We start from the raw sequence: 72,089 nt of genomic DNA on the forward strand, positions 1-72,089 counted from the left end.
CAAAGCTGCAGTGGATGTAGAATGAAGAGTCAAATAGGCTACAATATTTTTTTCATATAGGACATAAAATATATTTGAAATGACATTATTGCATAAGAAGCTGGGACAGAAACGTAACGATAGAAATAATAGATAACAGCAAACAGTGCTCTACAGAGCCATTGTTGAATGGAATTCTCTTCCGGGTCACATCTCTAAAACCCAGAGCAAGGTCAGTTTCAAAAAACAGATGAAGAAACACCTAATGACAGCTCACAAAAGGTTGTGTACCCATAAATGATCTATTTCCTGTGTGTGTCACTGTATCTGAGTGTGTGTTTTGACACTGTATATGTGTGATGATTCCTCACAAAATCACATGTGTCCCTATATCTGATATCTGATTAGATGTTTAGATTATTGGCTATATGCTGTTGATTTTATATACTGTATGTTGTCTATGTAAATCTTTTGTTATGTTTGGATTGTGTATTTCTGAATTGTATTTTTATTTTTATCTTATTATTTGTATTGTTACACTGATCGGACCCCAGGAAGAATAGTTGATGTCAACTACATCAGCTAATGGGGATCCAAATAAAATAAAATCAAAGCTCAGGTAACGTAATATTATGGAGCACATTTTATATTCTAAAATTGAGGCAGAAAACGCTGTGACTGTGTTGTAACAGTAGGGGGCAATAATGCCAAGATTTACCACAACTTCCTGTTTTAAAACAACTAAAAGAAGAAGAAAACGGGCCAATCACAGAGCGCCCAGGGCCAACGCGGATATCCGGGATCCTCGTCGACGCGTGCGTGTGCACTTTCAGCGACTCTGAGCTTCTGTCACAGCGTTAGTCAGGTTTTTATCTCAGACACAGAGATGTCGTCCAGCGGAGAAGCCGTGTTCCGGGCCGTGGAGACGCCGCTGTTCTGGCTCGGTGCTCTGACCGCGGCCTGGCTGTCGCTGTGCTCCGTGTGCCGGCTGCTGACCGGGATCAAGGTGTGGGTGCTGGGCAACGGCCGGCTGGTGTCACCCGCTAAACTGGGGAAGTGGGCAGGTGAGCTGCTGCTAATTATGATATGTAAGAGATAACCATGCAGTGTGTCATTATGCAGAATAAACTGGGCTCATCAGGGACAACCGGAATGGAGCTACTCATAATGAACCACCAGTTTAGTTGACCAGTCACCTTGTGTTGATAACTCATTCATAAATGGTCTACTACAGTATTACATTAGGCCTGTGTTTTGAATTGAATTGAATTGAATTGAATTGAATTGAATTGAATTCCTTTATTGTCATTCATACCAAGGTATAACCGAAATTTAAATGCAAACCTCCATGTGGTTAAAAACATCAATGAAGATAAAAAGAAAGACACACAATCAACAACAATAAGACAATAAAATTCAATACTGCACAATCTCTAAAGTGCAGCAGTCAATTTTTAAAGTGCAGTCAGTGTTGTCAGTGTTTTGATGTTACTAAGCAAGTAAAGAAAAAGAAAGGAGCCTTTACCAGAGAGGGGGTGGGGACAGGGACAACCTGAACCTGAACCTGAACCTGAACTTAGAGGAAACAAAGTTAGATTTTTCTCCCTCCAGCCCTGAATGTAAACTGCCAACACTAACAATAACACTATTATATAACACCTTTGTTTATATTTAGTGTCAAACACCACAGGAATTCCCCTAATTACTGCAATGATGATTAGTGGGATTGATTAGTCAGTTTACAGAAAACTATTCAAGAACTATTGAGATAGGCTAATTGATAAAAATTGAACAAAATGGTCCCACGTTCCCAAACATGAGGATTTTCAACTGGTTTGTATCATATATGTGAATAAATGGAAGGAAAAAGATTAGATGAACATTTTAAGGTCATGCTATGTCACGTTTCCAGCTACTTTTAAAAAAAAAACTTTACATCCATTTGTGTCAATACTGCTCATCCGTGCAGGCTGGCAGGGTGGCTGGAGCCAATCCCAGTTGACACAGGGTGAGCGCGGGTAAACCCTGGACAGGTCATCAGTCTATCACCTGACACATAGCCGTCAGAGTCAAACAACCTCATACTCACATTCACGCCTATACGGCCGATTTAAAGTCATTAGTCAACCCAGTTTGCACGTCTTGAAACTGTGGGAGGAAGCTGCAGAACACAGACACAGAGAGAACATGCAAATTATACACAGGAACACGGGAATCGAACCCAGAACCTTCTCGCTGCCCCTTTTTGACTTTAAATAAATTGAGAAAATAGTCTGACTTTATACAGTAATTTTTTTCACCTGTAGATTTTAAATTTATAATTCAGCATTTCAGTTCTCCATTCACTGATTTGTACTGATTGAAACTGACATTGAGCAGTATCAACGTAACAGAAGCCTCTGGTTTGAATTTGGAAATATTAGCCTAGTCAGATATTGATTTTAATGATTGTTAGTTTGCATTCTAACAGCTTTCAAACATAGATGTTAGGCTAAATGCAGCATTTAACGTCTGTATCTAATATTTCCAAAATTTAAATCACTCTGCCCACCAAAGATTGAATGTACCAATAAATCTTTTTATTATCAGCTGTAGATAACAGGCCATTGAGCAATGAAGGCCGAGCAGCCTTTGACCAACTCCCTGAGGAGCGGAGATCAGGATTCATCCTGTGGAAATGATTATAACACACTCTCCTTTATTTGAGCTTCATTCTGTACCAGTATAATGAATTTATCAGAACTTAAATGAATATTTCTGAACAAGTTTGAGAGCACGACCTCACTGCAGCGTCGCATACATGTTACAACCAGGCACGTTTTCTTTGACAAAGTCAGTTTCGTGCTTCAGCAGCCTATACAGTGCTGCACTGTTGCACTGGCTCACAGCTTTCTTGCATAATAAGTTTGCTCTGACTGTTTCATAGTTCACACTGGTGATTACAAAGCCTCCAGTCTTCAGCAAACACTTGTTACGCCCTGTGGCTTCTCTGCAGCAGCAGCAGACGATGACAGCGCCCACAGTCTGCGGTGCGTTACACGTGGAATAAAGAACGGGCGGTGAATGATCAGCGCTCTGTCTCTGGGTGTAAACTGTAGATGTCGATCTTGTGAGTGGATTACGGCTTGAGGGGATTATCATATCAGACTGAACGCTGTCCATCTGTCCGGCCTGCTCGCTGACTGAACCTTGAAGTTTGAACAGGCCACTGGGGTTCGATTAAAATCAGACGTTCAAGGTTCATATTCATTACACAAAAAGAGCTCAAAAGCCTTTATCCTGTAATATGGAAGGAAATAGGCCGAGTGATTTTGGATGCATCTGTATCCAGTCATGAGCTTTATACGAAATTCTTGTTAATATAATCATCTTAAGACTTTTTACAGAACACTGTGATCCTTATTAATATATAATTTTTTTTATCAGACTTTAGATCCACCTCTAAAACTTTTTTTTTTTTACTGAATGACTGGTGAATCTGGAGCAGTCCTCTCCAGCCTGCACAGTCACTGTCACATCAATCTGCCAGAGAAACCCAGAGGTTTTTGAGGATGCGAGCCGGAGCTGCCTTTGATCTTCTCGTCAGCAGCTAAAAATGGGAGGGCATCAGACGGGGAGTTTTTTTTATTTTTGGATCACACATGCAAAATGATTCAGAATATGCAATGAGCCGAAGGAGCCCGTTCGCCTCAGCTGCTGCTTTCATTCACAAACTTTGTCTCGCTGAAGTGGACCTGATTTAGAGGACGGCCTGATTATGTAACGGGGCCAGAGCCATTCATAAATGAGATTCACATGAGACGCAAGGTCCTCAGGAATCTGGTTCACACACACAGACACACACACACTTACTCGTGTGTGTGTCTGCGTATGAGAGAGAGAGAGAGAGAGAGAGGGCAGCGATGATATTCATTTTATCTTGATGTTAAAATGCAGAGAAAAGCAGCAAATTCTTAATTTTCATAGAATTTGTAGTAAATACTTTTTGCATGAAAATAAGAAGGAATTGATTATGGGAGTAATTGCAACTATTGATATTCTGTCAGCTGACTAATTGATTTAATTGTTAGTCATGGTTGGGGGCTGCCTCTGAGCTCCTGAGACTTGTCTAGAAACATGTTCACAAATAGCCCTTTTCCACTGAGAAGAACCTGGTGCTAGTTTGATGCTGATGCTAGAGCCGGTTTCCACAAGCAAAGTCAGAGCCATGTCATTAGGTCAGCGTAAAATGTCAGGAATTGTATAATAAAAATGATAATTTGGGGGCACCGTGTGGCGCAGTCGGCCCCGGTTTGAATCCTGCATCGGGCGGCCCATTACTACATGTCATCCCCCCTCTTCTTTCCGCCTCACCATTTCCTGTCTCTCTCAACTATGCTATCAAATAAAGGCAAAAAAATACCCCAAAAATATACAAAACATAATAATAATGATTTGGACGTATTGCTGGCTACCGGTCGTACTTGTAATCCCAGCGAACGGCAACTATGTTTGAGGAGAGAGGTAATTATCAAAGACACTCGACACTCGCTTGTAGCTGGGCTACTTAGCTTCGCCTTTGTGTAACGGAGGGTCGGGGTGCACTCACTCACCCATAAAGGACGTGCAAACCCGACTGCCAAGCGGTCATTGACCTCTTGGCACAACGGTTTGCATCGTCTCGGGTTCGAACCCCCATCCGTACCGAAACACAACGCAGAGGGCCAGATTGACATCAGCTACATTATGCTTATATTTATTACATCGTTAGACAAACGTAATAAGAGATTTATAAATCTCTTTTTAGTCGATGCCACTGACTCGCTTTGGCGCGTTGGCGTTTTAGAAAATGGCCGTTCATTGTTTTTGCTGTTCCTGTTTGGTCAGGTAACCCCGCCCCCAGCCCCTCGCCTCATCAGTGCGTCATTGGTTCTTAGCTCTGGACCAGACTGGAGTTGGTGCTTGCTTGGAACCAGTGTGGAGAGTGTGGAGCTAATGCCAAACCTGACAACCTAACCTAACCTGACCTAACATTAAGTTACAGATATACTCAGGGTTTCCCGCAGCGCTTTCCTGTTAAGGCGGCCGCCTTAACAACAAAGAGCTGCCGCCTAAACTAACATCTTAAAAAAAAAAAATGTAGCGATATTCGCCGCCGCCCCCCCCCCCCCGTCGGACGATGGCCGCATCCTCTCACACACATAACGCATAACAGCAGCGCGTGTTGAAAGCGAAACTTTAATACGGCACGGTGCGTCCCTCCCCGTCGATCGATCCCCCCCCCCCCCTCCCGTCAACATATCTCCGCTACCCCCCCCCCCCCCCGTCAACAGATCTCCGCGCTAACCCCCCCCCCCCCCCCCCCCCCCGGTCGACAGGTCAGACACCACCTTAACTAACAAATTTTCTGGGGGAAACACTGATACTGGAGGTTTGAGCACCAAACTAGAATTGGACACTAGAATAATAGAGGCATTTTCTCACCATGTTGGTCAGTCGTCCCATTTTGCAAGAATAGAAAATGATTTAAGTGAGATAAACAGACTGAGAACTTTTATCTCATCGGATAAAACAAAGGTTTTCTACCAAGACACAACTATACTACGGTAATTAAATTACTGATGAAACTTGACATTTGTTTTTCTCTTAATCGATCTGGTTTAAGCCTGCGCTCTGTGGTCTGTGTTTGATTGATTGAGTTAATCTGCTGCTGATAACTTCTGAAATTTGGTCCAGTCCCAGTGCAGTGATCACTGCCGGCTCGTCCACATTCCTTTCAAATGTCAGTCAACATAAATAATAAGGACAAACAGGTGAAGCCGTAAAACTGTGGGTTATAGTCAAGTTGACCTACACTGACTGTAAACAGTCAAATCATCCAGGTCTAATATTTGAAGTAAGGATTTATGTATGAGTTGTTTTAATATTGAAAAACAACACATACACACACTTTAAACATGACACTTAACTATTGTACTTATGCAGCCCCCACTTTGAGAATGAATATGGTTACTCTTAGCCTCCTGATTTAGCCTCTCTGTTCCTATGACGACATGGGTACACTGGTAGTTTAGCACATACATACCGTAGATTGCTATTACTGCTACAGTGTACTTAAATGCCCTCTACCAAGACTTTCTGTATGAAATAATTAGCTGTACGTACGAGCTCTGTTCCTCCCTGAGAGAGAAGGAAGAATCTAGAAGTAGGGCAGGATGTTGGTGTGCGTTTGTCTCCTGCACTGTACCGTGTTTACCACTTATTAAAACGACACCATGAGGATCTTTATACCTCTGCTTGTCCAGAGAAGCAGCTGCATGTTAGCAGGGTCTTAATGCAGGGATGTGCTGCGATACGCCGGACTAAACATCATCATGTTGCTCCTCTCGGAACAGACAGTCTGCGTCCTGGCTCAAAAATTACATGCTGCTGCCTATCGCAGCCAAGTGGCGGTGCGTATTAGCACTATCATCAGAGCACGTAGCCGGTCTAACCTACATTTGCAGAAGACAGCAGTTCCCAAAATAGACCTTGTTTTATTTGAGTGAAGGGAACATGCACTCAGCTGTAAAAGTCCCCCCACCCCCTCCTCTGTTCTGACTGCAAAACAGTTCATTCTTAAAACAACTAAAAATAACCCAGCCTCTGTTCCCCTCATCATTGTGCCTGCAGACCCCCCTCTTCCCCCTCCCCTTCCCTTTTCTCTGTGCTATTTTTAGTTGCCCCCAGGATCCCCCGTATTTGTGTTTGTCATTTTCCCTCCTCTCTCTCTCTCTCTATTTCTCCCTCCCACCCTCCCATCCGGCTGCGTGCTGCAGCCCTGGAGGATGCTCGGGCACCTCAGCATCATCTGTACGCAGGAAGATCACATAAAGGGGAGATGGGTACAGCCAGGGGTGGAGAGAGTGTCGTCAAAATAAGCCAAACATTTGCTTAAAATAAACACGATTATTTCTCTGTGTGTATGTGTGTGTGGGGGCGGGGGGGGGGGGGGTGTTTCTGTCTGATGTTGCGTAGGCATTTCCGTGAAAACGCTGACGATCAGGTGTTGGACACGCTGCAATATTAATCTTTATTAACTGCTTTTTTTGCCTTAAATACAACACATATATCATGTATTAAAAATGTATCCATGAATGCGCTATACCAGATCATATACAGCTCTGGAAAAAATTAAGAGACCACTTCAAAATGATCAGTTCCTCTGGTTTTACTATTCATAGGTAATGTGTTTGAGTAAATTGAACACTTTTGTTTCATTCTACCTACTGACAAAATTTCTCCCAAATTGGAAATGAGGTTTCATTTAGAGCATTTATTTGCAGAAAATGGCAACAGGTCAAAAATTCTGTCGTTTTCAAACCTTGCATAATGCAAAGAAAACAAGTTCATATTCATTTTAAAACAACACAACACTACTTTTTAAACTTAGGAACAGTTTAGAAATCAAAATTGGTGGAATAATCCCAATTTTTAATCACAGCAGTGTTTTTTTTTTAAATTTATAATCTTTCTTCCTCATTAAATATGATTTGGTTCAGGTGATCAGCTAAGTAGAGTGAGGTGTGCTTGTGTTGGAGTTCAATAGACACTGGATTCGATGGCTGCCATACATGTAGAGAAGCTGATTTGTTAAGAACATTTGGAGTCTCTTTATTTTTTCCAGAGCTATAGATGCTGATGCCGGCCTTATAGAGCAGTGATGTCCTCCTGTGACTGAAATAATAAGCATCAATAGCGATTTGATCTCAGTTAGCTGAAAGAGTGGTCTCGGGTACTAAAGTTTAGAGCTTGCACTTAATCTCTGCGCACCTTGCATGTAGCATTTAATGAGCCTGAGAAAACTAAAAGCCCCACTAGCAGACCCCAGAGGCTGCAGCGCTCAGTGCAACCAGCCACACTGATGGGGTTCGACCTAAACTCAGACTCACCAGTATAACCGATCTTAAGTGCACTTCACTCTCACAAGTAGGTCAGAACCACAATACAAAAAAGAAAGCAAGAAAGAAAGCAAATCACATGAAAACACTGAGGAATGAGGAGCTACACACAAGTTAACACAAGGACAGGATGGATATTGTTCTTAAAGCAGGGTTGTACAGGTCACACCGGGACATATTGTAACGCTCCGACTCTCCGCCCCCCCCCCCACAAAAAAAAAACACTTTTTGTTATATTTAGCCAGAGGTGTGATGAATAGTTGCTTCTGAAAGATGGGAATTGCTAAAAATAGCTCCCCTGCTGCTGCTGCTTTTTGTGCCAGGCAGTTCCAGGGCATCTGTTCGCTCGACTGCCACTGATGACAGAGAGGACCTCACTTTGCCTCTCTCCTCCCTCCCTCCCTCGTTTTTTTGTCCTCCTTCTTCACCTCAGCTGCTCTCCACTCCACTCACCTCACCCGGCCGGCAGTACATCTGTCTGTGCTGACGTTCAACCCCTTTTACCCTTGAAGGTCCATTTATTTTTATCAGTGTATATTGCCTTTTTTCAAATTTTGAATGAAAATTTGATCACACACACAAAAAACAGAACAATTTATTTTATTTTTCCCAATCCCCCCCCCCCCCCCCCCCCCCTCACTCACTGGCATCTTTTGCACCGCCCTTTCCAGAGATCAACTTGTACCACAACTGTGACGTCTTCATCAGTGGGTTTTGTGTGATGGCCGTCTTCCTGTAGGTGGCGCTCTTTGTCTATTCCTCTATGGAGGTTTGCACCACTTTGTGCTGTGAACATTTATTGACATTCTGGCTTCATCTTGATTTCATATTTGCTTTCTGTAAAGACAAAACATCTTTATATGAGACAAAACATCCCTGTTCTTTGGAATATTTTCTCCTTCTGTGGACATTCTCTAGCAGTGTGTTGTGACATGCAGTGGTGTTTAGTTTTCCGTCAGCTGCCTTGGGATTACAGATGTTGATCAGCATTTTTTTTGGCTACAATTCGTCTTTTTTTTTATTGTGTACTCATTAACATGCATTGGCCCTGTTAAATAAATAGAAATGATTCCTTTCATATAGGTTAACTGAAGGCATTTCAAACCTCTGACACTGACCTTTGATTGTAACAGTGTGGTGTGAAACTGTGCCCTTTCTTTTAGAATTCACTCACAGCCACAAGTTTGAAGCTTAATACAGAAATGCATTGATGCACATGGCAACTCATTCTTTATCTAATGGTGTTAATGTCCAATACATCTGTCCTGGTCTTGGATTTTTTTGGAGAAACTGAATGAAAACAAGTCAATGCAGCCAAGTCCCAACATTTATTAGGAAACAGTGGAAGCTGTTGAGACGTGTCCACACACTTTTAGCCAAGTGCTTTTATTTTTTCCGTGTATAAAATCATACAAGCACACTTTTAACTCCCCTTTCTGTTCCAAAGATGCAGCCAAACAAGCCCCAGTTTTATGTATTAAATGTAAATAATGAATCCATTGTATGTGAATTGTTCTCAGTTTCTTATCCTGCTCATCCTTCCATTTTTTTGCCCTGCAGTTGTGACTGGAGCCACAGATGGGATTGGGAAAGCTTATGCAGAAGAGGTGAGATTCATCTGGACTTCTAAGACGAAGCTGTGTCACCTCTCTGTGTCTGTTCCACTGTCAAACAACTTTATGTAAAGCTGCACACACATGAGCCGACTCTGAAACAACACACATCCACTTCATTAATGACTTTCTAAGAGGATTTCAGACCAATCACAGTTTGATCATATCTGCGGGGCAAATGGAAAATGAGTGAATGAGTTGTGTTGCCGTGCCGACGCGTGGCGGACCTCTGCTTTTTATTGACACATCTTTTTTGCGTTTGTGTCAGCTCGCCCGCAGAGGATTCGCCATCGTGCTGATCAGCCGCTCTCAGGAGAAGCTGGATGATGTATCCAAGGCGATCGGTGAGTTGGATGAGTTTCTTTTCTTTCTGTCTATCTTTTTTTCTTAAGCACGCTGTGAATGTAAATGTAAATGCAGACAAAACTAATTACCACACAAGGAAACTGCAGGTTTTTATGGATGAATTTCATTATGCATCCCAGTGAAAAACAGCATGTAGCTCCATATTACTCCATTTAATCCATCAGTCCAACTTAATCCCACATTTTACAGTCAGGGGAAATCAACAGTACCTGTGGTCCAAAGGCACCAGGCTAATATAGTTCATGTGTAAAGTATGACAGCTGCTTGACTGAAGTTCAGTCTTAATGATCCATGCGGCCACACAGCCTCATTCATCCTGAACCTGAAATGTTGCATCCATATTGCGCCGTGTGGCGAAAATGACTAACGGCCAAATCATATTGCATCGAATTGCGTGTTTTGCACAAGTGATCCTTAATTGAATGGAGATTCAGCAGGACCCTCATGCTTTTTGGCTGTGAGGCAGCAAAGCCTCCTGCTGGAGCTGAAAGTGAATCTGTCCAATTAAATGAAAGCTCTCTGTTAAAGGGGTATATCCTCGTTGATGGTGAAGGATTTCTATAAGGGTTTAATCATTTTTCTCTTCTCCCTCCAAAGTGTCTGCGCAGTAGCAGTGTGGTCATTCGTAAATCTCATCGTCTCATGTTCATTAAATTAGTATTATTGTTTGCTTTTCTATGGGTGAAATAGAAATAGAAAGTGACATAGAGGACAAGAACCATAAAGCGCCATAGAGCTGCATAAAATGAGATTGTTGGGATGTGTATGATGATATAATGAAAGTGGAGCACATTACGATACTAATAATGATAATAATATGGGACAATAAAGGCATTCTATCTATCTATCTATCTATCTATCTATCTATCTATCTATCTATCTATCTATCTATCTATCTATCTATCTATCTATCTATCTATCTATCTATCTATCTATCTATCTATCTATCTATCATAATGATAATCATCATAATTGGCCTCATGATGATAAAAAAGGTAGTAATGCTGTGATAGCAATGGAAATGGCACATGTGCGCCTCCATACACACACTGTAATAGTATGATGATAACATGATACCATAATAATGTCATAGTATATGATAATGCCAGTCAGGATGGTAATTATCATATTCATGTACCGTAGTAAGTATATGTACTGAATATGAGGGTTTCTGCACCTTTGTCCCCTCAGCCAGTAAATGTGGCGTAGAGACCAAGACGATTGCAGCCGACTTCAGCGCCGTAGACATCTACCCCAAGATTGAAGACGGACTCACGGGGCTGGAGATTGGAGTGTTGGGTAAGGCTGCAGCAGCAGGTCACTTTTCATAAAATTTAATGAAGCTGCTCATATGAAATGGGGGATTCAATTTAAACCAAGGCATATAGACATCAGCAATGCCATATTACACTCAGTGATAAATGTAAGTTTGTCACACCATCATAAAGGTTAATTTATCCCGGCTTCCTCTGCCCTCTGCTGCCCTCCGTAGATTGGAAACTGGAATAACACTCTGAATCCGCCCCCATTCACAGAAACGTCACCTTCTCTTTTCTGCCATCCGTTTGTCACATTATTCTGAATTTAGAAAATCACACTGATGTTATTTTCCTCTCGTCAACAGTGAACAATGTTGGAGTTTCCTACTCTTACCCCGAGTTCTTCCTCAACGTTCCCAATCTGGACACTGTAAGTCAAAGGTTTTTATTTATTTATTTATTTTTTAAGTATATTTTTGGGGCTTTTTTTTTTTGCCTTTTTAGTCCTTGGGCCAGACCAGATACCAGTATCACTTGAGTAGGCAAAACTCGCCTTACCTATTACTAAATAGTTTTTAGGGTCAATATGATAGCCTTTTCACAGGAGCAGCTTTTTATATTTTTTTCGCATTTTGTTATTTTCCCCTATAGGCAGATTGTCATTAATTCCAAAAAGAACACAGACGGCCAAATAACACATTAAAAGTCATTTAACACTCTTTTTGGACATCACACATCATAGTTTTTTCATGGTCCTTCGAGCCGGAGCAAACACCCATGCTGGAAAATGGACCTGAACGTGTAAATGGGGCAAATACACATGGAATCGGATATTGTCAGATCAGATTCAGGCCCCCGTTATATGTGGAAGACTTTCTTTACAGTACTGGCCTTGATGTCCAATTCCAATTTGTTGCCTTACAGTAATCCGATTTTTTTGACTCTCTATTTACATTTTCTATCAGAAGTGACCCATATCTGATATCTGCCTTTACACCTGCTTTGTTTGTGTGAAACAACCCGCTGGAAATAAACTAGTTCTTTCTTTTTTTCTTTTTTTTGTTTAAGACAGGAGTTTGTCACGTTATGATTTCATAATAATTTTAAACAAAGGTCAGTCTGGCGCTCAGAGTTTATATCCAACACGTCGCTGTTCACAAAGTGAACACCTAGTCTGTCCTTATTAAATAAAGTCAGTGAAGTGGCTGCGTGGAGCGGACCTGTTGTGAGATGAGCAGCTGACGGTGACAGTTGTGCCACCGTTCAATCCTCCATCACTCAAGTGAGGACGGGACAAAGCCTCTTGGACACATTTGTGTACATTGTTTGATTTTCCTGTCTTGATTTCTAATTGGCTCGATTCAGTTTTTGCCGGCAGGAAAACAAAATCTGGTGTCTCTCTTTTCACACACCCTTGTTTGCCCTCGTATTGATCCGCATAGACTGGACAAAAACAGACGCGTGGACACCATGAAAATGAAACACTATAATTCCTGTGACAACTAGCCAAGGTAGTCCCGGTCAGCCCCACATGTCAATCACAGGCTACAGAAGTAGGCCTATCTGATTAATTTCCACATATAACAGGGCCTAAATCTGATCTGACAATTTCCGATTCCATGCGTATTTTCCCCGTTTACACGTTCATGTTACAGATCCGATCTGAGCCACTTGAGAGGAAAAAAATCGGAATTGGGCCACTTGAACCATGCAGTGTAAAGACAGCCGAAAAAAATCAGATACAAATCGGATATCTGCCAATACATCTGCAGACAGACAGATCGGATCTCTCCTGGCAATGCTTGTCATACGTCATCAATAATAAAATTAATTCCCGTGCCTACACGTTTTGCTGGACCTCTGAGTTTGAGGTTGAAACGTGCGGCTGTCAATAATACCTAGGCCAGTTGTCACAGGAATTATAGTGTTTCATTCTCATGGTGTCCGCGCATCTGTTTTTGTCCAGTCTAGGCATATCAATTCAAGGGCAAGCAAGGGAGTGTGAAAAACGAGAGCGCACGAGACAAACACCAGATTTAGTTTGAGAAAGGCCCATTAAAGTGTGACTCTCTAACAAGGACAAAACCTTTGATACCTATGCCATCTTAGATGATGGATCAGAGTGCACAATGTTGTTACCTGGTACAGCAGAATATCTGGGCTTGGAGGGAGAGCCTGAGCAACTTGAGCTTCGTAGAGTGAGACAACAGACCAAGAAACTTGAAGGAAGAACCTTAGATTATCCGCTGCCTCAAGCCCTGAGAAACTTAATTGACAGGGCTTTCACATCCACCACCTTTTGTTCACATTTTGTTGATCTGCGTTCATCATTGTTCAGTTACCAAAATAAAGGACTGAACTGATATCTGGATCCAGTTTTTTAAAGGGATAGTAGCATTTTTTTAAAGTGGGGTTGTATGATCTACAAATAGCCCCTAAGTACTTTAATTGCAGTAGAAGACTCTCTGCACTCCTCCCGTTAACAACGCCAGCCCATAGCCCTGCCCAGAGATTTACAACATACAGTGTTGTGAACAGACCCAAAGAAACGGCCTATTTTCGCGGCCTAAAAGATGTTTTACCTGGAAAAAAAGTACACAGTTCCATTGTTCGCTATAATATAATTTTTTCCAACCCCCCAAAGTGCAGGAAAAACGCAGTTTTTATTTGGAGCTAACCAACTGCTGATCGGTGGGCGCTAACCCTGGGCGGAGGGATACGTGAGTTGGTTAGCTCCAAATGAAAACTGTGTTTTTCCTGCACTTTGAAGGGCTGGAAAACCTCTTTTAGGCCGCGAAAATAGGCCGTTTCTTTGGGTCTATTCACAACAATGTATGTTGTAAATCTCTGGGCAGGGCTATGGGCTGGCGTTGCTAACGGGAGGAGTGCAGAGAGTCTTCTACTGCAATTAAAGTACTTGGGGGCTATTTGTACATCATACAACCCCATTTAAAAAAAAAATGCTACTATCCCTTTAATGTGCACACCACATGGTTGTTCTGTGAGCACTTGTAATGACAGCAAAGTTATCTGGGTGAGTAAATTATCATATTTTATGCTAGAAATAAGGTCCAGATTGTAATAAAATGGAAATTCCCCTTTAATTCCTTAATTAAAGTGTTAGCAACCTACTGTATAAAAAAAACAAAAACACAGTTGGGATCTGTTCCATAGCTACAGTATGTCAATATAAAGTTTTCTGACAGCTACAGTAACGTGCAGATGAGTGAGGGGAGTGTTTGAGCTGCTCCCTCTCTCAGAAATGTGACGGTGTGGCTCTGAGGTGAACGGCCTTCAGCACGTCAGCAAATCACTTCTCCCATGGAGCGTCTCAACATCTGTTCTACCTGAGGCTGAAACTCACACTGATTAAAAATAAACAGTGTCTGATTAACACCACGTTGAAGCAAATAAACAAACACTCTCTTAGTAATGCAATGCCCCCCCCTCTTCTTGTTTCAGTTCATTGACACCATGGTCAACATCAACATCACGTCAGTGTGCCAGGTGAGTGTCTGCTGTTTGAAAAACCTCGTCCGACTCCATCACAAAAAACAAGGGAATTCTTTTTTGATTTTAGAGAGAATAAATCAAACTTAAAAGGCATCCACCCTTCAAGTTAATGTTGAAGATAAGAGGTCCAAAAGAATTAAAAAAAACAAATTACTAAGTGTACGGGTTGTGATGAAAATGGAGAACCTGAGCAGCAGAGGTTATCTTCAATAAGTAGTTCAGTCCCAAGTGGCACAACATGGACTCTGGAGCCATGGACTTAGAAACTGTCTGGGCTGCCTTTGAATTATGTTTGTCAGAGACACACACACACACACACACACACACACACACACACACACACACACACACACACACACACACTGACATATAATAACTTTTGTCCCTCTCGTCCATCCAGCAGCCTAATTTATGCTATTTAATATTTCTTCAAACTGCTCCCACTGCTGACATTATGATTTCCTCACTCTCTTTGTCTTCCTCCTTGACCACCTCTTCACACACGATCCACATGCACGCATTTGCAAGCGTGGATGCACTCCTCCACACACTTGTCCACAAACCCACACATGAGGAAAGACATGATTTTTCTTTTTGGTCTCTCTAATGCTTTTACTCTGTTCCTCACACTCTTGCCTCTCTCCTTTGTTTTTCTAGATGACACGTCTGGTTTTGCCTGGAATGGTGGAGAGGTGAGATTTGTTTGACTTTGATTTCTGTTCATCTTGACTCTCTAACACCGACACACAGGACTGATGATTGTTGTTGTAACCCGGTTACAACAACAAGAACAATAATTGGAGTTAAAACTGAAATCACAAGTGCAAAACCAACCTTTTCATGGATAAGGAAGTCTAACAACGTAACCAAGAGATGAGAAACAAATGGCATGATAAATAATAGTTTTTTGTGTGTTTTACAGCTGATTTAAGAGATGGTAGCAGAAAGCTAACAAGAGGAAGGCTAAATTGAAAAGAGGCCAAGGGGCCCACACTAAAAGATATCAAAACCAACATTTTCATGGATAAGGAAGCCGAACAATGTAACCAAGAGAAGAAAAACAGATTGGATGAAAAAGAAATGGGTTTAGTGTATTTTACAGCTGATTTAAAACACAAAAAGAAGGTCAAACTCACTGAGTGGATAAATGATGGTGTATCAGAAAGAAAAGGATTGTTCATCTACTGTGAATGAAACCGTGACGTGACCGTGAAGTAGTGGTGTCCAGATAAATGACAAAATCCTCACTCTAATTGTTCTTCCTGTTTGATTTAGATCAACACCACCTGTTAGCTTAGCTACGTTGGCCTAGAGAGCTCAACACAGAACAGCTTAAAGGGATAGTTCAACATTTTGGCAAATTGGCCCATTTCCATAATCCCTATAGTCATAGCAGTAAGTTCATTAACTTTATTTGTCGGTGTAAGCTATTTTTAGAACGGCGGAGAGGCAGGCTGCTCAGAGCTACGCTACGGAGGCTCATGGAATTTCTTGGTTTCCCTCATCAAACTCATCAAATACAAAATCCCAAAACTCCAAAACGCTTTTGTGGACAAGTTGTGACCTGCACATTCACCACGCTATGAGATAATAATGGAACGTTACGAAACGGAGCCATTTCGTGGTAAATTCAGGGTAAATACAGAGTCTGCTTGCTGAAAAACTGTCCCTGAACACAACGTGCATCGCATGAATTTACCTCAAAAACAGCTCCGTCTCGTAACGTTATGTTATTATCTCATAGCGTGGTGATTGTGCCGCTCACAACTTGTCCACGACAGCGTTTTTGAGTTGTTGGGTTGTGTATTTGATGAGTTTGATGAGGGAAACCAAGAAATTCCCTTAGCCTCCATAGCATAGCCCTGAGCAGCCTGCCGCTCCGCTCCGCCGTTCTAAAAATAGCTTACACCGACAATTAAAGGTAACGAACCGACTGCTATGACTATAGGGATTATGGCAATGGGCCAATTTGCCAAAATGTTGAACTATCCCTTTAAAAAACACATGATGTACTGACAACACGTTATTGAAAAAAACATCAAGTTGACAACACATTTGCTGCGAAACTCAAGCGTTCCCTTGGCGGCTAAAGACCAGTGCTAAGCTAACAGTGTATATTTGCAATGATATCTGAATCACGTGATAAACCAAACAAACTCTTTCAAACACAAACGGACGCTGTCATCCAGGACTTCTAAAGTCACCAAGCGTTGAGCAAAAGCGACCCCAGCTGGATCAGCCACTTTCTATGTCCCTGGAAACATGTTGTGTTGTGAGTTGTTGCAGCACAGGTGTTGTCAAATTGATTAATTTGCTTTTCTGAATTTGTTGCACATTTGCGTCTTTGCAGTAGTGTCCAACATATTAACACTGTCACATCCGCGCCAAGGCGTTTGGCTCAAACCTGTGTGCGGTAACCTATGAGAACACAGTGAAATTCAATGAGCAAAATTATTTTTTTTAAACACAAAACAAAACATTAACTGAATCCATAAAGAGTTTGGAGGCTGGCTGGGATGTCTGGGCCAAGCAGGGCAATGGAGCGTAGCACCCACCCAGAGCTTTCCGCACCAAAACTATCCCAACATAAATTACCCACTAAACTCACAAACAAAGAGTGAAAACAGAACACTCAGACCTCCGTCCTCAAACCACAAAAGAAAACGGGTAATCAAGAAAGCTGCCTGGATGTGCAAGAAAGAGAGAGAGATCAGTGTGTCCCAGCCTCCCTGAAGTAAGCAGTGGCGGGCAGAGCCTCACTCAGTCAACAGCAGCGCTGCCCAAAACCTCAAGCAGTGCTGTACTAGTAGGGAGCTAGACTTTTAAACACACACACACACAGTCCTGTTAAATGTCTTTTTTATTTTTTAACGTTCATGAAATAAAAAGCAGCAGAGAGTTAATATTGAGTATTTGAAGAAAGGCTCATATTCAAATTTCTCCTTGCTGCAGGCAGTAAATTAATACTGCGTTATTGATCGGGGGGCCAACGCATCAGCTGATTGTAAAGCAATTGATTGGGTTAGCGACACTTTAAAAAGCTCAGAGAGGCATACATGCTATCAACCGCAAATTATTCAAACGGTTGGATATGTGTGCATTAAAATGTAATATCATAACTGGGTTCTAAAGTGCTCATTTCTGCAGTAACTCTCACAGCGAAAAGGTTTAAATTTGCAGGATTATTGCTTTTTTGGGTGGGAATAAAACATACAGCACCATCTGTAATTGTAATGTGATGGAATGGAATGTAAATGCGCTGAAGCATTACAGCCCCGATCATTTCAAACTATGGGAAATGAAGTTAAACCTTTGCATCAAAATGATTCATCTCTCAAGATGCCATCCACCTGTGGTTGAGCTGGAGTATCACCACAGGCTGGAGCAAGAATATCATCAGATAGTAAATATTTAGGTATTGATGTTGCCGTATGTTTGATCTTATCAGCTTCTTCCCAGCTTTTTTTTTCTTTCTTTGATGTTACAACAAGAGCGGTTTCGACTCAGCTTGCGAGCACACACATACACACACATACACACACAGCATGTTCTCTGATCATCCCACCATTGATTTCAGGGAGAAGTGTTTGTTGCACATCTCTCAGCTTTCTCTCTTCTTTCTTTTTCTTTGCTTATATCCCTGTGTTTTCCAGGAAGAAGGGGGCCATCCTCAACATCTCCTCAGCCAGCGGGATGTACCCCGTCCCTCTGCTCACTGTTTACTCTGCCTCCAAGGTAATTGCCGTACACGCTTTATGACCTTTTCTTTCCTCGAGCGTCAACCCGAAGCGTTACCCCGTCTCAGCATCACAAACAGTTTTACATCTTCGTCCTACGCCGCCGTCCGCCAGGAGGAACCCACCTTTTGTTTGCCCTGTTATGAATTATTCCGTGTAATCCGCCGACAGTCTTTATACCATGGAGAGAAAAAAAAAACAAAAAAACAGTGGCCGGTGACGACGAGCGTTGGTTCAACATTTGCTTAGATCGTATGGATGATGGCGAGGGGACCGCCTTTTTCTTCATATTTGCCGTTTTGTTTTAATTGTTGAATATAAACAAGTTGGCGACTGACTCGGGTCCCGAGGTGGTGTACCAATTAAAAATGTTTATGGGAGCATGTGGCGTCATAATGTTTTATAACCGTCTCGTGTGTGTTTGTTAGCTTAAAAACCAGCCTGCTGTTCACAGTTTCAGCTGATTAATTTGCCGGTGTCTTCATACTGGGTCATGTTTATCTACTAAATCCCACACTTTCCGTGGCGCAAGTTTAAAAGTGCTTCTAAAATACATCCGGGGTGAATATTCAGTTCAAACCTCCATTTAATGATCACCTCGCATCATTATGCTGTTGGTAAATTACATAGCACATATATTTCCTGGTGGAGGAACTGGAAGCCTGTGGCTGACCTGACTTTCTCCCTCCACAGGCATTTGTGGACTTCTTTTCTCGAGGACTGCAGGCTGAGTACAAGAGCAAAGGCATCATCATCCAGGTAAATCAAAGCAATTTTTTTTTTTTTTAGCATTTCTGCTGCTGCACAGGGTTTGAATAAAAATCTGGTGGTTTATGACTAAAATATGAAGCATCCAGACTGCTGGGGGTCACCTGGGTCATGTTTACTGGCTGATCCCAGAATCAGGACAAAGTGATGTGAGGCATGTTTTAGCTCCTGCGCCTCCCACCTGTGGAACAAGCCTCCAGAACGCCAAGCTCTGCTGAGGCTGTCAGTACATTTAAATCAGGGCTTAAAACATCACTGTTTAAATATGTGTTATCACTGCAGCACTTCTTTTAAAATGGAGTTTCTTATCTGATTCTGTGAAATCTTGATGTGACTTCTGTTAAGTACATTCATTCAGAGTTTCATAGTTGTTTTTCAAAAAGCCTGCTGTCATCTTGTCATCTTAATGTTTATTTTTAATTTATTTCAGTGCCACTGCAAAGCACTTTGAATCACTTTATGTCTGAACGGTGCGATACAAATAACCTTGTTTTGCCTTTTGTTGACTTAAGAAGAATAAATGTCGTCTCCCAACTGCATTGATATGAAACCAGACAAGTTTAAAGGAGCTGTGTATTCATTTTCTTTTCAGAGCGTTCTGCCGTTCTTTGTCGCAACCAAACTGAGTAAGATCCGACGGGCGACGCTGGACAAGCCCAGCCCGGAGCGCTACGTCACAGCCGAGCTCAACACTGTGGGGCTGGAGACCCAGACCAACGGATACCTGCCCCATGCCGTCATGGTAAGTCTGTGTGTGGAATGCTGAACATAGAATCCGAAGCTACGTCCACTATAGAGGGTATGCACGTGACGTCACGGTACTCGGAAGTCGCTGTGGAGCGTCCACTGAGTGGCAAAAAGACGAGTGGCAGAGCCGGCAAAGTCTAAAGGGACAACAAGGAGTTTTGGAAAGCAAAGTGTTTTCATACTACATTTACCATGAGCCTCCGCGCGCACGGTGAAATTCTTGGAGCGGCGCAAGATGGACGTCTTGCCCAGAATGTTTTCATCCATCAAGAATGAAAGTCAGAGGTTCGAAGACGATCAGATACCGTCGTAGTTCTGACCATAAACATCGATTCGGCGGCGTTATTCTCATGACCCGCCAGGCAGCGTCCGCGAAACAGAAAGTAAGGAAACGCTGGTCGGCTCGCCCAGCATTTCCACCATTAATTAAAATAACAAAATAACGATAGAGACAAAACGATATATTTATCGAAAATGGAGCCATTAACAGGTGTTAATGTGAGACTTTTTTATAACCAAATACAAACTCCTCGTTGTCCCTTTAAAAATGACGCAAGTAACGAAGCGATTTTCTCCGAGCCCATACAAGCCTGACACTTTACCAGCATGTAAAGCATGCATGACCTAACAGAGCTGCTAAAAATCTTGAGGATACGTCTCACTTTGACCGAGTTACATTCAAGAACCTGTTCTCAATGACGGAAAGTAAATTCACTGGAGCGGTCATTTTTTTCAATCGATCAGCTGTGTTTACCGTTTCAGGTGTCATAGTTCTGATGGTTAGAGAGATAAATTAGTCCTCTAACACATCCTACAGCTTGACTGGTCAGAGTTTTTCAGAATAAAAGCAGAGTTTTTCAAAATAAAAGCAACTTGTGTTAAAGTGTCGGGAGTCACTGTCAGGACGACAGTAACAGCTGTGATCTGGTCCCTCTGCACAGTAACACTGAGCCTGTCAGTCACTCTGCAGGTGCCGCGGTCACACTGTGTGTTACAGTCAGTGTCCGTGGAGCAGACGGTTTTGGGGAGCTGCTTGTCGATTCCTTTTGACATCAATTTGTTTTGATATAAGATATTTTATCCAGTTTATGAGTCCACCGCTATCCGCCAGCACAGTACAATATAAAAGAAACATCTCATACCCATTCAAATAGAATTTAAGTTACACAAAAAAACAAAAGTAAGGTTTCCTTGGATTACTTAGTTGAAATAGTCCAACCATTATTCATACCACTTCGTGTCTCTCTACATCTCACTCATGGTTGCGATAGTGACGCAGACTCTTATCAATCCAGCCTACTAAATGATTTTTGTTTAGCCTCCTATCTTTATCCAATTCTTTTTGTTCAGATGTTACAGAACTTTCATGACCACAAATATAAAATAACAAGCAATTTAATTTGTTTGTTCTTAAATTAATGTAGAATGGCGCAAAGCCTCATGGGAAATGGGAAACGCGCTAGCCTATCACTGAGAAAGTTATCATTAAACTAGTGGCTACGGCTAAAAATAGAACGATACACGGAAGCCAAACAGCAAACCTTATCAGTCCTGCCCGTGTGTCACGTTATTTGTAAGTTACATTAATTTAACAAGACAACACAGTCAGTGCTAAGTGGGCCGGACTGTGTTGGTACCGCGTACGCTCGAGACAACCACTTGAGAGTCGGAACCTATGGGCACCGAAGCATGTTGGCGAGTAGGACAAGACCGTTTGCAGCGCACTGTCAGTAAAATCCATTCGCAGAGCAGAGTAGGGAGGGGGAAATAAAGGAGTAAACCTGACTGGATGTAATGTTATGGTCAGCAGCAGAGTTAAGTAAATCTGCTTGGGAGGCACTAAGTGCAGCTTTTTCACCCCATTCAACATTTACTTCTGGGAGGACACCCAGACCAGACAGATTAAATTGTTTCACCCACATGTTTTTTTTTTTTTTTTTTGCTTCTGGCACCCATAGACTTTGCCATATGGAATGTCACATAAGGCCGTCTTATTGTCCCAGCTCTGTTTGAGCGGTACAGAAATATGTAAATGGTGTGTGTGTGTGTGTTTTGGGCCAACGGTGGGCCAGTGCAGTCAGATTTTTCCCAGTAGATTTTGGTGCCCCACTCCGCCTCTGCCTGCAGTTGATTTGTTTGAAAATGATCAAAGAGGAACAGTACAGACCGCACTGTTCCTCTTTTATTTAACTAGCAAAGACAACAACGGTCAATAAGGCTTCCACTCATGTTTTCACCACTGGTACTCAAGGCTGACCCAGTCAGGGGGAACCTTGGTCTCCTTGGTCTCTTGTTTATGCCTCTTAAAGCAGAAGTAAGCGGAATATTTGTGTTAATATAAGTCTTAAATAGTTATATCTTCCGACAGCAATCACTTACATAGAGTGTTTGATCTGAAACACGGGTCTGTCAGTCACTCTGCTCTGCTGTAAGCCAAGGAGAAAACTTTCCTTGTATCCTACAACCTTTATCCAATGAGGAGAGAGAACGGCATAAAGGGGCGGTCCTCTCTGTGTGTCCAGCCAAGGGATGCGCGTGAATGTGGTGACGTAGGGACGAGGGCGGGGACTGCTAACTCCATCGGCTGACAAGAAGTTAGCCAAAACCACCGGATCGCTTACTTCTGCTTGAAGTTAGGAGGTGTCAAGGATGCTTTTTTCTTTTTTTCTTTTTACTTTATTTTTAAGGGCAAAGTTTTAAGGTTTTACAAAGAAGAACATTACACATAAACCAAACAATACAGAACATTCAGGTCACCGAGGGGAGATAAATAATGGTGTACCAAAAAGAAAAGAAACATACAATAATATTGCTCTGTGTAGTTTGGGGTTACAATAATCCATAGGTGAGTGGTGAAGAGGGAGGAGGGTACTATAAGCCAACCGGCCAGGGAAGGAAGTTCATATAGGGAGCAGGGAAAGTGTCTTGACATGTCCATGAGGCCAATGATGCCAGAGTGGGGAGTTCCCACTGTGACTTACAGTCAGTCCAACAACATTAGCTGACATAAAACATCAGTCATAGTATTGAGGATAAATAAAATAAAATGGAAAAAGAAAAAAAAAGATCAGTTTCATAACATTTTCTCACTTACATCAAAAAAACATTCCAACCACTACTTCTGGGCTTTATTATAATAGAATCTTAGAGAGAAAGTCAGCATTTCGATTTTGTATGTTTCTTTTACAGTGTCCACTGGTGGTTCCCTGTTCAGCCATTTCCTGGTTATCGATTCAAAGATGCATTTTAAAAGAAAACACAGTAGTGTGGATGCTGCTTGATTGATCTGAACAAACAGTTTCAACTTAGCCCTGAATAATAAATCGCCTGCTTCTTAAATTATTTCCAAATATTCACTCATTACAGTCTATTTTATGCATCAAAAGTCAAACAGTGTATCTGTAGAAGTGTCTTGGCTGTTACCAACAGTAGTGGCTTATATTCACCCCAGCCTCCGCCGATACCCATTATATAATGAGCCTGAACACTTTACATGCACCTTGAGTATCCGTCTGTCTGACTGGCAGTGTAAGGTAGGGGAGCATGTGACACCATTGTAACTCAGCGGAGTGTCAAGGTCTGTGATGGCAGCGGCAGCCAAAGCTCATCAGGCTATCATTTCACTTTATAGAAAAAATAGCCTCATAGCAGCTCATCTCCATTCACTGAATTAATGTTGTGTCAACAGTTGCTAAAGCATCTGTCAAAAGGTAAACATCCTCTGAAATAATGGAGTGGGATGCTCCACCACCTTGTTGTATTGTCTGCATCCTAACACTGTCATTAATTACTCGGCGGTGACACGAGGCTCAAAAATGAGACGGAAACAACAAAAGTCGTACTTTAAAAAAAAAAAAAAAAATCCACATCATGAGGCATCTTCAATTTAACAGAGGTCACCGAGAGCAACAGACATTTTCTCTGTTTTTTTTCCAAGTTGTGTTGGTTGTTGTTGTTGAACTATGCGATCTGAATATCAATGATTGTGTTTATTGATATACATATCAACAGCGGCATCATCCATTATCCTGTATGCATGGTCAATAAATCATACGCAGCTTGGAAAAAAAAAAAAAAAAAAAGGGCCTTTGTTGATCCTGTGCAGTTATCATACTCTGCACAGACCGTCCCTGTCATTGGCCTCCGGATTTTCAAACCACAAGCTGCAGACAAGTAGCGTCTGCTGTGATCAAACGATAATCCCTTCCACTGTGCAGCACGGCTCCGTCCATCCTCCAGTAATAATCCACAGTTCGCCAGTTTCTAATTTAGACTGCCACCAAGCCGCAATCTGCAACCTTCTACACATTAACAAACAATGCAGGTCCTGTCGTCTGTGCTCTAATTCATTTGGTTTGGATTTTGCACAGTTAAAATGTCATGGTCAATGAGCTGAGGTGATAAAAGTGAATGGGTATGGAAGTGCCTTTTCTACATTTAGACGTCTTAAAAGCTTATGTTGTATGCCTGTATATGGGATACAAAGAGTGTCCCATATGTTTCCCAGCTATTCTCAATCCTTTAGAAAAGCCTGATTTGAATGATAACAGTTTGTTTTTGTCTGTACACAACACTGACACATGCACACAGGTCATATGATGTACAGTATATAGCCTGTATGCATGTGTCAGTGTTGTGTTTGTCTGCCAGAAAGAAGTACCATGTGACTTTTATTCAGTATTTTAAGACACACTTTTTACACCTCGGTTATTTTTTCAACTAAATACTTTAACCAGATGAAGGATTTCAGGTATCGGGCGTCTGGATCTTATATTACAAAAGAAAAAAGCCAGGAAAATGTCAGGTAGCTCAGCTTCTCGTCGCTGGTGATGTACTGTCTGCTGCTGTGGTGAATCACTGAATTTTAAGGGGAAATTGCCTTATTCAATGTCTCTCTTGGATTTATACCTCTGCTCTTTAGATTTCTCTGTGGATAATTTGGCTCCTCCTGGTAAAAAAAATTGACTGAACAGTTAATACAAAGTCCAAACCAGGAGAAGCTTACAGCAACACTAGTGAAGCCAACAACTCCCATGATCCAGTGCTTTATTTTTCCAGCTCCACGCCGTCTGTTTTGACTGAGAGGCACCTGAGGGAAGAAGTTACACACTGTGTGTTAAAGGAACCCCCTCGCAACATGAACACAAGCCCCAATAAAATCAGCAGCATCTCAGCTGTGTTGATTTCAAAGCAAAGTACAAAAGAAGTTAGCCAGAGTCCAGATCCAGTTACTATGACAACGTTATAGACCAAGCAGGTCGTGAAACATTGAGCGAGGTGATGAAGTTGAACAGCTCTGTCATTGATTTCAACCGTTTTCAACATTACACAGTAGCAGAGCAGACAACAGTAAATGTGCCTTTTAAGTCTTTCATCACACATAATTCAAATTCATGATCCATTAGTCTGTCCAGCGTTTCACTGATATATCAATTCAGAAGAATAATATAAGGAATTTCAGCTTTAAAGCAAATCCGCATGACAAATGGAAAAGGATACAATTAAGAAGAAATCTATTAGTAATGAATTGAATAATAAGTCAATGCAGGAACCGTTTACGACGCTTCATAAAACTGCTCCTTACTTAAGAAGAGGATTAAAAACAGCGGGGGGTTTCCTTAGAACAAAACCAACACTTTCTGCCACACTGTTGACTGTGAAGCTGGAGTTCATTTACGTGACAGCTAAAGCAGGAAAGAGTTTATTGCTGTAATTTTAACTGCCTACGAATGCACAGCGCACACTTTATAGAAAAATAGAAGCAAGTTGGGTGATACTCAGAAATGTGTTTACCTCATTTTATGGCAGCAACAAACATCAGTGAGACAGAGCGAGAGAGAGAGAGAGAGAGCAAACAACTGTTGCCTGAATTGTCTTTTGCACAAACTCGCTCGCCACAGTTGTTGCTCCCGTGGGTTGGAAATTAATAATGAATGCTCATCTGTTATTTGTAAATGCCACCAGCTGACCATGTAATTCCCCCCACTGCAGGGCTGGGTGACTACAGCTCTGCTCCCTGCCAAGATCCTCAACAGCTACGTGATGGGGATGGGTTTGTCCCAGCGTGCCCGCTACCTCAAGAAACAGAAGCAGGGATAGATCGGACGGCAGCGGCGGGGAGTGGCGGAGAGAAACGCAGGAGGAGGGGGGGGGGCAGGTGTCAGCGGATCGTTCGACTACCATCGTCGTCATCATCACGGACCAAGACGAGAGAAAAAAACATGACAGTTTCTGAGCAACATCCCAACTCCTCCACCCACTCTGATACTCCTACTCATAGATGATGATGATGTGAAGCAGCGACTGGCCACAGTTGCCGTTGCATGTCATTCAATCCAAAACAATAGCGTGAAAAATATTGGAAGAGAGTGGTTCTATTTATTGAGTGACCAGCTTTAATGAAAGGAACACTAATATGGAAACAAACTAACCATCTGTCTGGGGGGAAAAAAAGATTGAGAGTTAAAGCTTAACAGGGATAACGCAGGAAATGTGGATGTGTGTGATGTTGGAGGCATCAGTATATGTGTGTCTATGTTTGAGTGAGAATGTGAACTAGCTTAAAGCTTTTTGGTAGAACACTGATGGACGGCACTTACTGTTAACATTTTCTAAAGCACTTAATATCTTATCAAGTTTCAAAAGGCTAATGTCTGTGTTTTTTGTTTGATATTAATCACTTCCTTCTAAAATTTTCATTTTTCTTTTTTAATTTCATAAGGTCCCTTTTGTTTAATTGAACAAAAAAGATTTTCATCAGTGAAAAATATTAAAGGGGGCTCTGTAAATGAATCGCCAGCAGGCAGGGAGAAGCTGTGTGTAATATAGAATATTAAAATGTGTGTTTTGTTTACATACTAAAGTGATTTTCAAGTTAATTCTCACAACTGGCGTTGCCGTGTGAAATTCTTTCAAAAATATATTTGATCCTGTTCTAACAAGTGGGCGATGTCACTTCTACTTTAATCGTTTAACCTGGGTTGTTTGTTTTTACCAAAATGTTAAAGGTCCCATGTTTGACATTTCTCCTGTGTTGTATTTGAAGTGTTGTTCCATAACAAGATTTTTGTGGTTTTAAGAACCAGAACCGTGTCAATATAGTTTTATAGCTCTCTCGGGCTTCGAGGCAGTGTGTGGCTGGAGCTCTAATAACAACAGGTCAGGGAGCCAATCAGAAGAGAGCCTGACTGTTTATGAATAAGGGGGAAAAAGGCCTATTCCTGATTAGAGTAAACTACTCTGAGAAACTAAATCCAAAATGGTAGCTTTGTTGTGACATCACAAAGTTAAAAGTACGGCTCATTTTAAGGCTCACTTTATGAATACAAGCTGTCTGCATTTCTCTGTTGACTAAATGCTTGGACACCCACACTGTATCAATATAGAACCTAGACTTGCTGTATAATTGAAAACATGAGAAACTTGGAAATATCACATTGTACAATATGGGACCTTTAAAACCAAAACATACATGTACAGATGGACAAAGTCAATGAGATAATGTAAAATGTCTGACAATTGTCTTTGATTCTCTCTGAAAACTCCATGTTTGTACAATCTGTCAGTCTCATATTTAACATCTTCTGGCTCAGAAATCAACTGTAAATTGCACTGCATTAATCCCAATGAAAATGGAACATTTTCCACTTGTACTGACTGTGTAGGTTGCAGCAGCTGGGGACCAAATTCAGTTCTAGGGTCACTGCTTCTCTCAAGGGCAGTGGCATTAAGAATATTCCTAATACCTGGGAAGCGTGTTGTTTAGGTGAAAACAGCAAAAGCAAATCAGAAAATCTGGATGTTATTGTTATGTCCTGACTCTGGAAATCTGTATTGTATTTGTCCTTCCAGCCTACAATAAATATGCTTTTCAAATGAAATCACCCAGTCATCTGACTGTGCAGCTTTCTTGAGTTATCCTGACACTTGTGTTCTGGCGGAATTCTAAATTCTTGATAAGAGAATAGAAATAGTTTTGATTTCATATTTGAATCTGTAATTAGATAAAATATGACTGAGTGTGGAGTTGAATATCACATTTCAAAAGTGAAGGATTTGTAAATGTCCTTGTGCCAAACGGTTGCACTGCAAAAGTCCTTTGTGTAATAAAACTCCCAGATTTGATGTTTAATCCTTTTACAGCCCACCCATAAGCTCAGATAACTTCCTTGAGCGACTTTTACCATTTTTTGCCTTTTTCCCAGTCCACACAAATATGTTGCCTTTTCACGTTCTGCCTCCTCTCTTCCCTCCTAAACATCACCATCCAGTTCCCATGCCAACAGTTTCTGAGAGATTATTCCGGTGCACTGGTATGGAAGCTGCGGAAATGTGTCATCGCTGTGAATGTAGGAGGGGAAAAGGGCTCTGTGTGCGGAGGGATGCCCAAAGGAAGAAATGAGTGGGCTGGCAGAGATGGTATATAAAGAAGAGCTCAGTGGTGCTGAAGTCCACGGCTCCATCGCACTCACTCACACACTTTGTGTTTTCACGGCGAAGAGCACATTGGAATAACAGGATCTCTCAAATCATCTTTCATCAAGCAGAACCCTCAGGACTGAATATTAAACAGCTCCCACTGAATATTATCATTCTTTATTTTCCTTTTTTTGCATCATCTGTCCAAAAGAGCAGAAGAGAAAGCTGATCAGATACACCAGAAACCTGTATCTACTGCCACGTCAACTCCACAGCTTCACCGGCTCTCCAGCTCATCATCCTCACATCCGAGGCCTGCACCGATCAACCATGGCGACCAGCATGGACACGCTCCCTGCCCATCTGCTGCCTTTGGTGATGGAGGAGTTCCCTCAGTCTCTGGCCACGGCTTGCGTCTGCAGAGCCGGGCAACGGGAGCCACGCCTCCGCTGCGTGCAGTGCGGCATCATCGAGGAGGAGGAGGAGGACTGCTCCACCCTGGAGGAGGACCAAGCCCTGCGCTCCTTCCTGCAGACCGTGGAGAGCCTGAGGAGGAGCACCAGATGAGCTCCTCCCAAACTAACTTCTGGCATGACTGTGGCATGGTTTGACTTAACTTGGCTTTTGGTTCGCAACCAGTTTCGGAGACCAACAGAAGTCCGCGTTGTTATGGCTGAAGACTGTTCTGACTCAAAAGCTCTGTGGGAGGCGATGACAGTTGCTAAAACTGTCCTCACTGGTGGGCACATTGTATGGAAATGGACAGAAATGCACTGAATCAAGACACTAAGAACTGTAAATGGAGCGTTTGAAAGAGTTAAAAGCTACTGGCAGTGCTGAACCACTGTTTTCTATATTGTATCAATATTTCCAAAGTAAAGCTGCTTCCTGTACAGCAATACCTGCACCTTGTCAAACTACTGTTAAATTATTTACACGATTGCATTTCTTTTTTCCTAATGTCTAAAATGTCTCCTGCTATAGTTTGAATTCAATATATAAAACTCATGTTCTAATATTTCTTTGGTTGTCTCCTCTCTCTATTATTAAAGTCAAAGAAAAAAAGAAGAAGAATCAGCTTAATTTAAAGCTGACACTTTAATCCCACTTCATACATACATCAACTTCCCTATTCGTCTCAAACTAGAAGCTATGTGCGTTTCAGGGGAAATGCTGGCTTGCACAGCCATTAGAATCTTTCAGGCCTTTCCATGTGGTGGCACTATTGATACACTTTTTTGAGCTAAATAGCACAAACTACATTGTACAACACAACAATCTCTCCTCTTGGTCCAGCCTAACCGCATGTTAACACCTGCAGTCCAGAAACCCCCCCTGCCATCTCTGCCATAATTCAACCAGGAATTATTTTTGGCTTTGATTGTTTTCAAGATACAATCATGAACCATGACAACACAAAGCTACATCATTAATGTGCAGCCATTATGCAGTGCCATCCATGGGCCTTGTAACCAAATATCCCCCCCCCCTCCTATCATCCACGCAACTATGATCAAAGCCGTTTTTGTACTGCCAAGCCTCTGTATCTGCATCATCTCTGCATACTCAACAAAGTGGTGCTCTCCTCTTTAAAAGGCAGAAACAAACAATTATGAGGCAGCTATTACCGGATGAATGAGCAGTTGTTTGTGGATCGTGGATATATTGGATCGCACTGTCTCAATATCTCCATCGTTCATCAGAAAACAGCTAAACACATTTTTTGATACGTTCTGCAGCTGTCTGCGCCATAAATGAATTCAATTACAGATACTGTACGCCAGCTGCAGTCTGATTCATTCTTAGTTTTGAGTTTAGCTGAAGGAGCCTTTTTTTCTTTTTAATGTGCATTCATGAGAACAGCTCTCTAGTTTCTTGTTTTTTTATTCATTAGTTAATTCAGTGATCACTGCAGAGGTGTTGATCTGAGAGGCTGTTGCCAAAGCTTTGTATTGTCCAACATACTTGAGTCCACCTCCGTTTTGTTTAATCATTTATACAAAGATGAAATCAAAGTATTATTTATTAAGCTACAGTGTTTTTGGTGTTTTCTCCACAAGTTTACATAATGGCTTTTTTAGTCAAAAGGGTTTTTTGAGAGAGAGAGTTTTGAGAGAGTTAAAGCTTGGATTTTTTTTTACTGTTGACTTGCCTCTTCAGATTCTCTGCAGAAATTTAAAAAACTGCAGGATTTGGTCTTAAATAAAACTATTGCTGACATCTATAGGTGGTTCAGATCTGCTGCTGACCTGCACCTTGTTGGAGGAGGAAACCCACATAAACATAGAGAACATGCAAACTCTGAACAGAGGCCGTTCCTTTCTATGTTTCTTTTCTTCTCCTTTTTATTGGTAGATGACTCATCTGATGTCAGGGTTCCTACACATTTTACATTAAGAATTCCATATAAGTACAAATAGACACATGGTTATTGTGTTAAAGGGATACTTCACCCGAAATTCAAATTTCACTCATTATCTACTCACCCTCATGTCAACTAAGAGCCATGCCTTCTCTGAGTTACGGGGGGGGGGGTCCGTTCAGCAGTATTTGTCCATATAATGGTTGTGAATGGATACCAACTTTCTTCGTCCAAAAAGACACACCAAAAAACATCCAAACACCTCCACACAGCTCATCTGTAATGTCCCTCTTGTATTGAAGCCCCAACATGAGAAATTGTTCTGAAAAAAATTAAGTAAGTCTATATTTTAAGATTGTTTGTAGTGGAAGCTCCCAGTGTCTCGGTTCACTGCTCTTCCTGTGTCTGTGCAAATCTCGCGTGATTTGCACTGACCGGCGGAACAATTTCTCATGTTGGGGCTTCAATACATTCATACATTCAGACATTACATACGAGCAGTATGGAGGTATTTGGATGTTTTTTGGTGTGTCTTTTTGGACGAAGACAGTTGGTATCCATTGACAACCATTATATGGACAAATACTGCTGCGTGGACTCCCCTGTAACTCAGAGAAGGCACGGATGACTCTGAAAATTCTCACAGCTCTTAGTCGACATGAGGGTGAGTAGATAATGAGTGAAATTTGAATTTTGGGTGAACTATCCCTTTAATAGATTTTTTTCAAAATGCAACTGTTAACATTTTAAATGAATGTTTATTTAACCTGTATTTTGACAGGGTAGATCCATTGAGAGCAGGCTCTCTTTTTCAAGGACGCCCTGTAGCAACAGTTATCGTAGGAACTGCATGTTTCCCCCCTCCTACATAGCAACAGTTTTCAGGTCAGCAGGTCAAGCAGCTTCGACTTAAATCCTGGTCCTGGTCCTGAGGAAAACATCATGTCTTGCTCCTGTACATAAATTAGAGTGCCTGGCTTAGATGAATGACCACAGACTGTTGGCCTCACCTGAAGCAGGGAATTCTAGACTTCAAGGGATGAAGTGGTTGCTTGGATCAGCAAGGTATACGTGAGGATTATGTTCTTTTGATTTTTCAAGTTCATTTGACACAATCTTCCCCTACATTCCTCAAGACAAGCTTAAAGGGCTGAGAGAGGACGGCCACAGTCCGTCAGGCTGGGGGACTGCATGTCTTTCAATGATAGTAGTGAACAGCACTGGGGCTCCACAGGGAGCTGTTCTAGCTCCATTCCTGTTTACCTTGTATATTGCAGACTTTCTCTCCCACACTGTGTCGTGTGACATTCAGAAATCCTGGGATGACACAGCTATAGTGGTGTGTATCACGGAGTGGCACAAAGTGGAGTACAGGGATCTGATGATGGCCTTCAGGGAACAGAACAACAAGAACTGCTCTATAATTCTTTTAAAAAAGAAGTGTAAAAAAGAACAATCTGGACTCTTCCTAGAGCTGGGCAACTTCCAGAGGGACAGCCAATCTGGGCTTTAAATTTGAGTGTTCAGACAGGAGCCTCTCTGCAGTGAAAGTTTACAAAAAAAAAAAAGAACACCTTCAGGAGAAAAATACTCTCTGGCCTCACAAAACCAAGTTGGAACTGTTTGGCCTCAATTCTAAGTGCCATGTTTAGAGTAAACCAGCCACCTGCCATATACTGTCCCAACAGAGGAGCATGTTGGTGACAGCATCATGCTGTGGAGGGGTTGTTCAGCGGTAGGCATCAGGGAGGCTGGTCAGGGATGAGGGAACAATGAATGGAGTAAAAATACAGAGGTGTCCTTGAAGTAATCCCGGCCCAAAGAGCTCAGGACCTCGGAAAGGGCCCAAGGTTCTTCTTTCAAACAAGATATTGATCCTGTAGGAGTGGCTTTGCTCTTTTATGCTGTCCAGAAAGTCCCACACCTGGTGGATTTTGTCTTGTAGGAAATGTACATTCACCATCCATTCCCTGGTCATGTGACTCTGCAGTAGTCAGCTCTAATCAACACTGATGATGACATGATACTCAAGCAGATCCCCATTCTCCATCACACTGTGATAATCTTGCCATGACCCTGGGAAGCTGCTATGACGACCTCTTCTGTAGTATGAGGAAAAGTCGAATGGTTTTACTCTCCTTTCCAACCAGGCATACCACCTATTGGCAGTCATTGTATGATGGTATTAAAGCCTTTTCACATCATTGTTCAGCCAGTCATGAAGAAACTGAAATAACAGCCCTTGCTTCCTGTGTGTTTAGGCACTATTAGGCTACAATTTTTCCATGGGCAATATAAACCTGCATAATGTGCTGATTTTGACTTGAAAAAGGTACCTGTGAATGTCCTTGAGCGGCCCCTGACTTCCAATCCGACATCTCTGGAGAGACTTGTAAATGTCCACTGACGGTCCCCATTCAACCTGACTGAGCTTGAGAGGATCTGCAGAAAAGAATAGCAGAAAATCCCCAAATCCAGGTGTGAGAAGCTCAATGCTTAACGCAGGTAGGTATAAAGCTGTTTCTGCTTTGTCCTTATAGATCATTGTTACAAAACACAATTTTGCTAGATAGACGAGGGGGGAAAAGGTTAATGTAAATAAATTTAGCATGAGGCTGCAACATATTGAATAGAAGGGGAAGGGGTCTGATTACTCTAAATAATTGGCAGAAGATTGTAGCTGGGTAGACAACTGTTCATACAGTTGATACAAATCAACACCAAACCCAGACAATATTCAAAATGCAAAGCTGAGACAGTGCAATATTTGTTTCACGTAAATTCAAATAACTAACAAACAAACACAAAACAAGATGGTTTGTGTGCAATTCAGCAGTTGACAACAAAAAAGCAAAAGCAAGAGCAAAAGTCCATTGACTTGGCTCTGCTAAAAGCACACTCCACCTCTCGGCACATATTCCTGGTCTTTCTTTTGACAACATTGAGCTGGCTCTGGCCTGTGCTTTCACACAGCAGTAAATATTTGGCAGCACTTACTGCCTGCTCCCAGAGCCATGCATGTGTGATCAATTTAAGCTTAGATTTTTTTTTTTTTTTTTTTTAGAAAGTAATAGGATGAGCAGTCTGGAAATATAAATACTACATCTCCACATACTCACTCTTCTCTCTACATATCCATACTGCACATGGACCCAGGTACTGAGGGCACTGAAGCATTCCTCTGACATTTTTGTTCAGTTCCTAAAATGTCCCTACATCCTCACACACACACACACACACACACACACACACACACACACACACACACACACACACACACACACACACTGCAGCTGGAAACACAGTAACCTAGACTGCAGGCTGCAGGATTTCTTGAACTTTCTGTCTCAGTGGAATTTCCAAAATTAGAAGACTGTCAGAAAACCGTTAAGACCCCTTTCCTCTAATTTTCCTCCTGTGGAAGGACTGAACTGTCTCAAATTGGCTATTCTGTAAACATAATAGATTGTATAGTTCTAGCAGAAAAACTGATTTGCATCTTGCATTTGTTTAAGTAAACTTGTGTAACCTTTGCTTCTGTGTTAAAAAGTTACAAAAGTTTAGTGCTACTGAGAAAGAGAAAATCAACACTGCAATTAGAGCTGCAGCAGTAAGACTTTAACAGCAACAATTACAACAAGCATTTTTAATATTTAGTTTAGAGAAAAAAAAAACAATGGATGAATAAAATAATTGGCAAATGAATAAACAGCCTAACACATTGGTGATTACATCTTGCAGCCCTAATTCTTGTTGCTAAGAGAGATGAAAAGATTAACATTTTTGCACGATCACATAGCCTACATATTTTTTAAGGCTTCTCAGAGACTTTTCTTCATTTGTAAAGTCAAAATGACAGGAAGCAACAACAGGGAAAATAACAACATTTTTGGACACTCAATTCAGGCCTCCCGGCCAGCTCCACAAGACTGTAAAACAGCTTCTTCCACCAGGCTGTCAGGATGCTGAACTCTACCCACACCTCCACCCTCTGCCCCTGCTCTTGGACTTAAACAATATGCACTGTAGCCTACTCTACACAGGTGATTTTATATGATATTTTATTTTCTACAGCATTTAATATCTTATGTGCGAGAAACTTCCTTTCGATTCTTCTGTATGTCTTGGTCTTAGACATACGAGAATTGAAATTATGACTTGAATTTTATAGGCTACAAAAAAAAGAGAATGATGAAAGATAAATATATAAGGCACTGTTCTGAAATGCCATTGCTATAATTGGTTCACATCCAGGCTTCGAATGCACTGGCATGTTAAGTTGACCCTGTGCCTCATTAATATGTATGGTTTTGTGTCTATTTAGGCTATATAAAATGTAGGCTATTTTGTGTAGCCTAATTCCTCCCATTCTTTGTATGTGTTTTAATTTTCTACATTGTCATATCATGGACTATGTGATTTATTTATTTATTTTTATAAATGTCAGCTTTACGTTAGCCATATTTTCTCGTGTTTAATTAAAAATATGGTCGGAAAAAAAGAATAATCCGGAATCAAGACTGAACTTTGACCTTTTAAAATGGCTGCAGGCAGCATGGTCCTCACTTGAACCTTTTGACTTGAACCAAAGATAGTAAAAATTGAGAGTTTCTTTGCTTGAACGCATCCTCCTCATGATGGCGGCTCCTCCCTGTTGTGATGTTGTCCCTCCACCAGCTGTTGTCGAACTGCTAATTAGCCAACACTCCGCTGTTACCACCACTGTTCATGTTTATGTACCAAAGATAACGGCGCGGTAACGTCGCCTCGGGCCGGATTAGTGGAGGAATAAGCACGTTAGCGTCGCCACCGCCGGTTGCACACACTCACCTGATCTTCAGGGAATCACTGATGTTGGAGATATAGGTATGAGGCCGTTGGATAGTTGGATCAAGTTTTCATAATCCTGCTGTGGACCGTGTGGCAATGAACCTGTTTTCCTCCCAGTCTTCTTGAAAAGGTCAGTTTATCTTTTCTTGACACGAACTCTCTCTTGTTGTAACTTTTGCTGAGGGCTAACTTGTCCCTTAACTTACATGTTGTTTGTCTAACATTAGAGGTCACGCTGGGGTCATTTGTGTAATTTCTTGTAAATTAGTTTGTTTTATTTTTTATTTTTAGCGGGTTGTTGTTTGTTTGTGGAGTACAAAGCAAAACAAAACTGTTACAGTGACGAGGCTAAAGTTAGCTACTGTTAGCTTCCTGTCGACCAGCTAAAGAAAAAGACACATTCAACAGGTCTTAAAGGGCAACTTCGGTTTTTTTCAACCTGGGCCCTGTTTTCCTATGTTTTTCTGTATATGTGAGTGATGGATAACACTTTTATTGAGGTGGCTGCAGTATTGAGCCCGGCAGGCAGCCTGCAGCCCAGCTAACGCTCTTACATGGGGCAAGTGGCTCCCGTCAAAGTTCGCGGTATAAACAGGCATTTTTTTCAAATTGACAGGCTCAGATAGTTACAATGAGTGTCCGACAACATACCAGACCCTGTGGTCGGCACGGCCTCGCTGAAATTGTCTGCCGCTGCGCTGGAATCTTGATTGAAACTCAATGTAGGCTACGGTATGGAAGCTCAGCGGCGCTGTTTTCAACTGGTTCAACTCGACCGCAGCAGGAGGGGTGTGTTTGATTTCAGCTCCGGGCCAGACCGCAAGATGCCGTTGATGCGCGGCTTGCTTGTGTACCTGCGGGGGCGGGGCTCATTGGGGCTCATAGACTCCGCTCCGTTCAAACCTGGTGCTGAGTGTAAACACACCCCACCGGCACAGAGCGTGAAGAGAGAGAGAAGGAGACGGAGACGGAGAGCTGCAGCTACAAAGGTGGCTGTTTAACCCGGATAGATCTCCATGGTAATTTATTATTTATGTTCAGAGTTTCATCCTAAAATCAGCTGTAAAAACGCGGATGTTACACTATTACAGCTGGCGGCACCTTTACCTTGCAGTGGATGTGGATCAGGACGGGGCGTTTGACCGGAGGGAGAGATACATATCCCTGCGGCCGCCTCAACCCAAATTTTGGCCAGAAAAAACCCTGAATACGTTAATTTCTCCTTTCTAGTATGTTGACGGACATTCATTGTAACTATCTGAGCCTGTCAGTTTGAAAAAAAATGCTCGTTTACGGCGAACTTTGACGGGAGCCACTTGCCCCATGCAAGAGCATCAGCTGGGCTGCAGGCTGCCTGCCCGGCTCAATACTGGAGCCACCTCAAAAAAAATATTATCCATCACTCACATCTACAGAAAAACATATGAAAACAGGGCCCAGGTTGAAAAAAACCGAAGTTGCCCTTTAAGAATTTGATTCACCTACAATAAAGGTTGAAATAAATAAAATAAATCCCATATCATTTATTCGACCGCCTTAGCCTACTTACTAAGTGGCTATATTATTTTGGTTATAGCCTAGTTCCCCACCAACATTCAAAAACATTTGAAAAAGAGAGAAAGGCATTAATGTTATAACATAAAAAGACCAGAGACCTGGATGATGGAAAGTTGCATTACAGTGAAAGGAACTTTAGCACAAAGAAAACAAACATGTTTTAAAAAATGGTTACGCCATGTGAAAATACAATGAAATGTGTTAATTAAGTTTAGTAAAGTTTTGACAAGATGTAAAATGTGACTGTTACTTAGTGGCCTGCAGTTATTTCGATTCATTTTATTTAACAGTTTGCTTTTATAATTAACGTTAATGGTTTGCAAAAGAGGAACAAATTAGATGAGATTATTTCTTTTTTCAGCTCCTTTTCAGTCAAGATTCAAGGTTTTTATTTTCATATTATTTTTTGGCATTTAGCTACATGGTCAATGAACAAAATGACTGAGTTCAAAATATCTAACTAAGTTTAACTGGTTTTACTATTTTTCCCTTTGTTAAACGTGTAAGTTTCCCTCAGCCTTCCTCTTTGCTGCACAATTGGAAGCTAAGTTAACTAACACACTGTCTATTGATTTATACAGTAATGAAATATGAATAATCATCTTAGCTAAGTCATTACGTGCATATTTTCCTATTAAGTAGTTGTTGCTGTTGTTTTTGGAGGGTTTGCTGTTTGCTAACTGCAGACTTGGGTCCTTTTAGAGAGAAATACTCCACATTGGCTTGAGGGATGTAAATATAACTGTTGTCTTGGACACAGAATATTAACATAATTAATATTATGTGTTTTATGAGCAACTGAATGTGCTTTTGTCACAAACTAATTAGGCTGTCACATTCATTATCTCCCTACGTTTCATATCCGGCAACCAGTAGGCTATAGGATATAATATTTACTTAATGTGATGGACGTCGTCTATTCTGTTCCTTCATATCATAATTACATGGTAACTGTTGAGCCAAGGGATGATGGTCATCTGCTGCTTATCGCTGTATTTCATGAGAAGATATTGTACCTGAGGTCCTTTTGATTTTTAAGTTGGTAATTATCTGCTGCATAGCTGATGTGTCTGAGCCTGCTGCTGCATAGCCTGGTGGCTTTCAGGATTTAGTCTTATCCATCTCTGTTCACTAAGAAAATTAATTCCCCTCGTGGTCTCAGGTGTCCGACTGGGAACGGACACACGGTTGGTAGAGCCTGCTAGCCAATTTGCTAACTCTGTTGTAACACTGCTGCACACACACAAAAACCTTACTAGTGCCACTGCTGCTTTCTTGTAGCATTTCATAAACTACACACCATCACCCCAGCATCCACCTGTAGGCTCTTAGTCTAAGTCCCCCCCCACTCCCTCCCGCCCCCCCCCAGGGGCAGTTTATTATCGTCACTCCCCAGTTGCTGCTGTGCTGAGGTTGGAGTTTGCTTGTGGGGAATGACAAGCTCAGAGTCTGACACCAAATATCCACTGTGAACATACTAGGCTACTCTTTATTCATGTAATAAATCCCTTCTACGTGAGTTGGCTGCCCAAAAAAAGTTCTGCATCGGGAAAAATAAATAAATACGATCTCTTTATGTGATTCTTTACAAAGTTTTGAAGGACAGTTGAAATGACTGAGGCAGCAACTGTTCGAAATCCTGATTCATGCAGGCTGTTCTGGTTATATCCCTGACTGGTGCTGAAATGCACTTACGTATTCGCAGCAACTTGCAGTATAACCCTGACCCACATTTCCGTTCCCTTTGAAAGTCTATCTTCACATACTACATTTTTTATCCCATCACAAGTGGCTGGATACAGTCATGGAGGTCGAACAGAGGTGTAGCCTACCTAACTGATTTTCGTTGCCGCAGACATATTCGGTGTTCATTCTGTCTTATCGGCAGCATGCAATTGTGTGGATTGTTACTTTTGTCAAAATGAAGAGCTAAAAAAAAATTGCAAACAAACAGATACTGTGGATACTGGTGTTATGAGCACCAATCCTCATTACCCCACCGTAGACTGCTCACTGAGCACATGTACGTACATGATTGGACTTGCCCTTCCATTTCACTTGCCACACTGCAAATCGCTGCCACGTTGGCGGGGTTCACTTCATTCGGGCACGGCATGCTATTAAGGGGTTATTTGTATAATTTACCACTTCTAATTCCAAGGCTCAGCCATATTGGCAGGAACATTCAAGACTAAATTGAGTGTGAAGATTGAGAGGAATTAATGTCTGCTGGACTGTGAGCTGAATGCGTGCCTTCAGTGGGCCCTCGGCCACCACAAGGACAAGAGTCTGAGAAGGATTTGTACGTTAAAGGTTGACTTAGCAAAGTCAATAATTGAGCTACTCTGTGGGACTTTGTCCGCCCCCAAGCAATCAGCCATTCTTTTTTGTTGGATGGGAGGAGAGAGGCGAGCAATCTAATATGACTATTTGGCGTGGAAGTGGATCAAAAACAAAATCTGAAAAGGAATTTATTTTGAAAGGAACAGAAGTTGGAACAATGTTTTTTTTTTTTTGGCACTTCGGAGTCATGGCTTCATGGAAATAAAGTAGCATATCATAAGTTGATTTGTACTTTAAGAATATGCATATTTGTATGAATTGTTTTTTTGTATATTTCATTGAGCAAAACTGCCTGTGTCTCACTAAACTTATTGGTGAATTAATTGGATCGTACATGTCGATCCACACAGTGCAGTGTTTTCTTTCTGGCACATTTTTAATGTCTGTAATTCATCTCCATCTCTGACCAGATATGCTTCCACTCTGAATAATCGTATTAATTTTTTCGCAGGAAGGGAGTGGTTCGCCTCCACAGTATCCAATGTGCTTCTAAATACCCAGGCCTGTTTTCTATGTAAAGTCCAACAAGCTGCCAGTGTGTCGATGCATGTTAATTCTCCAGGAGAGCAGCTGTTTTATCTCATTTGCTCCCTGAAATCTCTTACCACTGTACCCTGACTACTACGTACTTCTGTCATCATCATGTGTCTGATGTGTGCCTGCATCTTCAGCTTTTGCAAATAGAGGAACAGAAGTGGGAGATGAATAAAACAAGCAAAGACAAGAAGAAGTTGAGATGTGTTTAAACAGGTCTAAGTTGACAGCTGGTTCCATTTTTTGATCCTGTTAGTGGTCCGCCAAATGCCCCTGATTGCTTCAAGCCTGACTCTAATATTTCTCGTGTTGAACCTTTCATGTCTCCTCATTATTTCTTATTAGCAAAGACCAGAGTTGAAAACATTTAAGCTTCTCATTTCTAGCCAGCTCTGCCTGTTAAAATGACCAACATCACCGGGGATTAGATTATATCAGCAATAGCTAATTAGCTAATGTTAATGCCCTAACAGCTACACTGAAACTCTGGTCGGTCGGTTAATGTGCTCTCCCCAAGCCGCTAACTGTACTCTGCCAAAGATTGTTCATGGCTGACAAGACGCATCACTCTGTAACATCAACCGACCGCCAAAGGCCAACTGGTGTTTCTGCAATTGAACAGAGGAGAGACTCTCCTCTGGAGGATTGATCTAGCTGATTGCTGCATGTTAAATACACACATCTCTCGACTTTTTATGCATTTGAGCTCATTAACCTTTCAGTTCTGAATCAGAAACTCTCCTGTTTGGATGAGGCAGTTTGTGAATAATTGAGTAATCAATCAGCGATTCAGATCTTTTGTCATTTGTCTCGTTCTCAGATTGTGACTGCTGGTTGTGCAAATGAACAGGGCCAGTTTAAGTAGTGTTAAAGGGACAACGAGGAGTTTCTATTTGGTTATAAGAAAAGTCTCACGTTAATGTGGATGAATCTATGCTACCCACACTTGTTAATGGGCCCATTTTCAATAAATATATTGTTTTGTCTCTATCGTTATTTTGTTATTATTAGTGGTGGCGGAAATGCTGGTCGAGCCGACCAGCGTTTCTTTACTTTCGGTTTTGTGGTGAGTCATGAGAATAACGCCGCCAAATCGCCGTTTATGGTCAGAACTACGACGATATGTGGTCGTCTTTGAACCTCTGACTTTAATACTTGATGAATGAAAACATGAGTCTGTCTTGCGCCGGTCAAAGAATTTTACGGTGCGCGCGGAGGCTCATAAATGTAGTGTGAAAACGCTTCGCTTTTCCAAAACTCCTCGTTGTCCCTTTAAAGTAGATTAATTTAGTTGTTACTATGAAAAACTGAGGGGATTTTGTGCTTCATTATCACAGGCCAAAAGATTGAAGATTCAAAACTCTCTCTGTTGTCAGCAAAACGATGCAGAGCACAATGGAATTACGAGCATTAGACCAAATTCATTAGATCTGCAGATATCATATTGATATATTTTTTTTATCAGCGATTAATGTGTAAAATGCCAAAATAGTGAAAAAATACCCTGTCGAATTAGACTGTCCCCAGATCAGTACAAGTATTGAAGTTTCATTACCAGGGGCCTTTGTCTCTACCCATCCGGGTTGCAGCTGTAAGACACATAGCTGCGGTAATCTACAATGCTGTTAACCTGCTCCATAGCTCACGGTGAATGATCCAGAAAGCCCGCATCATCACCAAAAATACCATCAGCGTTCTCAACGGATTACCTGAACTTTTGATACAGCCTCTCCAGCAACATTTCCCGTCTTGATACGAACAAAAACATCTCCTTCAAATAAACCAGACTAGAGTGCTATAAAACCTGTACAGCTGGTGTCTGCTGTTGAATTAGCGGAAAATGAGAAGGAGGGCGGTCGTGTTTGGAGACCGGCGGAGTCACTTTGCTTTCCGTAATGATATATTTCTTACATCAGAGAGATTTTAAATCGGTTTTTTTAGTGTTTCCCCCCATTTTAGCTTTAAAAAGACATCTTAAAGCAAATGGTAGGTAACTTACATTTGTTGTCGCGTTATGAATGAAAGTGTCTAGTGCATATTGAGTGTGCTGAGCCTCGTTCATTGGATTCCCGAGAGAAATTGAAGCAATAGATTGCAAACATTCCCATTACCTCAGCACAGAGCCAACTTTGTAAATAGAAAATCTTTAGCGCTTCAATGTGATGACAGAGCCGCATCAATAAAAGAGTATACCCACTGTGCCTTAATGACAGAGCAGCGATTTGACTTGTTTTTATGTTTCCACAGAAGCTGCAGTTCACCTCCACGCAGCGTCCATACCCTCCACCTTCATCAGTGTTCATTTTTACTGTTTGCTTTTGTAGTAATACATCAGAATAAGAGTCAGTCCCTTTTTTTTCTTATGTTTTAATCTTCTCAAGGTGAAATCGTGGGTTACATTTGTTAATTATCAACTCGATTAGAGTTTATTATAACTTCCCACTCGCTCACTTCCTGACTCCATTACCTCAGCCATACTCATTCACATTATTTGTGCAACCTTTCCACCCTTTGCCCCCTCTGAGGTCAGTAGTTTTTATACAGTACCGGTTGGAAATGGAGCTTTGAAAAAGACATTTTAGCTCCTGGCAAAGGAACCGTCGAGTCACTGATGCTGATCAACCCTGTCATACCCTCCTCGATGAATGATGGTCATTATGTGCTGTGAGACATGCAGGCCGAGTTCACCCTGTATTTTAGCCTGCGTGCGCCTGCATCCGTGTCACATTCGGCTGCCTGAGATTTCTTGATGAAATTTGATGTAATGTAAAAGACCCCCCACTTATGCTATTACAGGGCTTCAGATGCTGCCTGTTTGAAGTGTTTCATTTTGATCTATGCATCATGAAAGTAGCCACAAATTACAATCTCATCCTGGCGGAGGGGTTTCTGCGGCCTCAGTGATCCTAAAAGCATTGTGGCTGGGGTCACCCAATAAGGGAAAGTGGTCTCAGCTCACTAGCTGGACAAAAGATGATTCACAGGGCGCCGTTTGGAATATTTGAAATTGGGACGCAAGCTGGACCCTCATCAAAATACAGTGTCATCACAAAGCAACCCAGTTTTCTGATCCGGTGCAGCTATTAGCAGGGCCTCAGTATTTATCATTATCTCTCAGAGCCATTTAATCAAGATACAAATATTTACACGACCCTGTTGTGATTTTCCAAGTAGCCATGGTCAAGGATTAGGGGCAACCTGTGGTCGTGATTAAAAAGAGAACAATGTTGACTGCAGGTGGAAAATGGGAAACAAGTGACAGCCCCATGAGGATTTAGGGGAGGGGGGCGGGGGGGGGCGCGGCGCGGCGGTTCTTAATTTGCTGATTAATCAAGTATGCTTGTGTTGTGCGCAGCGTTGTTACACACCTGGCATTTTAAAAAACCTGCAACAGCAGACAGTTTTCTCGAGCTTGTGGCCGACAGTAATTGAGAAAGAAAAGGAAAGGCCAAAAAAAAAATTCTCTTGTGCCGTTGCGTAGTATTTCGTCATCGCACTCGAGGGTTGCGTGTACAAATGTCGACCATAGTGCTTTTGATATGTCAGTGGATCAGTGGATTAATTGGCTTCATCTCCCCCGAGGGCTTTAGCCCGGCTGCAAATCACAGAGGTTTGGATGAATTTTCTACCTCCTGGGAAAATTCCTGGACAATATTTCTTGAAAGGATGAAGTTCTTGAAATGTTTGCTCAAAATGCAGCGTAATACGGCCTCTTGTTCCAAACAATTCCCTCCAATTTCATCATTACCGATTCAGAGGCGCTGCTAAAAACAGTTCACCTTTTATTAAGGCTCGACAGGCAGAGGCAAATAGTAGGGAAAGGAAAAAATCAGGGCACTGACAGTGGTCAGTAACAGGAAGGCAGATAAAGCAGGCAAAAGAGCAAAACCCCAAAACGGGCAGGTAGTCAAAAACCAGGCATGCAAGACTGGAAAGCACAATAGACAGTCTGGCAGGGAATGAGTGGGAATGTGGGGGGGGGGGGGTTGCTATAAATACAAAGAGCTGATCAGGGAATTGGGAACAGGTGAGTGAGTGGGTGGGCGAGGAAGAATCGGTGGCTGAAAGGCGGGAAAGCAGGGGATTACTGAGGGCGTGGCAGGGCCTGAAAGCAATAGGCACACAGATGAATGCATGAGTGAACCGTGGCGGTGCACAGTTTAGTCATGAGAATATCCTCACAAATGGGTAGGTGGGTGGTGGTGTGGAGGGTATGCTAAGAACCAAGCAAGTGAACTAAGTGTTGTTTTGGCAGATCTGTCCAGATCCATCAAACAAAAAGCTCTGCTGCATCGGGGAGATGGAGATTGTCTCTACCCCCAAAAAAAGAAGGTATGCCAACAGAGCAGAGCGAGCTGTGCATGAGGCGTTAATAACAATGTCATTTTACCTCTGCCCTTGTTCTTGACACAGTCGTAACTCAGGCGATCGTGTAGGTTGCTGCAGCCGTTTCAATTAATGACCAATTGTGTATTTCTTAAGAGATTTCTTTTAATACCACAATAATATTTTTTTATTATTATATGTGCAGCATGTTGCAGATATAGATTTATACAAAGCCCCTCTCCAGTATTGTAGTGATTACATAAAGATATGCTGCAGAGTAGATGGTTGTCCACCTGCCAGACTGATATGAATCAGTCAACATGCCCAAGCTCTACCCTTGGCAAGAAATTACACAACAGCTTTTTTATTCGCCTCCTCCTATTTGGTGACAGAGATAATCTGCATAACTTGAACCCATCTCTGTGTTGGGGAAAGCAAATACGTGGCGACAGTCAGATAAGCAATGGGAGCAGCAGAGGTGCTTACATTTACACTTGACTGAGTGAGAGTCATTTCTCTTAAGACTTCAAATGTAGTGTTGTATAAAGCTATAGCTTCATATTTTCAGGATTTGCAAATATTATGCACATACTTCTGCTTGATTGTTTTTCTTTTTATGCCTGAGGGTGAATTACATTTTGATTTTAACCTGAACTCCATATTCTTACACTGTTGGTTCCAATTACTTTTGTAACTTTGTTTGAAATGCATCTCTGAAGAGCGAGCCTAGACCTGAGCTGCTATTTTTATTAGCAGCATCATTATGTAACCAGTTTTTTTTAAATGGGATGCGTGCATGTGCGTTAAATATCATCTTACATGTTTTCCTGTCAACCAGTGCGATGCTTTACGCCTCAGTTTGACATCGTGCATTGTCTTGCCTCCATGTAAACCCACCGTACAGACTGTAACATCTCTTTGTGTCTCCACGACAGTAGGCTTTTTGATCAGCGATTGCACATTTTTTGTAGTGTTGCATTTCGGGGAGATTAGAATAATACCTGCGAAGAAAATCCATCGACGGTGTGTTTGTGCAGTTGCAGTAAACAAACTGAAAGGCCGTTTCTCCTGCCTCATTGCCAGGTTTGTCTCTGAAGAGGGAACACTTGTGATGATGGACTAAAGCTGCCGCTTTGTTTTATCCCCCTTTTGCTCTTTTTTTCCCCTTCCTCTCTCTGCCACGGTGACAAACAACCCTTTCTACTTTACACATTTCAACGAGGAAATGTGAATGTGACCAATCACCTCGCTCCATTAAATCAGCACAGTACACGGCCATTGTGTCTAGTCAGTCACAATAAGCCCAGATGTATAGACATCCCAGTGCCTCTGCAGTCTCGTGCGCTTCCCCTTAATTACAAACCCAGTGGCGGAGTGAATTTAGATTTTGATACGGACTTCCTGGGCTTTTGGCATGATTGGATTTTTATCATGTCTGGGAATGCTCAGAAGAATACAGACAACGGACACATTGATCTACATGTTAATCAAACGGCTGACTGCTCTGAAATTTATAGCCTGCTGGGGGAAGGCAAGTGTTCAGAAGCCACACCCGGAGGTCTGACTGGAGACTAAAATCCTCTGCATTTAAATCGGTGTCCTCAAACAACAAGTGTTCCCCCACTTCTGATCCCACTTTATTTTTTTGCTGTAGAGAATTTATTCCATTCAGACATGGCATGATGTATGGTTTATTTAATAAAGTAGACTTTTGTATTAGATTAGATGACCAATTTGAATGATGCCGCACTGGCACAGTCATGGCTGTGTCATTTAGCATGAATTACAATGCAGAGATGTTGACAAAAGCCATTTTGCAAGGTCACTTGTCACAAAGGATTTAAAGGAAAACTCAAAGTGATTGATTGACCTCACAGAGTAGGTAGAGAGAGAGACAGAGGCTTTCTGCTCACTTGCTCTCAGCTTCTGCTGTCAAGACAGAACTGCACAACTTAAAATATTACTTGTTTGTCAATTGACAGAAATGAAAAACCAGCCACATTGATTAGCAGATTTTGATAAATTACTTTTTAAACTTGTCAGTTGTGAGGATTTGCTGAATTTCACTATGTTAGATAATGATAAACTTCTGTACATCTTTTGGTTTTGGAATGTTGGTTAAAAAAGAATAGAGGGTATCACAGTACGCAGAAGTCGCGGTTACGACCACTGAGTGGCAAAAAGACGAGTGGCAGAGCCGCCAAAATTTAAAATCAGTGAAAGTACCAAAGCAATTTTCTCCGAGCCCCTACAAGTCTGATATGTCTAACTTTGTCAGCATCTACAGCATGTATGACCTAATAGAACTGCAAAAAAATCTTGAGGATACATCGTACTTTGACTGAGTTACACTCAAGAACCTGTTTTCAATGACGGAAAGCAAATTCACTGAAGTCGTAGCCTAATTTGTTTTCGATAAGCTGTTTACCGTTTCAGGTGTCATAGTTATGGTGGTGAGACAGATGAATTAGTCCTCTAACACAGTAATTAGTCCTCTCAATCTTTTTTTCAGTGAAGTATCCCCTGGAGTGCCTTCACGTACCCCCAGGGGTACGCGTACCCCATTTGAGAAACACTGCTCTGACACATCCTAAAGTTTGACATATCAGAGGTTTTCAGTATAGAAGCAACTCAGGTTTAAGTGTCAGGAGTCTCTGTCGGGACGAAAGTAACAGTCGTTCTCACCCCGCTGGTAACGCGGTCACACTGTGTGTGTTACAGGGTTGATTAAAGCACACAATGTAAACAATGTGACTGTATACAGTACATGTAGATACTGCAGGCGGAGGACAGATCAGTGGTTAGTTTTGGTTTGTGTTTGAATCTAATGGCTGATTGAATTAATTAATTTTGAAATGATTCAATTATTTCTGGCAACATGTTATTGTCCGTTGACCAGGCCGTTTTGGGGAGATGGTACGGATCATTGTCGAGTCCTTCTGACCTCAATTTGTTTTGATACTTGCATATTTTCCCCGGTTCCGCTGCGTCCACCACCGCTATCCTTCACCATGAGGGAGGTCTGTTTTGCCACTCAGTCTGAATGAAAGGGGCGTGTCCCAGGGGGAAGTGACGCAAACACGTACCCTCTATACATCACCTCTATGGATAAACATGCTGGAGTGCAGTCAAGTAGCACAATATGTGGAATAATGGTGCTAAGCGAGGATGCAGAGCAGTGCAGGGCTGATCTATTACATTTTGTATTTGACTCTTATCATCAGGGAATATGAAAAGCTAGTGCGCTAATGTTTCAAACATATTGTAACACCCCTGGTTGCTAATCATACATTCTCCTGATGGCTGTGTGGTAATGTGACTTCAGACTGGTTGACGATTGAATGAACATTTAATTGTTGAGTGGATTTTTTGTATGCAGCCTCACCTTGCTGGTTAACAGACTGCTTAAAATGAAAAAAACATTTAATTGTTGATTAATTCCAAGATAATTTGATTAACAAACACTTATTTGTCTTTTTTTTTGTCATACTAATGATCTAATGAGTTAATGATGTTCTTCTTCCAGCTCCATGTGAGGATTTTTATGATTTGTTTTGCAACTAATCTGGTAATTGATCAGTTGTTCAAGTTTTGTTTGGCCATTTGAATGTGATCTGAAAATGTAGCCTTCAATCTATACATGTTTCTACACATCAGAGAATTCATAGATTGATCTAGAAAACCACTGGCACACAAGTAATGATTTGTTTGCTCAACGTTCATGATTTGATCCAGTTAGAATGAAAGCCGTCGGCCTGGAGTCTGCCAAGCCTCTTGGTATGTGGTCCGTCTGAAAAGAAGCAGGGGGCACGTATTAATAGCCATGCCAGTAAATTAAGCTAATTCCACTTACTCCTGGTTCTTCCTACACTCGGCTTACTCTTTTTTTCACAAGAACAAAGTCTAGTTTGTCCCTGGCACTTGTCTCGCTCTCCTCCCATCTGCTTTAGGAGGGCATTGCCGCTATTCATCAAGGGCACTGTAAACGTTCATCCGACGACCGATTATTCCTCTATTCTCCCACTCCTGTCCTTCTCGTTTGATTTCCATCAGTGGGGTCTTGTTCTCCCGCTCTCTCCTTCCCCCCTTAATTAGCCTCCAAGAGAAAATTGTGATAATGAAGCAAGGAGAGGCGAGATTCCAATTTGGAGTATGGCTAACTCTTCAGAGACACACTATTTAATTCCTAATTTATCTTTCCAAGGCCACACTGGAAGTTTCACTTTAACCATCTTCAAAACATATAGATGTAAGCAGTAAATCTACAGCCATGAAAAATTAATGAAATGGGGACAAAAGTCTGCAAGCACTGGAAATACAGTACAGTGCATTTTAAAGCGCACTGTATGTGCTGGTGTTGAAACAACTGGTGAATCAGTTGGGTTTATTAAGAGATATTCAATCAAAAACTGCTCTGAGAATCAACAGACAGTTTGTCAAGCAGAATTTAGATTCAGAAATGTGTGGATGTTGATGTTGCAGTTGCAAAATTGCAACACTGAAAACTGATGAAAACGCATGTCGTATTTTTCACAACGAAAATGGAACTGACAAATTTAAAAAGTAACCTTCACTAACATTTTCTTTTTTAAAATCCTATCTGTGAAAGTAGGAGCTGTAGCCTGGCTCTTGAGTTTCCACTGCTGCACAATATATCTCTGTTACAGAAGTTGATTCAGCCACTTGACCTGTTGCAAGAAGCATCTCGCACTGGGTAGCATTGTGTCTCTGTCAGTAATGTTATCTCAAGTTGTGGGACAGAGTGAGATAAGAAGCATCAACAAAAACGGCTGAGACGAACTGTGAATACATGCAGGGTAGCACACTGACACTGTGGATGTGGATGTAATGTTAAAGCTACTCTGAATCTGTTCTCCTTTGTGTTGCCAGCGGAAGGAATGAGTAAATTCCAGGTTTAACGTTGGCGGTCAACCATCTTAATCTGCCTCTAAAGAAATATCAGTACATTATCTGACTTTTTACCGTCTCTCCCCTAAAAGCTAAACCCAAACAATGAACGGGATTTAGGCGAACAAGTGAATGAAACCAGCTTCTGAATGAGCTGCAGCTCTGCAGTGGGGAGAAAGGGAAGCTGTGGTAATGCCAGGTGATCAGGATCAACAGAGAGCTCTATGGAAACGGCCGGAGTTTATAATGACAGCTGGATTATCTGAGCAGAGCTGGCGTGTTGTATCACTGCAGAGCACAGGGGCGTGGATTCTGTGAATGAGCGAACGGTGCTGTTTCCATTACCGTTGCAAAAAACGTGAGCACCTGCAATCATGCAAAAACCACAAAATGAAGACAAATGAAAATAAAATAAAAATGGATTACAATGATGAAACTACAAATATAATATATTTATATTATAATAATAATAATATTCTCAAAATATATTTAAAAAAAATGAATAGTTAATTGCATACCTGTTAGACTGTGGCCTAGTTGATACAGTTAAGCAGGGCAGATACTGCATGGGTTCAGATTCATTGATAAATGATTTTTAGTTGAAGCTACAATATTCATACTCTTAGTCTTGACCTTCTGTTTTTTATCAAATGTGAGTTCATTGTCTGGTGACTGAACTGTATAAGCACTTGAGTCTTTGGGCCATGTGCCCTCTACAAGGCTTTTATCTTTAAGTGAGCATTTCCAGTACTTCACAGTATCTCTCTCATTTAGACGAATCCCTCTCTACAAACATGCTGCATACATCAGCCAGTGCATTTACATTCATTTAAAGCAGGCAGTGAATGGGTGATTGCAATCTCGGTTGGGGGGGGGGGCAGACAAACTGATAAGAGGATTGATTGACAGATCAGGGGGTGTTGCTATGGCATAATTTATCTCCAAAGGCTCTGCTGCGGAGTTCACATTGAGGCGAGATAATGTCATTTTGTGCCTAATAAGCTAATGGATCCTAAATCCATTTTTTAGCGTGCGTATGAGCTGAACGCCATTACCCTAATGGTGATGCACATACTAGTGAATGTTATTTGAGTTTAAATCCACTCTAACCTCAAACATCTGGGGTACGGATTATGACGGAAGAGGTGATTGTTGTGGTGTTGCCTCTCGCTATTCGGATGTTTCCTCAAAGGGATTATAATATATTTGCAGGATTTAAGGCACTAAATAGTTGATTATGGATGAAACTACTCATCACTAAAACACAAATAAAAAACAAATGCTATTATAACTCAGTAACAACTTGAGTTTTCTTTTTTTTTCTTTTTTTAAACATTCAACCAGAATAGGCCTGTCATAATTATTCTGTAATTGCCTGATTGCTATCAGCTGACCACAACTATTTTGTATTATCACAAAAATCGTTTCCATTCATCTCTATTAAAACAGCTGGATGAAACTAACAGAAATGCCACATTTCCATCACTATTTTCTTGTTTGCCACTGGTCTGGTCCTCTTTTAATGACATCATCATGTTGCACGTTTGTCTTTGGTGGTTTCATAGCACATGAGTGGAGAGCCACAAACTGTTTATCTCGAGGCGCTTCATTTCTAATATGCAACAACCCCATTTCAAGAAGGATTTAGTTACAAAGCCAATAAATGGCCCTTCTTCTTCAAGTGTAAGTGTATAATTAAACTATGTTTAGACTTGTACTATAATTGTAAGGATGTAGGGATGAAAGATGGAAATATCTGTGTGTAGAAAAAGGTTATTTTAGACCAGATGCAAGATTCTGAAGAAAATCGGGGAAGAACACACTGACAGTGATCTAGGTGGAAGACTGGACAGGAGACGATAGATGCCGGTGCACAAACACAATAATTTATTACCAAGTGTCTTTTCTATACAGAAGGTCACAGAGAATAAAAACCTTTAAAAAGGTTCAAAACCAAGTTAAAATGTGAGCAGACTAGATTTAAAACAGTCTGTTAAAATAGGAAGCCTTTTTGTTAAACAAGTCTTTATAATACACAGCCAGACCGGGTACGATGGAGGTGGTGGAGAACTACCGCGGCGTCGGGTGTTGCAGGTGCCTTGGCTGCACCATCTGCCAGCGTCCCGGAGGTCCCCTGAAGACAAAAACACACGGCCAATCGGGTGTCCACACAACAAGCAACTTCTGCAGAGCAGGTACAACACAAACCACAGCGTTACAAGCCCTGTCACATAATAGTCGCATAAAATGATAAGAAAAAGACAAATAAATTGTTAATCACAATTATTTGTATTGATTGTGACAGCCATAACCTGTCATCAAGAATAAACTGATTAGATCACAGTGACCTAACTAAACTTGGGTTGGGTTTGACAGTTTTCTGGTGCACTGTACTGCATAATGCTGGCAAAGTGCACTTTACAAATGACATATATTCATTAAATGAAACTATTGTTAGAAAACACTGTTTTTAAGACATCCATCAGAGTTTGTCGAGAGTTGATAATATTAAACAAGTAATTTGAAAACATCATTTACAGCTCTGAAAATATGAATGAATTCCAATTAATGAAAAGTAATCATTTTTGCATCCCTAATTGACATTAGCTTGACTAATTGGCATACAGATTGGTAATGCTGATGACACTTGACCAAGGGGACTTGTTAGCCACTTTGTTGGACAGATTAATTGTGGTAAATTTCAAAGAAACCATGGCAACTGTAGGTAACCATTTGTAGTATTTTGAACAATGTGAAGGGAACCTGTTAAAAAACACAGTTATCAGGGTTAGAAGTCTTCCAAGTTTTATAAGGTGCCACTTAAATCATGCAGCCTAATTCACTTCCAGCCATTTCCCCTCTAGTTTATGCCCGGTGTTTGAGGCTGCAGTATGTTGAGCATTGACCTCAGACAGTGAAGAGTTGTGGATCTTTCAGGTAGTCTGTCTTTGTTGTGGACTGGTAATTACTTGTTACAGCCTGGGCCATCAGACATCTCCCATATTCATCCACCAAGGGCCAAATCCTACAAAGCTACCGTTTTGATGAAACGTCTTGTTTTCTTCTGGTCCTTTGATTGAAGACCTATTGAGGCTGCCACCTTAAAGAGGTACTAAGCAGGAATTTCCCGTGGCTATGCTACATGTTTTACCTTATTTTAAAAGCTCTGGAGCAATTGTGATCGTTAACTACATGACTTGTGACTTGTTACGAGTGAGAACGGAGGCTCTCTGCCTTCCACCTGGCGTCCCATGGCTGAAAAACCAACTTTGCAACATCGGCGTGTCTCAGCTCTCGTCTCGCGCACCACAACACAATCGCGGTCCATAATCTCTTGTTTATGACAGTTAAGACTACACATACACGTCGTGACATTGTATGTGTTATACAACGTTATTCACCGCTCCATGGATTGATTTTTCGCCGGCTTCGTTGTAGACAGATGCACATGGCCAGGCGGAGGGTTAGCAAAACAGCGGAAAAGTGAAATGCAAATCTTTAAAATGCACAACTCCAGTGTCTCATTGTTGCTCATGGTCTCCCTCCTGATGCACATGAGCTCACTAATGATGTTTGTACAGCTCATTCATGCTCATCTATTGCTTTTCTCATTCATCTCTTTATGTACCGAGTCTAACACAGCAAGCACTGTAATCACAAAGGACACAAGTTGTTCTCTCTTATTTTGCTGTGGGTTCGTGTGTGTGTAAAAGTGCTTGCAATAGCGTATCATGTAGAATCAAATGAAAGACTTCTTCCAGATAAGTACAAAATGCAAATGAATGCGTACAATTAAATTAAAGGCTAATAAACACACTCAATATTCATGCCCACAATTACACAAACCTATCACACACTGATTTTATTTTCTGCATCAGGGATTTTCAAATGTTAATAGCTTTTACCAGAACTTAAATGTGTCTGCTACATTCTTTTGTCATTTGTATTCTATTATCCAGTGTGTAGCCCAGTTAACTTTAAGATAATCATTTATGTTACAAGATATATTAGTATACTAAACGTGCTGTTATTTATTTTATTTTTTTTAATCCCCACTATTGCCAAGTGCCTATGTGCTTGTGGAATCTGTTCACTATTGTAAGATCTTGTTGACATTGCCTTTAAGTGTGCCTTTGTTCAGTATATAATTTCATGAATCAACTAACATTTTGGATTTAATTAGGTAATTAAAGAACAATATGTATTCCTGCCAGCGCTTGGGGGGGGGGTGATTTCCATTAATAAGATACCTCAAACATATATTTCCTTTTACACATTGACACAAAACCAGTAACATATTGATCTAGTTGATATTTCACTATTGAGTTGTCATACACACATACACTTTTTTTCAGTGTTGCTTGTGCTTGCCAGTGTTGTGTTTCCTTCATCATTAAAAGAACTTGAGGATTTTGTTTTTCTACTCCTTAATATATTTATAAGAGCAATACAAATACCTTTGTGTTAATACTACAACAGTGTGCCAACCAGTAAGGCTTATGCCTAATTAGGCAGATGAGTCGACAGCAGATAAGTGACTGACTGTCACTGAGGTTTAACAGCCACTTGTTATTCAAAGAGAGCGGTCTCTGTTCTTGTATTTCACATGCGATTAAATGATATCATCCGTTCCGAGCAGGAGATTTCTCTAAGGAACTGAGAATTCAAGGGGAATCAGAAAAATTAAAGAAAACTATAAGGTGGAAGCACGTTGTCTGTATTGAATATGGATAATGGAGCTGTCTGAAGCTTAATGTTGGATCACACAAGGGACAGCTGTTGAAACACAGGACGCAGGGGTGCTGAGGAACCCATCCACTCACTGTAGACTCTTGAGACTCAAGTCCTGCCTAACCTTCAAAGTCATCAGTGACTATTTATCATTGAGCTGAGCTATACATGTAGATAAGTGGATGGGGAGCCTTGTAACCCTCTTACAATGTAGTGGCAGGCTCGAGGTTGGGTTATGTCGTCTACACAGTCAGGGCACATAAATGCAATAGGTAAATCATTCTAAACCATTCTCAGAAAATATGCCTTCATGACATAGAATATTCTGAATAAGCTTTATCTGCTTTTGAAAAGATTCATCAGGAAGAACTTAGCAATCCCTCCTCCATCCCTGTATGAAGAGTGATGAGTCATACAGATGATGGACAAGCTGCATGTTTTCACCACCATTATCATTACCTTCCTCTGGTTGGGGTTCCTTCAGTGTCTGTTGTACAGGAGCTCCGCCAGAATAGGTTGACCAGGTGTTAGTGAGAACACTGAATGAAACAGGTTCTTTTAAAAAATCTCTGTTTATCCAATACTATTTAGGATGTTTTGGAAGAAGCAACTCAGTGTTTTTTTTTGTTTTTTTTTTGATAACTTAAAATTCAGATTTAACCTAAGATATAAACCTAAACCCAAAACCTTTCAAAGGTTAACTGAAAAAAATGCAGGTTATTTGGATAAAAAGTCGATTTTGGTGCAGGTATCAAATTAAATGGACCAGATGAATAGACTATTACCTTGATTTAAAGATACAGACTTCTCTTGGAGAGAAAGTTGTTGGACACATTTGGGATAATGTAAGCTCAACAATACAGAGTCACATATGTCACGTTGCTTTTAAGCATCTTAAAGTAGGAATGTTACATTTTATCTCTTTAAAGGGGTAGTTCACCCAAAATTAAAATTTCACTCATTATCTACTCATCCTCATGTCGACTAAAGACTGGGAGAAGTTTCAGAGTCCTCCGTGCCTTCTCTGAGTTACAGCGGGGCTCCGTGCAGCCCTGCATGTCCATATGACGGTTGCGAACGGAGCTCACTTTTCTTCGTCCAAAAAGACACACCAAAAGCCATCCAAATACCTCCATAGTGTTCGTCTGTAATGTCCCTCTTGTATTGAAGCCCCGACATGAGAAATTGTTCCAAAAAAGAATTAAATAAGTCTATATTTTAAGTTTGTTTGTAGCGGAAGCTCCCAGTGTTGCTCTGCCGGAATCTCGCGCGATTTGCGGAGCCGTGAACTGGGTGTCAATGCAAATCGCACGAGATTTGCACAGACACAGGCAAAGCAGTGAACTGAGACACTGGGAGCTTCCGCTACAAACAAGCTTAAAATATAGACTTATTTAATTTTTTTTCGGAACAATTTCTCATGTTGGGGCTTCAATACAAGAGGGACGTTACAGACGAGCAGTGTGGAGGTATTTGGATGGTTTTTGGTGTGTCTTTTTGGACGAAGAAAAGTGAGCTCCGTTCGCAACCGTCATATGGACATACAGCGCTGCACGGAGCCCCGCTGTAACTCAGAGAAGGCACGGATAACTCTGAAACTTCTTCCAGCCCTTATTCGACATGAGGATGAGATAATGAGTGAAACTTGAATTTTGGGTGAACTATCCCTTTAAGTCAAGTTTAATAGTTTGAAAATGCCCAAGGAGAAAGAGCTGGAAGTTACATTTTGAATGTGGTTAAAAGATGCTGTGCACTCTGAAAAGAAAATATTCAGGCCTTAAAGCGCTATTCGCACAGGATTAGTATTACCTGGGGACCCCAGGTAATTTGTAATAATTGCGGAGGACGTCTGTGATCTTAATCCCGTGCGAATGCGCCATGTCAGTAATTTGTAAAGTAAAAATTCCCCAAATGACCCACTATATTTCACCAAAGACCGACGTCCCGTGGTAAAACTAGTCCCGTGCGAATCTGCATCTCAGTAATTGAGGGGCATTTTTTGTTCTTCCCCGGTTGAAACCATAGGCTACTGTACAGGTTGAAACATGGAGGCTGCGGTGGTATGAGCGGCATTTTAGTCATTTTAGCGAAGGCGTTTTAGGTGCAAACACGGTCTCGTATCGGTGCTGGAGACCCATTTGAATAAACAGCTCAGATCCATAAAAAGAGCGAAATTTAGGAGGATATTGAGATGGATGACATGCAGCTTTCAACAGTCTTAATACAAATCCCACTGTTGCAAAGTCACGTTGCTGCTTATTTTATTTACATTTGCTTCGCACGTGGATGTGACAGCAGCGGATGTTACGACGTCCACAGCTTTGACGTCATATCGGAGCCTTAATGTCAGTAAATACGAGTAAAAATATAGACTTCACTTATCCCGTGCGAATGCACCGCAAGAAACACAGACGTGGGGGGGTAATTTACAAATCACCAGACGTCCCCAGGTAATACTAATCCTGTGCAAATAGGGCTTTATATTGCAATGGCAAAAGCAAAACAGATGTGCCTGTGGTGACTGGGATGTTTCATATTCTTGACAGGGAGATGAAAAAACCAGTGGACAAGTCACTCTTTGATTGTTACTTCATTCAATCACCTCCTGACATGGTTTCACATTACTTCCATCAAAGCTTTTTAAGATGAATGTGGTAGCTCTGAAAAAAATAGTGCATGCTATTATGTAGTCATGGATCAAGGGAGGCAACTTTTTTTTTTTCTTCAGGAAAGCAACACTCGCCTTTTTCAAATAATCAGGAATGCCATCAGTGGAGATGAAGCCATTTACAATAAAGAGTAAGCAAGCGCTCCCTATAACCTTTTTGAGGAATTTAGTGTGAATAATATCTAAGGGAATTTGGGCGGGTTGGAGATAACCACAAAGAGCGGGTTCAGCAGTGATAATTTTCCGCATGAGCACCTCAAGGCCAGAACATTCACCAACAGAAATAGATTTACTGTGCTAAAAACAGTTTCAAAGAAATCACTGTGATCTAAGCCTCTGCCAGAAAGAAAGGTGTAATTTGGAGTTGTAATTTGGGCGTGAGGGATGGGGACAGACTTTAATCAAAATCCCATAAATTGATCCAAACTTGAAAAGTAAGCTCTGTTTACAACTCACTTTATTTTCTTTTTTTTCATAAAGATTATAATGTACCTTCCAGTCTGATTCAAACCTTAAATGTTGATTTGAAGGGCACAGCACCAGAGGTGTGGAGGCTTGATAGTTTGGTAGTCTCCTCTTGTCCGATCAATCAAGCTCTGCATCATTCTCATAATTCTGGTGTCACTTAAAACCAAAACCGTGATCGACCATGCAGAACACAACACTTACACAGATTGCTTCTGAAAATCTCCTCTGTCATTGTGTGCTTTTTTGGAAGACATAGACTCTCATTGCAGCCTTAATATCCCATGCTTGAATGCCCACTGTGGAAGTCCAATAATAAGACATCAGTATACTATATACTATAATAATTATGTAGTGATTATCATTTCATTTTGGCAGTGAGAGAGAAATCCACTTGCTTTGCTCTGACTAGCCGGTTTTTTTTTTTTAATGCACAGATATCTCTCTTAGTGTTGAACACATCATTTACAGAAGTAAGCAGTGCACATACATGGTTTAAAAAACTCAATCAAAAATGAAAACCTTGTAGATTAAATATAAAGTTGCTGATTTTGGAGATGCAGATAATTACAGTTACTAAATGATGAGTCACAAACCTGTGTCTTTAAATGCAGTGTTCTTCCTTCTGATTCATTATTAGGACAATAGTCTACTGTAAGAAGTAGCACTCCTTCGGTATGAGGTAAAAGGGAAGAGAGAAGGAAGGTGGTCTGGTTGGTCAGGGGTTCATGCTACAGCAAGATAATAACCTAAAACAGAAGAATAGAACTAGACAGTGGTTTCCCATAATGGTGATGAAGGAGCAGCACAGTCTCCAGACTCAGACCCCATGGAGCTGATTCGGACCGAACTGTGCAGAAGGTGAAAGCAAATCAAACTGCAGTGTCAAACATAACACAAAATGTGCAGTCCCTATATAGACACATTATTGTGTTAAACATGTTACATTTTAATTGGACCAAGTAGACACGATGTGCTACAGGTGTAACAACACATCTTTTGTGTATTTTTTTTTCATCACATCCCTTCCGTCCAAATATTGTAGGCTTATTACACATCTTGTGTTGAAATTCACACAAAACATGTTACAGTTGAAACTATTTTTTTTAACACATCCCTTTTTGTTTTAAAAAATATTTTAGATGTGTTCTACAGTTCAATTTTAGTGAACAGGTAGACATTACATTATAGCCTACCAACTGAAAATATGGAGGTGTTTTTAAAACTTTTGACTGGAAGTGAACATTTTGTCCAACAATAGCAGATAGCTGCACAAAGGAGGGCAAGTCCATTATTCACTCTCTTTTAGCTCTGTTTTTTTTTTTTTTTTTTGTCTACACCAACTCCTGAGAGGAATATGTGTCTCTTAAGCTGTTAAACTGTCTCTTTTGCTAAGTGAATGTATCTGCTGCTGCTGCTGCTGAGCAGGTGTAGTGCACAGTGGGCTTTAAGGATGCTATGAGAGTGGTGAAAGGGAGTCAGTGAAGATATGGACCCCTGAAACTAAACTCTCTGTATATTTAAAGTGTGAGTGCAGCTGTGGAGAGCTTTTAGCATTAAAATGATAATTATCTGTAGGTTCATCACTAATACATTACACCCTGTTCACATTGTCGGTGTGTTTTCACACTTTAGAAATACTAAGAGAACTAACAATGTAGCACAATATCCATTACACATAAGTTTAATGACCAGATATTATGCATCTCTATTGTAAAGGGCCATGGATATATTGGGTTTTCAGAATCCTGAAAAATTGAAATTTCACAGTTGATTTACAATTTGCATGTTGACATGAGCACTGCTTATGAGTAGGGAATTTTAAAGCTATGGTCTACGACTTGAAGTGGAGTCATGTCGGATTGACAGTCACAACTTCCACAATAAAAACCAAACATTGCCAACATAAACTCATATCTTGGCGGACCTTTCGTCTTAGGACGAGGAGGAGCCGGGGAGTCAAGGGGATTGGATGGAGGGTATGAGAGAGGAATTGACCAATAGGAGCCATGTGGGCTGCATGACTCCTATTGGTCAATGTCTCTGCAGGTCAGCAGCCGCAAGAGAGAATGGATTTTTTCGTTCCTTTTGCTCTTCACAATGTCTTACTATAGGGCCATAACCACCGTCTAAATAAAATGACGTTAATAATAAGGATCAATCTTTCAAATCGTAGAACCATAGCTTTAATTATAGGAAGTAATTACAGTAGCTACAAATAATTAATGTAAATGGTGACCTACAGTATTGTGCAATTGTGTAATTACTCATTTACTTTGTCAACAGTGAGCCAGAATGCTGATAAACTTTTCACTACAGCACATGGTAAAAGTGCTGACAGAGGTTAAGATGACTCTCTCTCGCTCTCTCACTATCCCTGTAGGACTTGCTCATTGACATAATGCATTGTCTTGGTCCTTACCTTAACCTTAGCCATCACAAATAAAATCAAAACCCTTACCCTAGCTTAAAAGCTGTAGTCCCATAGGTTAGCGTGCATTCAGACTGAGATCACCATCAAAATATAAAAGCATGCACAGAGACACACACACTCCCTACGCTCCCCTTACCCCCAGACACACACTGCACACCAAATAATGGGAAAATAATGTTGGTAATTATCTCATCTGTAACACCAGTGTGTTGTTCATAAATTAGTGTGTTTTAATATGAAAAGAGAAAAACAATTTACTCATGCAGGCCTGCCCCAAATTTCTTTATAGGCCTTACTCTGATCATTTTTGGAGAAGTGCTTTGCCAATGACTTGATAATGCGAGTAACATGATTTTCAGTGGAGTCATTTCATCTCTCCACTGGTATTTCTCTGATAGCCTTCATTGTGTTTGCACCACAAAATATTCATAATATGCGAAATTAACATACCAATAATCATTTTAGATGAAAATACGACACCACTCACAGGCCCTGGAGATCCATTAAATGAAGGCTGATGTTATTCCTCATTTAATTTAATGTCATATATGTAATGTTGCAATGTTCCATAACACAGGCCAAAGTTTTGAATAACGAGTTAAGATAGAAGATCCAGTAACGGCTTTCTATACAGGAAGAAAATACATGATTGTGATGTTATGTTGATGAAGTATTTACCAAACATGTTTTACTCAATATCCAAACATTAATTACCCAGCATCCTCCTGTGTTGTCGTTTGTGCCGTTGGCCCTCATTTTCCACATCGGATTCAGGCTCAGACGTATACAGATGGATTTGAGAAGTTGTCTTTCTGAATTATAAGTAATTAGTAATTATTAGTATTTTATTTGCAGAAACGTATCTTCTCCAAGAGGATGAGGCAGTTCCCACAACCACTGGGTGTGCCTCACCTCTGCAGCTCTCTGGAAGTTTGACCAATCTATGCAAAGTTGACTTTTTAGGAAGTCTGATGTGATACTGCTGTTTAAATCAGGATACCCTATTGACATTTTATGGTTTTCCCTTTTCTTTCTCTAAACCTGTGAAACATGCAAAACTAGTGGACTCTAGGGATAAAAGTATAGAGCTGGGAATGGACATAATGGGTCCCATTTAACTCAATTTCCACCAACCAAACTTGATGACTTTGAAGGCCTCTTGACTTTCTTTTGCTGGCAATAAGTGTCTTTCTGATAGCTGCTCTGCCAAATATGCTTCATATTTTGCTTTTAAAGACTTATATAATTGCAGAGCATTTTTATCACTGATTCACTTGCCCTCTACTAACTAAAACTCCTCTCTCACTTCCCATAAGTACTCTTAAGTGTTCCCGGCATTGTGTCTGTTTGAAATGACAGTGGTTAACTTATGCACCATCAGAAGTTGTGCTAATAAATCATTTCAGGCACTTTATTAACCAGTATGACCTTGCAGTTATCATGGGTCTGTTGTGTTGGCTTCAAAAATCTATTATTTTTTGTGCTTTAAAATGAAATATCTTGAGTTTGTTATACCCCTCACAAAACATTTAGCCTTAATAGTATGGTAGTTACATCCAGCAATATAGTGCAGTAATGGATTGCACATTGATTTATGTTTTTATGCGCTTATCTTATTCTACTGTTTCATAAAAGTAGAGCCATTCACTTGTTGCACACTTTATTGTTTTAGAGGTTTGGAGTGGATGAAGTTGCCATTTTTCCTCATCAGTCTGTCTAAAGTCGCCCATAATAACAAAGCAAAAACATATAGTGTGGCCCTAAAGACCACTTTGTCTCAGACTGTAATTCAGTACTTAGTACAGTATTGTAGAGGGCCTGTTGGCAGCAATTACAGCTTCGATTCTTATGAGCCAGCTCGTTATGGGAAAAGGGAAGCAACATAAAACTAGATGTTTTTTGGTGAAAGAATATTTTTATGTTATTTTTAAGGTACTTGGAAATTTTAATAAACACACAAATGAGTTAAACTAAATAGAGAAACTGAAATAACTTGTGTTCACTTAAAAGTGCTGCTGTCAGACCTGTCCATGTCTGTGATTGGTCAGATGACGCTAACTCCGCCCGTTTCATGTGAACGCGCTCTGGGAAACCCTGGGTTGACTTACTGTCGTGTGACCGCTTAGCGCAATCGCGATTGTCCAGTCAAGTGAAGCCAGATAACTGAAAGACACCCTGAGTATGTTGAACCTGCTTCGTAGTATAGGCCCCTGGTGTCACAGCGAGTCCGCAACACAAACGCGCCCCACAAAACGTAATCTCTTCTTGATGACAGATAAAACTGAACAAATCATATGTATAGGTAATCCATCAATCACTGACTGATTATAAAAGGCTTCGCTGAAAACAAATGCACACGACCGGGAGGAGGTTTAGCAAAACAGCAGAGAAGTGACCCCCAATGCCGGCTACTGGCTGGTACGAGGTAAACAGGATGTCATTGTCAAGCCCGCCAGAATTTCTTATATTAGTTCATGCAGACTAAATATTGTTTTTTTATCGAAAAGCAATACTTGCAGGGTTCAAAATTAGTGGTCGCCAGTCGCGACTAACTTTGATGCTTTGGCGAGTGAAGGAAGCCGGCTGACCGGCCATTCTGGCAAGTGAAAAAAATCCAACTACTTAGTTGTTGTTACTGTTCCTCCCCGGCTGTGACGCTTGGGTTGTGAGCCGGTGTCGTACAGATCTTCAAGCTCACAACATGCCGTATACTGTAACAATGATTTGAGACCGATTACAACGCTCGCGGTGCACATGTGTATTTAACATGGATCTATTACAATACATCCATGTATTTAACGGCAAAAAAAAGATTGCTCCATTTTTTTTTTTTTTTTGCCGTTACAGTAAATACACATTTGCGCTGCGATAGCTGATCAATGCCACATCCATTGTGCTCTGTCTCAGCTGATCATGCTCATATGGAACTGTTCTTATTGAAAGTGCAGCCAAACACCAGACTGAAGAGAGAGGAACAGCAGATCTCCTCTGACAGCTCCTCTGTGGAGCTGCAGGAGACCTGCGACGTCCTTTTTTTTGTTTTTTTTGCAGCGCCATTGTTACAGGTGATTCACATCTATGTCCGTGTAGGCTACATTTATTGTCTGATCTTCCTTCATGGGGACTGCAGTGCACAGTGTCAGTCCTCCTGTGTAACTTTTAGCTACTAAATATGACTGAAGGCAGTGGAAGTCTGCACGTGTCGACACGCCCCCATGAGTTGACAACATAAGGAGCTAATAAAAAAAATATATAATTAACTGATAGTATTATTCGGTCAAGTTCTTGTTATAGGTTAACGGTTAAACGGTTAACCATGTGCATCCCTAAAATAAACCTTTAAGGGAAAAAAAGGCAAATTTGACTCCTTTATTCCACACAAAAAATATGCTAATATTGCTGATATGATATGTGTTAAAAATGCTTATGAGTGTATTATAACAGTTCAACACATTGGAAAATATACAAAACAGCTATACAGTTTTGGCCAGTAAAAAACCTTTCTGGCCAGTAGATTTTTGAAGCTCACTAGCCAGTTAGCCTGTGAGCAAAAAAGTTAAGTTTGAACCCTGAATGCTTGTATTCTGCACCCCTCTAAAAGCCCAGTGGTATTCAAAAATATAGCTTTTAATAAACATTCTCCATATTCAACCTTTAAAGTGACTGAAATGATGCATGCTCTAACAAAATGTGTTATCTGTTTGTTCCTACTCAGACCTTGCTGTATGGCAAGTCCATTAGTGTCAATAAATGCACAGTTCAGGTTAAACCCTTTGTATTAGGCTACATGAATGAATACAGTAAAAGAACGTCTTGTAACAATCAGACAAAAAAGAACATAATCTTTGAATAAATAAAAAATCCTTCAAATCTGCAGCCACAGTGGGTGGTTTGTACTGTATACAGTGAGCCATTCATTATTTTCAGCTAGTAGCCTACACACGTTTGTTTTCACTCTGGTCCAAACGCATGCACCTCTGGCAGATGATCATGTTTCCATGACGACTGACCAGAAAAAGACACGTCATGCCTCTTGATTGTAAAAATCAAACCGAGACTAGCTAGAACCACAGTGGTAATTCGTAAATAAGTCATGACAAGCTTTGCAAACATGGATATGCAGTCTACCTCATTCTTCTTAGCAGATCCTTTCAACCTCTGTTAGCGGACACGGGAAACATCTCGTTCCATCTTCAGGTCTCTCATATGGTCTGTAGCTGGACTGCATTAATGTATAATGGAGCATTATTACATTTTGACCAAGCAATTCTATTTTAAGCAGCACACACAGCTTTATAGCTCCTCACTGCTTGTGAGATGGTCCATGTGACCTGGTCGTGCTCTGTAGACAGCTTCTTCCATCCCATCTGCAGAGGGCTTCTGAAACTTTCTGAATGGTCTTTGGCCTTTCTGACCCATAGCCTCTCTTGTCCATTTATTCACTTTGTCTCAATGGACAACTGGAGGAAAAGTGCTGCTGGTTCCACACTTCTTCTGTTTTGGTCCTGACAGGCAGCGTGACCTCATATACACAGGTTGGTGCCTTTCTTAACAATGTCCAATCAGTTCAGTTTGCATCACCGGGGCCTGGCCACAAATCCAACTGCCACAGCAAAAGTCTGAATCCTTTGGTAAATGAGATTTCAGCTTGATTCATAATAAAACAAATTTCAACTTCTTGAATCGTGGAATTTAGATCAGTAGGCAAAAAATAGTTGTACCTGTTTCAAATTGACTAAAGTGTACAAAAAGTGAAGAGACTAGTTAGTTTCCACACAAAATACAAGAATATAAAGTGAGTTCTCAACTTTCTCTTTACCCAGCGCCACTGATATGACCTCAGCTGTCAGCACCACATCTCAGAATTATAATAGCAAAAACACAGTCATAAACACTTCTAACCACATTACAACACACAACTTAAGTGAGAAAAAACTTTCTCAACTAACTATTCAGGGGCTTTAGGTCAGTATCTGTGTTTTTTTTTTTCTTTATTTCTTTTAAAAATTGCTTAGATGAATGTGCAAGTCATCCACACATAATGAAACTGTAAATCATTTTCCAGTAAAGTTCTAAGGCTGCAGGTTTTATACAATATTCTCACTGCTGAAATCAGTGTTCAGGGTACTGTCATCAATAGCTTGTATTGCCACCATAGTGCATTTGCACAGGCATGTTTAGTTTCATGTTTAGAGCTTCAAGGAAGTAAAGAAAGTTCAACTGTCACCTACCACCCTGCAAACATGTGCATATTAATAAAAGACATTGAGCTGCCTGCTTTTTTGGACAGAATCTGTAATAAATTACATGTAGTTACATGGTGTCTTCAGCAGTTTATACATTTAAAAAAAACAAGGTTATGTTTTTCAGTGAGCTTTTTTTAAAATTTCAGTTCAGTTTGTTTCAGTTAGTTCAACAAGTGATTAAGCAGTTTTAGTTCAGTTTTTCTTAAGTTTTACTCATAATTTCTCCGGTATTAGGAGGAAAGCCTTGATTTAGCTTCTCTGTTGAGAGCTTTGAAGATGAACTTTCAAATCTTTTACCCTTTTAGTTGCGTCCCCACAAATGTTCCCAACAGTTCTCATGAGGAAACATTTACCCTTATCTACCTGGGGGCCATAGTGGAAATCGTCCCATACTGTATGTTGAAGCTATGGTGTTTTCTTACTGCAACTTTAGACATTTCCATGACAATGGAAAGCTAAGGTAATGTTTATCTGCAATTCAGTTTAGTTAAAGTTAGCTTTGCATTGATCATTGTAGTTTGTATTTATTTTTCGTTTTTGTAGAAAATGTCTTTTTTATTTTTTTTATTTCAGTGAACTAAATATTTTTTAGCTTTAGTTTTAGTTAAAGGGACAACGAGGAGTTTTTGAAAAGCGAAGCATTTTCACACTACATTTATGAGCCTCCGCGCGCACCGTGAAATTCTTTGACCGGCGCAAGACGGACTCATGTTTTCATTCATCAAGAATTAAAGTCAGAGGTTCGAAGACGATCACATACCGTCGTAGTTCCGACCATAAACGGCGATTTGGCGGCGTTATTCTCATGACTCGCCGCAAAACCGAAAGTAAGGAAATGCTGGTCGGCTCGCCCAGCATTTCCGCCACCACTAATAATAACAAAATAACGACGATAGAGACAAAACGATATATTTATTGAAAATAGGCCCATTAACAAGTGTGGGTAACGTAGATTCATCCACATTAATATGAGACTTTTTTATTGTCGCGGAATTTTTCGTTCTGCCGACGGAGAAAACTCCTCGTTGTCCCTTAACTATACAAACCCTGAAAACAACATGGTGATTGTGATGATAAAGTAGACCAGTGGTTCACAACCTTTTTGAGTGCCAAAAATGTTTTATATTTGTTGTATTGTCCAATATGAAATATGCGAGAAGAAAAAAAAAGAAAAGAAGAAGCCAGATGCAGTTAGTGTCACTGGCGAGTATTGTGACGTAATGATGTAGAGCCGAGAGCTACTGTGAATTTGTCATTAAATTATTAAAAAGGTGAAACCCTGCACCACAACCAGAGCTCCACTCTACACATTCTGCTGCTCTCTTGCACTCAGCTGGTTTACCAATGAAAACTGTGTGCATTTGCCTCTGCAGCCAGGAAACCTCACCTAAAATGATCATTTTTCTAAAGCGCAGACCAAAAATACACAGAGGCCATTTTCGATTCATCAGCTGTTAAGTAGAAGAGGCTCGGTGCATAGGAGGAAAAATGTCAGATGTGGCTTTAAACATCATCATTGTGCTCAATCCTCATTACACAGTTATACATTTCTGCTCATGAATAATAAAAAGCAAAAGTATATGAAGCCATCAGGAGTCTAACAGATCAGACGAATTGATTCATAATAATGTTCAGTGGGCATGAAGCCTAAATTTCCAAATATTCCATGCCTATAGGTCATAACAAATTAGAGGTGCTGTCATTCACAAAGCAAACTTTATTTTCAGCTTTTTCCCTCTGGAAAAATATCTCGTTGTAATTAAATGTGCTCCCAAGCCACTGCTCCTTGTCTTAACTAGAGAGCACAGTGGTGGAATTAGATGGATGCACTCTGTGGCAGACTCTTTATTTGAGTAGATTCTTTATTAGATTGTATACTTTAATTTCCTCTGTTCAAGCCACAGCAAACAGCATCAGGAGTTGCTTATCAACGAGAGCAGACTTTCATTGTATTTGTCGACATAAGAGCACACATATTGTAACGCAACGCGTGATTAAACGCATAATAAGAGCCCGCGTGAGAAAGCCAGAGACTTCGGAAAGGAAGGATATTTCATAAGCCAAAGGAGTGCAGATTTCTTTTGAAGTGCATAACATACCTCTATTTAGCAATATCCACCACAGCAATCCTGCATGATTGCGTGCTGCTGCTTTGCTCTTTGTTATTCATGCACGATCATTCCGGGTTTTTGTAAGATATGTGGAGTGTTTACCAGACAGAGAAACCTGAATAAATATGACTTTCCATATTAATAAATGTGGTGTGAAGTTTCTGGAGGCTTATCGCTGGAGTTTCTCAAAAAACAGATAAGTTGAAAGTGGACAGGAGCAAAACGTGAGATCGTGCTCAGATTCAAAACAAAGATCTGAACGTGATTTGATGTGGTCCATTAATCGCCACATTAGTTTGGAGAACTCACCCCTGGCCTCGTTGCAAACTTGTTAATTTTTCAGGTGGTGAGAATTGAACGCATGACATTTTCTGCAAAATGCTCATTTACACTCTATTTGCTTTAATTTACCAAAAAGAAAGAATAAAACAATAAATCTTAATTACTGTCAAACGTCGTGCATTTTCCTTAAGCACACATCACAACATGTTCCCTGGGAGCCAGCGATTTTCTTTTTCTCTCTCTCTTGTAGTTCAGAAATTTTAATTTAATCAGGCAGTCCCATTGAGATAAAGATCTCCTCCAGGGGAGACCTGAGAACAAAAGACAATCACAAGAAAACAATAGTGAGATGCAGAAACAACACAGAAACTAACAAACAGATCCAATAAGAATACATTTAAAGGGGAAGTTTAGTGGCTTTTTTTCTAACCCTACTCCCTCCCCTCTCCCCCCTCTGGCTATGTGCATTTGTTTTCAACAAAGCATTCAAGGAGGCAATCCATGCAGCGGTGAATAACAGTGTATATCATGTGTTTTACGGTGTGTATTAGGGCTGTCAGATCGAACTTCACTATTCGAACAGAATTTAAATGATTGTCAAAATGAGAACATTCGAAGGTGTAAACTGACGTTCAAACGTGTGTCATCCGTAATGAGGCAAACTAACGTAGTGCGTTGCAACGTTCGGGGTAGTAAACATGTTGATAAAACTAAAAATTGTGTTGTTGATGTGCACAAGGTAGAGCTGCAGCTTCAAATAGCCTACGAGCAGAGTTTTTTAAATTCCCCGTTCATTTGGTTGCCACGGTGTGCCTATCTGTACCCACACTACACGTAAACCTTCTTTTCTTTTTTCTTTTTTTAATCAATTGATCCGCAGGCCACTTGTGTGCCGATCACAGATCAACTGTGATCTGTTGCACCACTAATTATATTTTGATTTCCCTTCTTGAAGTTTTATATCAAGTTGGTAAAACTTAAGTGTGTTGCAAATGTTACATAAAAGATTTGGTTGGAATGTCCTTTAGTGGACGCAGGATGTAATAATAAGCTGGTATAGGTGGAGATAATGAGCTAAAAAAAAACACATTAAAAATTAGAATATGATACAAATATTTACCATAAGATGGTTCAGAAATTCGAATCTGATTTGGGAGGAAGATTGACAGCCCTAGTGTGCATATTTATATAGTCTTATCTGTCATGAACAAGAGATTGTTGATTGTTTGATTGTGTTGTAGTGCCGCCGAGATGAGAGCTGGGACACTGGGTCGGAAGCACTGATCTTGGTTGATCTTGTTCTTAGTGAAGATACGCTAGGTGGAAAGCAGAGACCATCCCTTCTTCCTGTAACAATTTATTAAACCATCACAAATGCTCCAAAGCTGTTTAATTAAGGAAAAAAAACACTTGCATAGTTCCTCTTTAAGACTCAGGTTTGAAGGCAGTTTAGTACTATAGTAACTGAAACTGGTTCTGCCAGCGGTAGTGCGAACATAAGGGATACATAAGGTTAAGTAGTCAGTGGATCATGCGCTGTAGTTACTGGATGTAAATGAGAGGGAAGATGTGAGGTCTGTAATTTAAGGTCACCTTGCACACTGCACACATTTTCAATTCACTTCTCTTCTGTGGACTGTGAGAACCACTGCAAAACCTTAACACAGTGCTTATTGAAATAGCTCATGGTTCAGTGTTAAGCTACCTTGTGTTAAGGAACATTGTGTACTCTGTGATCCATTCCTTTTTTTTTCTTTTTTCTTCTGAGATTTGCTGATATTTCTTAAGGCCAAAGCAGAACAGCCACTGAACTGCGTCGTCATAACAGCAGCCTTTATTACTTTATACGTACAACCTCCACACCGGTGGTGGCTAAGTGTTTGCTTGCGTGCATTGGCATTTCAAACCACTGTCCTATTTTCAGCCTCGCTACCCCTGGAAAAACGCGTCTTTTCCACATAACGGGCTGTTTTGTACAAGGCGGCTCCCACAAGAGCTCAACTCGTCCTCACCTCTCTCTGTCTCTGTCTGCAAAAGATGGGGAGAGACTAATTGTTTTGGGTTGTGAAATATACAGAGCTACAGAACCCACAATCAAGTTATGGATTGCACTATTGCACTTTTCTCGTCTTACCGACCTCTTTGCACCACCAGCCACCTTCACACAGGGCTTACTTTTTACACATAGAGCGCTTCTGTACACTCATGGAACAGCCATCAGCGGCAATTTGGGGTTCAGTATCTCGTCCAAGGACATTTTGACACGGACTAGAGGAGCCTTCTGATTAGTCGATGACCCGCTCTACCTCTTGAGCCACAGCTGTCAATGGCTAAAAAAAAAAAACTGCCTGGGGAGCCATAGCTCCGGAGATGAAGTTTAAGTAGTGTGTGCCCACACATGATTGCAATGTGTACACAATGTCCACAAGTGTGGACATGATCCTGTTTGTGCACTGTAGCTTGACATTTCCTGTTGGTGTTAAAAAAATCAATACTAAGATACTAATCAATACTTGAAACTGGTATCAGATTAGATACTCATTTGCAACAGTATCAATACCAACAGTGCTGTCTTGGCTTCCTCACCAACAGCTGAACACATTCGCTTGTTGACGCTCACAACAGTGAGCTGGCTGGAGTCACCAGCATAAACTAATTCACTTAACATGGCAAGTGCCGCTGCTAAAGGGCCTTCTGCACCGGTTTTAATCAAAATGAAAAAAAAAAAAGCTGAAGTGGCGTTGTGGAAGTGGAATAAATATTTTGCATTTGTGGCAAACAACCGGGGAAAGGCTGAAAAACAAGCTGTCTCTCAGTTCAAGGCCTGTGTCCTGCAGAGACCATGGTCTGTGAGCCTTTTTCCTCCATAGACCATGTGGACCAGAACAAAGTGTTGGTAAATGACAGCCAGACTCCATTCATGTCTCTCACAATACTTCCCGTTTCCTCCTTTGTGTTCAATAAGATGTTTGTGATGCAAGCAGTATAATAATAATTCCATATGTCACAAGAAACTCTGAAGTTGCTGTTTACGTTTTTCGGGTTCTTTTGGCTTTTGTGAGGTTTTTTTACACTTGGAAATGAAATCTATTGTGTCAACTGTGTCATCTCACAACGAGACTGTCATCACCTCCCTCACAATAATGCCTCCCAAAAGGGGTGTTGATTAATCCATTAGCAAAGCTGCAATTATGATTACCCCTGCAGTTATTTGCCTGTAATAGAAGAAATCAGCCCTTATGGACTCTGACAGACACCATCACTTTGAAATATTCCATGCAGTTCAGGAGTTATTTTGAGATGAAGTGTTTGATTTAAATTCGTAATTTAATTCCGTGGTACACCCACTTCCCCCTAGACTTGGCTGATATACTTCTACTTCAGTTTGTGATTTCCTTTGTCATCCAAAATGACTGAAACAACCTGCAGAGAAGGGGCCATGAACTTATTACTTTCAATCAAAGGTGGGCGTATAGGAATATAAATGTCTTTCCAATGAGTTCTTCAACACTGGAGCAAGTCTGTGATTGCGGCCGAGCTCCTTGCTAAAATGTCTAGTGACTGCATGGCATTATGGTCTATTGAAGCTACTGTCAGTGGAGAAATTGGTCCGTCTGCCTCTTGTACTGTGGATTTTCTCCTTGTATTCCCATTGTGTGGTGCAGCAAAATGGCGTCTGTACAAAGGAGACCTTATTCTGAGGAGCTGACCCCGAAGCTTACCATAGACTGCCTCTTTTTATACTTGGCTGTGGTAACATCAGTTGGGCACATATCAGTAAAAGACAGACTCGGACATGACCACAATAAGAGTTTAAGTTTGGATTTTTTGTTGTTGTTGACATGAAATGGAAAAAATACACTGCCCGTCCCCCAAAAAAAGAGTCACACACTTATTTTGTTGGACCGCCTTTAGCTTTGATTACGGCACACATTCGCTGTGGGATCGTTTTGATAAGCTTCTGCAATGTCACAATGTTGCTTCCTTTTTCAGCAAGATGTTGTATTGATGATGGGAGAGTCGGACATCTGCGCAAAGTCTTCTCCAGCACATCCCAAAGATTCTCAATGGGGTTAAGGTCAAGGGCGTCAGTTTACTTTGAAAAGTGGTGGGGACAATGACCATATGCATATGCCCCCCCCCCCCCCCGACGCCGCTACACCGCACCTGACACCGTTTCCCAGACCGTCATAGACTGCCGTTCTCAACCAGACTCTGGTCTCCTATAGGACCGGGTCTGGGTCCAAGTTTGAGCAAATAAATGAGCAAAGACCCGACCAGGTCCGACCAGTGTTGAAGCCTGGACCCTGGACCCGATGCGGCTGCGAGATTTTTTTTTTTTTTTTTTTTAATTCTCCGCCGGACCGCAGCAAAAAAAAAAGAAAAAAAAAAGAAGAAGAAGCCCGTAGTTGTGTTTAGAGACGTGACAGGTGGGGCATGACAAGCTGGTGATCAGCTGTGGCCATTGAATTGTTAGACTATACTACAGTAGGTCATTTCAATTTGCGCATCTGTGTTTTTTTCTTTTTATAACATCTATGCGCATCGAGAGTGAGTGAGAAACAGAAACAGCGGGTGTGCCAGATGATTGCCAACCAGCAAAAACTGAAGCAAGACGGTTATAGAGAGGAAAAACACACAATAGGCTATGTCCAAAAGACTTTGTCCCGTCGTCACGACGTGAGTGAGGAAGGATCTGATGGTGGCTCAGGTTTAGTGATGAGGAAACTGTCACTGTCCGCAGCTGCTCCAAACAGGCACGTTACAAACTTTATTTTGAAGGGACAGATTAGATGTTGATTTCGTTAACAGTGACTTTGCACCCAAACATTAAGCATATATCGGGTGCTGTCTCATTCGGTACAATCGAAACGAGTGGAGGCAGCGCTTCAGTTCGGCGTCTGTTCTATTTTTCACGCGAGCCGTGAGCGCCGTTGTCAAGCTGGACAGACGGATCGTACCAGAAAAGGCGA

The 72,089-nt window shown here is 41.1% G+C and overlaps 1 protein-coding gene across 1 annotated transcript; it reads left to right on the forward strand.

Annotated features, from left to right (window-relative positions):
- The first annotated feature begins 764 nt into the window (after window positions 1–764).
- hsd17b12b (hydroxysteroid (17-beta) dehydrogenase 12b) lies at window positions 765–27,781 on the forward strand. The gene is made up of 11 exons (XM_085772293.1): window positions 765–1,043; window positions 9,459–9,505; window positions 9,780–9,855; window positions 11,069–11,176; window positions 11,502–11,566; window positions 14,599–14,643; window positions 15,307–15,341; window positions 18,303–18,384; window positions 19,080–19,145; window positions 19,747–19,896; window positions 25,893–27,781. Exons 1-11 carry the CDS (start codon window positions 866–868, stop codon window positions 25,998–26,000), a joined length of 960 nt encoding a protein of 319 aa, XP_085628419.1. The 5' UTR covers window positions 765–865; the 3' UTR covers window positions 26,001–27,781.
- Window positions 27,782–72,089: the final 44,308 nt, after the last annotated feature.

The sequence above is a fragment of the Trachurus japonicus genome, chromosome 3 (assembly GCF_045865225.1).
Source record: "Trachurus japonicus isolate A0001 chromosome 3, Traja_1.0".
Taxonomy (NCBI): domain Eukaryota; kingdom Metazoa; phylum Chordata; class Actinopteri; order Carangiformes; family Carangidae; genus Trachurus; species Trachurus japonicus.

Bases quoted from the DNA above. Each gene is read 5' to 3' on its own strand.
- hsd17b12b (XM_085772293.1), top strand. From the start codon at position 866: ATGTCGTCCAGCGGAGAAGCCGTGTTCCGGGCCGTGGAGACGCCGCTG. The intron at 9,506-9,779 runs GTGAGATTCATC...CGTTTGTGTCAG, and splicing joins GGAAAGCTTATGCAGAAGAG to CTCGCCCGCAGAGGATTCGC. The intron at 18,385-19,079 runs GTAATTGCCGTA...CTCCCTCCACAG, and splicing joins CTGTTTACTCTGCCTCCAAG to GCATTTGTGGACTTCTTTTC.